This window comes from Neltuma alba, unplaced genomic scaffold, assembly GCF_004799145.2.
Source record: "Neltuma alba isolate B1F8T4 unplaced genomic scaffold, ASM479914v2 tig00013547_pilon, whole genome shotgun sequence".
In the NCBI taxonomy this organism is placed as follows: Eukaryota; Viridiplantae; Streptophyta; class Magnoliopsida; order Fabales; family Fabaceae; genus Neltuma; species Neltuma alba.
Genome location: NW_021637755.1, coordinates 9,916 through 82,004, shown reverse-complemented (window position 1 = coordinate 82,004; position 72,089 = coordinate 9,916). Strand labels below are relative to the sequence as shown.

Below are 72,089 nucleotides of genomic sequence, written 5' to 3'. Positions count from 1 at the left end.
ATCATGCAAAATCTGTAATAAAAAATAATGCAAAATCTCCAAAAATAATAATAAAAAATTATCACAAAAAATTCTAATACAAATGGTCGGAGAAAAAAATGTAATTAAAAGGCGGCCATCAAATGAATTTTATCTTGCTGCTAGTGAAAATAGGGGAAAACAAAGAGAGTATGCATTGATCAAAAGGCCGTAACTCATTGATCGTTGTCGAAAAGAAAATATAAATAATACTTTAATATAGAAAAATTGTGCACGTGAGTTTGGAAAGATTAAAATAATATATTAAAGGTTGATTTATGGGAAAATCCCAAAAAAGGTCCTTGGAATATGGGAAATACCAGATTGGGTCCTTAAATTTCGAAAATGACAGAATGGGTCATTGACCCAATCTGTCATTTGTGAAATTGAGGCGAATTGACAATTTTGCCCTCATTTATTCATTCACTACAATGATTCAAGGAATCACTATAAGAGTTTAGGTGTTACCTAGATTCGTATAGTGAATAACTATTCACTTTTTCATAATCAGGTGTCATGTTATTAACTACAACTAATGCTGTAATCACTAGAACAATGTAAGCATTACCTAGATTTGTGTAGAGAATAACTACTCATTTTTTCATAGTCAAGTATCTTATTATTGTCAGGTACCTTATTATTAACTATAACGAATCTTGTAATCACTAGAACAGTGTAAGCGTTACCTAGATTTGTCTAGAGAATAACTACTCACTTTTGCTCAGGGGCAAAAATGTCAATTCGCCTGAATTTCAGAAATGACAGATTGGGTCATTGACCCAATCTGTCATTTTCGAAATTTAAGGGCCCAATCTGGGATTTGGCATATTCCAAGGGCTTTTTCTGGGATTTTCCCTTGATTTATTTGACTTGGACTCTTCATGTGTGTAAAGAATATAAATGACACGATACACGATGAGCACCTAATATATTCTCCACAAGAAAAAGTTCTTTTAGTTTCCTCTAGAATATATTTTTTTGACCAGGGTTTCTTCTAGGATATTAGAAAAACAAATAATCTCTTTTGAAATTAAAGATGTAAATTAGTTTAAAGTTTCTTAAACAAAATTTTTGGTTCTTAATTATCATCTGAGAAACAATAATGATAGATTAGCTCTACTTGTCAAAAAAAAAATCTTTAGTATTCTGCTTTCTTTTTTTCCCCTTTACTTCTTTAAACCATTTATGCTTTCAATATATTATTAAAATAGAAAACTTTTTACTATTGTTAAGATGGTTTTATTGTTTGTGTTATTATAATTTTATGTTTTATGCATTGTTCCTATGGTTCTAAATTTTAACCAATTTTATATTTATAGTACTTTCATAGATATTCAAAATCATTTTAAATATTAATATTTGTTAGATTTTAAATTTTGACTCTACTACGTAATTTTTATAGATGTCTATTTGGATTTTGGAGACTCCATCATGGATTGCTTTCAGGAATTCATGAGCCAAACTTGTTACATTGGGATATAGAAACAACTAGTTTATAGCTCGGAATTAGGAATGTTTAATGGATGGGACGAGATTTTTTACAAAAGGCTATAAGGATCTGATTTAAAAACACTATCGGACATTATTATAAATCATTGAAACTACAAGAACTTAATTAAAAATTAGATAAAACTATAGGGATTTGTAGAGTAATTTTCTTAAAAATCAATGCAAACAAGAACTTCTCATAAACAAGTAATTCTCCAATAAGTGCCTTCCAGTCTTGCCGATTGTGCATTTTGACCATGAGAAGAGAAGTGAGCATGGAGACATAAAACACAATGAAAAATAAAATAAAGAAATAATATTTAAGCTGTCAATTCATTATGCACAAAAAAAAATGCTAGACTGCTAGTAAGTCTAGGAGTGTCCTTTCACAATCATTAAGTCTAGAAACATACTAAGACTCCGTTTATAATCTACGAATGAGGTTTTATAATTAAAATTGAAAGTAATATTAAAAACATAAAGAGACGATTAAAATATGAACTCATGTCAAACATCTTATAATAATATACCAAATATTTTAATTATTAAAAGAGATGTTTGGATAAGAACTAAATCATAATTTTAAAAATAATTTTAAAGTATACGAAATAAGAAATTTGTATCAATTTATATAAAAATACTTTTTAAAAGTGTTTTTATTAGAATCCAAATACCGTCTAAGTTTAGAAGTGTACTTTCGTAATTTCATTTCGTGAAGAATCTCATTATCAACTCATCCATGGAAAGCCATGAAAATGAGCTTCGTTTACGCTGCTACTTAAATCATCTTGGTTTTCACCATGTCATCCAGAATTTGGACAAGAACTTCGAGTAACCAAAGTAAGGCATGTCTTCAGCCTCACTGTTTAGCATATCGAAATTCATCAGTCTGACATCAAATATATAAAATCATAAATATCGAAACTTGAAAGTTTTACCCCAACTTAAATCATGAAGTTCCAAATTATAATACTGGAATATAGTTTGAAAACTGTATAGCAATAGTAGTCTAAGGAAAATATAATCAAATAGCACCCAAAGTGACTGGATACATGCTACATAATACTAAGATCAAAAGAAAAATTAAACTAAATAAAACATATCTGAAAAAATGTTACATCCCTAAAGTGTCATTAGATATTGAGAATGGTAGACATGTACATGGAATTAGCACCATAAATGACTGAAATTTACGAACCAGCAAACTGTAATACTTTAGCTTAAATTTGTAATTGGAAGAAGGGCGTGCACAATAATACCTTGTTTATCACTGCAAAGGATCTGGATTCAACGATAAAAATGATGTGATGTGAATATCAGCAAGTATGGGCATAATTTCTTCATCCTTATTGTGTAATCATTCCTCCAGCAAAGGACATTCCCAAATGTGAAGCTTTCTTACAGAATCAGGCAGCTTTCCTGACATTTTCTGCAAACTGTGACAATTCACAATCTTCAGTTCTTGCAGGGAGGTTAGGTGCCGAAGGCCTGTGAAGTTCAACGTCTCCAAGCTTTCAAATTCATGGAGTTCAAGAGTGATAAGAGTGGCAGGAAGAGAACTTGCCTCAGGGAAACAGTTGATATCAAAGATACCTCGAATATAAAGGTAATTAATCCTTGGGAGCTGCCACTGCGCATGACAAGATACTAGATTCCAAGAGTATAGAATGTGAAGTTCTGTCAAACTTGATGGAAGAATCCCTTGTGGAAATGCCTCCATCTCGTGGCAACGATCTATGCGTAGTTTTTCAAATTTGGAGCAACACTTCCCATATCACTGGACGAGAATTTCAGACTTACACTTAACAATGGAAATGAGCTGGAGATCTTGAAGAGGAGTAGTTGAACACAAAACAAAATCGATGTTTTCACACTTCTCTATTAACAAACTTTTTAATGATGAGGGCAAATCAATCGGCTGAAGTGACAAATTGGAACAATCATTGATAGATAAATCTTGTATCTTCAAATTTTTAGAGAGTGCCCCTAACATTGATTCCAACATCCTGCCTCCTGAAATTACTGGCTTCTGAAGGGGAGGAGGAAACTCTTGCTCTTGCCACACTGCATTTTGACTTCCACATATCTCCAAGTCTTGAGTTTTGGACTCCTTGGGTTACAAGAACCCAAAAATGGACATCGATTAACCCCCAGATATTCTAAAGAAAGAAACTGGCACGGTAAACTTCCACTCAATTTGTCACAGTCAATTAATTGGAGATGTTTCAGTTTAGGAAAAGCTTCCATGTCATCTAAATGCCATTCTTCCCACGAATTCATCCATCTAAACTCAAGAAATACAAAGTATGCAAATGGGGTCATCGAAGCACAATCAATGCCCTTCAAAAACTCATTGCCAATTCTCTGTACAATTTGTGATTCTTCAATATATAAACTCTTCAAAACAGGTAGCTGCCCAAGGGGAGGAAGCCTCCAACAATTTTTGCAATCATGTAACTTCAATGAAGTCATGTTCTGGTACGAATGATGTCCTAACCAATCTGGAAATTCTGTGCCCCTATAACCATCAATTTCCAAGGCAGTTAAATCCGAATGAGGTTGAAGATTTTCCAATATATCTTTTTCCGTCCGTGAATTATTCATGTAACCATCACCAGACCATGACAATTTTAAATCTTTTACAGGTGCTTCTTTTCCATCATTGTAGCCGTAGAGGCTTCATTACCATGCCTGATATTCTCTAGACTACTTATTTTAATGGCATCCTTCAGGTTTGAAATTTCTCCTAATTCTCCTATCATCACCTCTTGGTCTGTGCCAACAATGAAGTCACTCAAAACTCGCAAATCTTTTAATTTTCTCAGTCCCCTTCGCATCTATTTCAAAGGAGTGCGTCTAATATCAAGGCGCTGCAAGTTTACAAGATCTTGCATATCACATGGCAGCACCTCAAGATAATAACAACCACAAACCTTCAACGTTTGTAGATTGCCTAATTTGCACATTAATGAATCAGGTAATCTTTCAATGCCTGGCTGAAGACAAGTCCAAATAGCACAGGTTTAAAAGATCTTGCATATTGCCTGCCAACGGCTTCAAATTGTGACATTGGTCCAGCATCAATGTCTGTAGATTGCACAACTTACACAATGAATCAGGCAAACTTACAATCTTTGTGAAATCCAGATATTGCAATTGTGTACACTCACCAATTGAATCAGGCACTATCTCTAAAGATGAAAGACCTGAAAGCGATAACGTTTGCAAGTACTAGAGCTTAAATAATGGAACATAAGGAGCATTTCCAAAAGACCGAGGGAGAGAAGCATCTGAATCCTATAAATGTTCTCAAGGTTTTTGCTTTTTTGAAAAAGTCAACATCTAACGATGGACAATTACAAGACAGATGGCGTTTCTTACTGCCAATTCTGTCTCCATCCTTCTCTATCTGAAGTGCAAGTCTCCTGCTGCACGAGTTGCTAACTCATGAGTGAGATCATGCGTAACAAAGTATTCATCATTTTCATGTGAGGGTTGAAAGAATGATATTGAAGTTAAATCATTAAAATACTCATAACCAACTTCTTATAAACTCATATTTCTCTTCGGCTGCAGAAAACCTTCTCCCTTCCACATCAGAATCAAGAACTCCTTGCAAAACTGATAATCCTTTGGAAATGAAGAACAATAAACAAAGCAGAGTTTTAAATATGGAGGAAGATAATAATAACCAACTCTAAAAGCTGGAATGATCTCACTATCAAAATCCCATATGTTGTCTTTTAATATAGAATTCCGGCGTTCAATATCAGGCACTGATTGGAAAAGTCCTAAGAGTACTTTTGCAGCTAAAGGCAATCCTTTGCACTTGCTAGCAACATCTCTGCCTGGTAAAAATTGAAAAGCAATATTCATCGGCCATTAGATCTCCGCGATAAAATGATGGGATAGTTTGAACCATTGAAGCAACACGCTCTTGGCGAGTTGTAACAAGGATTTTACAACCTTTCACTCCATTATCAAGCAAATTCTTTAAAGTATCCCGGTCAGTATATTTGATATTCCAGACACCATCTAGAACAACGAAAAACCTTTTTCTTGCTAAATTTTCCACCAAACGAAGTTGAAGAATATTAAGATCCTGTGCCTTATCACAGACAGAAACAGGATTGCTTTGGCTCAGTATAGTCTGTAATATCTTCAAAAGATTAAAGTTTTCAAAAACACAGGCCCATGCTTTGCAATCAAATTTTTTATTCTCATCACCTTCATTGTAAACTAGTTGGAATAAGGTGGTTTTCCCAATCCCACCCATGCCCACAATAGGGATAACTGACAATTCATAGGCAAAAAGAAGCTTGATTATATCATCCTTTTCTCTTTTCCTTCCACAAACATCTGGGACTTTCGCCCAAGTTGTTACTTGAGACCTCTATGACAGAGTCTCTGTTTCACTACTCTTCGTTAAACCAAGAACATCTTTCAAACCCAAAAGGCATTCAATTCTATCAATTGCATGAGCAAAGAGGGAATCGCACACCTGATTCTGAGAAGCATCTCCGGCGAGGTCGTCTAAACTGTAAACAGCATCGCTAAGTTCATCATACCAATCCTTTACTTTAGGATCAGTGAATCGTTTAAACTTTGCAGCCTTGAGCACAGCAGTGGCAGCAATCAAGCATGACTTCAAACGACGAATTAATGTCTTGTCCGGCTCCTCTCCACAAAAGAAGTTGAGCAAGTCAGGTCACGAAGGTGTTAATCTTTCCAAAAGAACATTACAGGCAGCAGAGAGAAGAGCTCCGCCAACAAGAGTAGCCCTGATCTCTTTGAGAATGAGTCACGCGGAGAGTAGTGAAATGCTCCAAAACTCGCAGAGTAGGGTTATGAAAAACAGAACAAGTGTGCTTAATTTAAATGATTTGAAGGAGGGGAAGATGATGCAGCAGATGACTTTCAGTTATTAACATAAAACATTTTAGGAAAAGTGTAATGGGAAAATTAATTTGCTAGTTCTTACAGTTTCATCAAATTTTCAATCAGTTCATCGAATTTTGGAACTGCCAGAACTCATTGACATCGCAGAATTCGCCACAGTCAGAACTCAGACCTTCCAACCCAACCGACTTCACAAAGTCTTCTTGAAGAGCCTCTGATTACCGAGTTCTTTGCGTTCAATGCCTATAAGCAATTGATGAAGCTGGTCCAGGATATCAGAGATGCTCCAACATCCTAGCCTTCTATTTTCTTCATTCATTTTGGCCAATTTAACGCTCAAAAGACAAAAGCTAATGATCCACGCCTTTGCGCTTTTCCTTCTTTATTTGCAACCAGCTTCATTAACATAAACCCACACTAGCTTGCTTCATCCCAAAACCGTTTCTTACTCCTTAATGACTCCAAATCCCCCAAAAAAAAAAAATGCTGCCTCTGCATTTGAGTTATATATATATATAAATGATCTTTGGAGACTCTCAATAGTTTGTTCCTCGAACTCTAGTTTTTATATATCCCAGGATGGGGGTTGTATATTTATTATACACACACATGCTTCTTGGCTCTCACTCACTCATGAATATATGATAAAATTTTAATGGAAAAACAACTGGAGAAATAATCTTAAAAATCATGATAGAGTAACTCTTGAGAACTCCAGCTTTTAAGGGGTCAAGTTAGTAAATGTGGTATTCACACATAAAATGAGTATGTCTTCTCCGGCCGGACAAAGGCTCCACAAAATGTTACTCTGTACTCTGTTTTTTGAAGCAGAAAAAGCAGGGTAGTGAGTAGCCCTGTAAGAGACTTTGAAATCGATTGGGTTGGAAGTTCAGCAGTTCTTTTGCCCCGAAACTGACCCGCAGCACAGAACCCGTTGGTAGTGCGGGCGCGAAGGCAGACGAAAATGACATGAGCGTGCTTAATCAGATTTTATTCAGGCCACTTCATCCTTGTTAATCCAAAAAAACGGCGTTTGCAAGTTTATTAGCCAGAAGGACTAACACCAATAACGAAATAAGCATTAAGATTAAGAATGGAATTAAAAAAAAAAAACTATAAGAACCCAATTCAAAATTTGATAAAACTATGAGTACTAGTAAACTTTTTTTTTTTGGTTAAAATAAAGTAAAACCCACTTTAAGACACTTCTCTCTTATCTCATGATCATAATTTTTTCGGGACCACATTCCGTGCTTATCAGCCTGATGAGCACGGCGTGCTCAAAGTGCTGAGCAGGGTGCGATCTTAGTTTTTTTTTTTTTGCTTTTTTTAATCCTTGTTCATCACAAAAAAATATATATATTTCCTATTTTAATATAAGAGTTTATTTGACTTTTATTTTGGTCCTAAATATAAAATCATAATTCACTTTATCTCTCATATTTATATATTTTTTCTCAAAATAATCGTTGTAATAATAGTAGTTTTAGTCGATACATTTAATTAATAAGAAAATTTTAGAAAAGATAACACCTATTTATTACAAATAACTAACTTAATTAGTTTCCTTGATCTATTCAAATTAATTAACTAACTCTTACATTAAGGACAGGAAGTAGTATATATTAAAATTATTTGTGGATTAAGTTTCATCCAATAGTCTAAAATATTTTTTCATGTGTATTTAGTAAAAATACTGATGTATCTGAAAAATATTTTAAAACTTTCGATGAATCACAAAATATTTTAGGATATTAGATGCATTTGACAAAATATCTCAGGGTGATGGACAAACTAAAAAATAATTCTAGGATGCTGAATTTGCCTAAAAAAAAATTTAGGGTGTTGGATAATTGTATCAGAAAATATTGTAAGATGTGGGGCACATCTAAAAAAAATAGTTTAGCATGCTAGATGAAACCAATGTTTTGAATAACGAATGTACCTAAAAAATATTTTAGAATACTAAATAAAGCTTAAATCAAAAGCAGTTTTTTGTGAGTGTTGAGCAGTGTGGGACCTTAGGTTTTTTTTTCCTCTCCTCTTTTCCCCCTTTTTCCCCGTTCTCATTAAAAAAAAAAAAATAGATGCATGAAAACTATTTTTGGTTTAAGCTTTGAGCGCTGAGCATGGAATGCGAACACTCGTTTTTCTCTTCACCGCTTTTCTCTCAAAAACTCAATTGCTCAAAAGTCAATCCATGCAATATCTCCCCATTAAATAAACCACATTATCCGCTTTGAACGGCATTTCAAACACACCTTAAGTTAAAAGCTAAAATTTGCTGCTTGTAGCCTTGGAAAAGTAGAGAGAGAAGAAGAAAAATGTCGGCCCTACTTTAAAAAAATTTACTATCATGGAGAGAGAAATTAGACCATGAAAAGAGAATAAATAAATATTACTCCTCATGTTCTATTTATAAAAAGAGAGAAATTTTTTTTGCCTTATTCATAAGACGGAGAGAAAATTTTTTTCTCTAAATGTAAACTTTTACACTTTATTTATTATTATGTTGACTTTATTTTTATGATATATAATTTATGTTAAATAAGAATAAAGTTAAAAATTTGTTGAATTTTAAATGAAAGTTAATAAAGTTTAAGATTTTTTTAATTTGTGTGAAATATATTGAAAGTGACTTATAAATAAGACCAGACGAGTAATTTTTCTAATACATAATACAAGATGTTAGTTAAACATTTTCACAAAACAAAGAATTTTAGGTAAATCATTAAATATGTTTTAAATTTTTGAGTTACATAAATTCGTTATTTAATGCTTATATTTTGAATTAAAAGGAGTATTATTTAATAAAATTCATGTCTTTTTCCGTTGTTTTAGAACTAAAACTATTTTTTCAATAATAATTCAAACAATTTTACTTTTATAAACTAATTTATTTACAAAGCCAATTCAAACAAATTTTCTATTTTTACAAACTCATTTTAATAAAATTAAATACAAACATAAATTATTTTACTCAATTTCATTTTTTTAAAAGTTAAATTAAAAATAAATTACTCTTCCGGTTCTAAATATAAAACTCATTTTATAGTATATATATAAGTCTTATATTTTGAATTAGAAGAGTAATTATTTTACCACTAGTCTAAATCGATTAAGGATCTCCAAGTGACAAATATTCTGACGCGTCAATGTTTATTATTTAACGTGTCAACGAAAATTAACACTATAGTGGCATTGACACAACGTTTAAGAAGGGTTACACTGTCAGGGTGTTTGGACTAACAAAATAACTTTCGTAAAAGAGTGATACAAATTTTATTTTGAAAATAGATTTAAAAAATAAATTTTCTTAAAAAAGTGATTCTGTAAATGAGGATGTTATGTGCATGGTTATTATCAGTAATACTTTTTTCATGTGTAAATTATTAAAAATAACATAAATTAATATAATAATTATACAAAAGATAAATTTAAGTTAAAATTTTTATTTAAAGTTATAAAGTAATAAATAATATTTTTTTGGAACATAATAAATAATATATAAAAATATAACTAATGAATAATTAATAGGGTAATGATATATTCAGCATCTTGAATACATGAAATATTTTTTTTAGGTGCATTCAACACCTTGGATGCACATGAAAAAAAATATTTTAGGGTATTGAATGCTAATAAAATACTTTAGAATATTGGATGCAATAAAAAATATTTTAGGGTGTTAAATGTATCTTAACTCTAAAAATATTTCAATCAAAAAGTGATTTTACAAAAGATTGACATGTTTGGAAGGTAGGATCAGTAAATCATGGTTTTGTATTTCAAATCGTGATTTTGATTTTTATCCAAACACCTTTTCAAGATTTATAAGTAGTACAATTTCTACAATATATTATTATTTACTTTCAAAAAATTGAGAGGCACCATGAAGAGGTTGACCACCTTTTGTTTTAGCTACTCCAGAATTAAATCCATCACATTCTATCTTGTTATCATACATTGATTATTCATCTTCAATTATATTTCAAATAATGATGACTTTGATTTTTTAAAAATACAAATATGAACATGAGATGTAAGCTTCAAACAACTACACATTTTTTATTTTCATTTTTACACACATAAAAAATATAACTCTATTTTTAGGGTTGAGAATCTTACCCTTTCTAATTGTCTTAATTTTTCATGAACATCTTTTGTTTTTTCAACCTTTCTCGATCATATTATTTGAGGAAAATTACCAAGAGATCTTAGGTAAGAAATTTAATTACAAAAAAGTCTTAATGACAAGTGACCAACCTGAATATGTTGTCATTCCTTACTCTAGAACTTGTCATTACTTAGGCCCTGTTTGGCAAGCACTTTGGGGACCCAAACCATGGTTTGGGAAAAATGCTAGCCAAACAGCCTTTGGAAAATATAAAACCATGGTTTGGGGGCAAACCATGGTTTTATCAGAAGCAACTTTCGTCTGCTTTTGGCTCCAATTGCTGAAGGCTAACAATGGGCCCTCCTCACATGACCAAAATTAGCCCCGGCTTCAATTATCTCCTCTGGCTTCAATATCTTCTTCCATTCCAGTCGGTCCAAAATATCTTTAGAGTTCCATTCCAGTCGGTCCAAAATTGATCTTCCTCTCGCTTTCTTCCCTACTCGACCCACTTTCTCTCCTTTGGAGACGCTTTCTTCCCCGTCGTTCCATTCATTCCCGGTGCACGGTCTTCCTTTCCCCCTTCGCTCTTTCCTCCTTCACAGAACGAGTCGCCGCCAGTGAAGAAGTCGCTGCCCAGCCATGGTTTGAAGGTGCCGGTGAGAGAAATCGCAGCTCGGCGGAAGAAGATCGCAGCTATCAGTTGTGAGTTTTGGCGCTCAGGTTCACTCTGAAGCATTCGGTGGTGGTTCGTGTTCCTTGGCTCTTTCTCCGGTGCTCAGGTAAGGTGGCTCAGATTCGGCGTTTATCCTCTGCTACTTGATCTCTTCTGTTAATTTCAGTGTCAATTTAGCTCAATTTTCGTTTCAGTATTTGTGGATTCTGGATCATATTTGTAATTGCAACTATACAACTTGCAAGCCAAAACCAGAGCAGCCTCTATTTCTTCCTCTACGGGCTGCGACGTTGAGTTGACCTTCTTTTGCTTTTGGGTAGATTTGCTTTTGTTAATTACAATCTGGGGTTAAGCCTGATTTTCGGTTGGTTTATGCTTGCCATACGATAGAAATTATTCGGTTGGTTTGAGCCTGATATATGGTATCTTCGGTTGGTTTATAATCTGTGAATTTGTTTTTGGTTCTGAGATCTATTTATCTAGCTCCACATCTCCTTCACCGGACTCTCATATGCACAAATATAGCAAATGGAAATCTTTGTGTTTAATGTTTGACCCATGTTGCGCAATTTATTTGTAGTTTGTCACCCTATAATTTTTACAAGCATCTCAACGTTGATGGTGACCAGGCTGTCTAAAATTTTGTTTTATATACTCTGCATTTTTCAATGTGCATTGAACTTGTCACAGTTTGTCGTTTGACTATGGTAATTTTTTTTTTCAGTACTGGCTTGGGGTGTTTGGTTGGTGCTGGTTTTGCTTGGTTGATAGTTGTTGATGACGTTCTGCTTCAGTGGTGGGTTGATTTTCATTCGAGGATTCATTTGTGTAGCTTGGTTTATCTGATTTCGGTCAAAGGATTGGTTTTCGGTCTATTCAAGTGACTAGTTTTTCCAAAGACATATTTGTAATCCTTATGTTTTATTTTTTGTAATCCTGTTTTGAATAAAATTATAGGATGTTGTGTTTGTGGTAATTAAAATTAATTTATTTAATTTTTTTTCTAGTCATGAAAGGAATGGGAACATAGTTCCATTTTATGTTGGATTAAAAAAATTAATTACATGTTATAAATACATAGATTGAATTTCTTTTTGTTTTAAATAATAATGAAAGAAAGAAAAATGTTAATATGGTATTCATAGTTGATTTGGGTAACAATGACACTTGTTATTTCAATTTTTGAGTTGATTAACCTGTGATGACTGAAGAGCTGTAATTGTGATATAGCATAATGGGTAAGGATACAGTGAAAGCTTCTTGGGACCTACGAACCACAAAAGTGTTTCTTGACCTATGCATTGAACTTGTGCAACAAGGGGAAAGAAAAGGTATTAGCTTAACAAAAAAAGCTTGGGATATTCTTGGTGATAAGTTTACTGCCAAAACTGGGAGAGTGTATGAAAAATCTCAATTTAAAAATAAATATGATTCCCTACGAAAGGAGTGGTAGACATGGGATAGGCTGCTTTGCGAGACAGGATTGGGATAGGATACTGAAAGGAATACTGTCAGTGCAACTGATGATCGGTGGGAGAGGAAAATAAGGGTAATTATTGAACCTTTTGATCTTACATTTTCTCTGCCTGTTAATGTTTTGTGCATATTTACTGTTTTTTGAATATTATATGATATTATTGGTGTCTAATGTGCAGGAAGTTCCAAACTACGAAAAATTTAGAGAAAGAGGACTTCAATTTAGGAATCAATTAACTCAACTGTTCGGGAGTGTGGCTGCAACTGGACCACAAGCATGGGCACCTTCTTCCATGACACTTCCAAGTGAAGGAACACCGAATGAAGATTTGGAAGAAGGGTTCGGAGATAGTGATGAAATTTTAGGCACACCAACTTTTTCATGTGGGGAATTTAATTCAGTGAACTTCAATGATAATAGTAGAGGTAGTGGAGGCAACACTGAATTGAGGTAGGATAACAGTGGTGGGGGTACAAGCAAAGGTAGGAGTCGCCCTAGTAACTCACTGGGGGTCAAAAGGAAGAGTGAAGTCAAGAAGAAACGCACATCTCCCTCTATGAAAATAGCAGATGCACTTAGCAAGATTGCTGAAACAAATATTTCTGAGGCTGAGCATGGAAATGAGGTCATTTTATGAGTAGAAGCTAGAAGGTTGGAAGAAGAAGCGCGTGCTTATGAGATTTCAATTAGGGGAGTCTTGTCTCACCTGAAAACAGTTCCTGAAGTTGTTAGTGATCCTGATTTCTTTAGATGGTACACACAACTCCTTATGGAACAGCCGGAGGCACGGGAAATGTATGCAGCTCTGAAAGATCAGAAGGAACAACTTCTACCTATTTTGGAGTTTTACACTAGGGATTTATGACTTGTTTATTATATTAGACAGTTCCATATGTATATCGTTTTATGTGACTAGTGGGTTGTTATATGAATCAAACAACTCTGTAACTTTTATAAATGTTTCGTAATTTCTACGTAAGAATTCTAAACTTTATGTGTATGTGCACAGGATAAAACGAATATGGATGCTGAAATTAAATGTGTGGAAGAGCATGCTAAGGGACAAAAAAAGGGTTAACAAAGTTGCAGTATTGGTTGGTGCATAGGCTACTTTGAACTTGTGTAAAGAGCCTCGGCATACAAGTGCTTATACAGGCTGTTTATGGGTAAGGGATGTTTTAGATGGCAACTCCAGTCGTTGTTATAACATGTTTAGGATGGAGCGGGGTGTGTTCTTAAGTTTGGTGGAACAATTGCAACACCATGGTCTAAAAGAAACTAAAAATATAGGGATACATGAATCAGTTGCAATGTTTTTACATACCGTTGGCCATGCACTTAGTAGCAGAATGCAACAAGAAAGATTTCAACATTCAGGGGAGACAATTAGCAAACATTTTCATAATGTCCTAATGGCATGCTGTAGACTTGCCATGTCTAATATCAAACCAAAAGATCCAACATTCCGGCATGTTCATACAAAAATTCGGTTTGGTAAATACTGGCCTTTTTTTAAACATGCTATTGGAGCAATTGATGGCACGCACGTTTCCTGCATTGTCAGTGCAACAAATCAAACTAAATTTATCTCTAGAAAAGAAAGAGTGTCACAAAATGTCATGGCGGTTTGTGATTGGGACATGTGTTTTACTTTTGTCTTGGCCGGATGGGAAGGTAGCACACATGATGCTCGGATATTTGATCATGCCCTCACAACTCCTTCAATGAACTTTCCCCATCCACCTGAAGGTATTTTTTTATTTCCTACATTTTATTTATATTTAGCTTAACAGTAGAAACATAATGTACAATAATTTCATTTTTTATATAGGAAAATATTATTTGGTGAATGCTGGATACCCAACACCAAATGGATATCTCAGCCCATATACAAACGGGAGCATTACCATCTGCCTGATTTTCGAAGGACATCTGGGTTTGAAAATGACAATGAGGTCTTTAATTATTTCCATTCAAGTTTAAGGAGTACAATTGAAAGAACTTTCGAAGTTTGGAAAAGAAAGTTCACAATCTTATGAAACATGCCATCCTATGATTATGAAACACAAGTTAAAATCGTTTGTGCAATGATGACTATACATAATTTTATTAGAACGACATCTATTACTGATCCTGGATTCGTTCAGTTGGAAGAAGAAGGTACTTATGCAGAAGAAGATGATGATGGTGTTGGATTTTCACGTATACATTCATCAATTCAATCTTCATCTTACATGGCTCCGGTTCGTGACAGCATAAGAGACGAACTTGTTGATTCAATACAAGGATAGTAGTCATGTCTTATTTATTTTCTTTTATCATAAATTGTAATATGTAGTTAAAAACAAAACCTATTACAAATGCTTTGTATCGATGCATCATCTTAATTATTATGACACTTCTTTATTTATATTTCTTTTATTAATATTATACCTTATGTTCTCAAGCTAATTATTACTTACTTTAATAATTAATAAATTGTTTTAAGACGTGTTTATTCTATTTTATCAAACAATATCATCCCATTTTATGTTTATAATCTTCATGAAAAATACATGATTTTCTGTTTGCAACAAAATAATTTATCTTCTCTAAAAATATTTTTACTCTTATATTTTATGAATATATATGTGGTGACAATTAATTAATTAATTGTATTAAACATCTGAGGTTATTATACATATAGTATGTTATTACAAAAAGTAGTTGTGAAAAAATGTTATGGGATTTCACGTTTAAAATCTTTAAAGAAAATTAATATTTTTCTGTTAGCAGAAAAAAATTCATTTTTCTATAAACATATTTAATATTATGTTTTATAAAACTATATACACATATTAATTATGTATTAATTATATTATCTTATATATTATTAATTATGTTAGTAAAAAAATTTTCATTAACAATTTTATTTCTTCAAATCAAAATATATCATAAAATCTATCCCTTATATAATTATCATATTAACTTATACCCTTTTTGGTAATTTTCACATGTAAAAAGTGCTTCTGGTAATAACTATCCAAACACTCTCACTTCTGAGAATCACTTTTTCTCAGAATCTATTCTCCACAGAATTTATTCTCCAGAATTACTTTTCTAAACCACGGTTTGGTTTCATCCAAACACACCCTTACTCTTCACTTTTCAATAAATTTTATGATAATTAAATTCATTTCTTGGGATTTGATTGTAATTCTTTCTATTATTTGATTATTTATGATAATACATAAAAGAAATAATTTATGGACTCTCTTCATAACTAGACTTGATTATTGTCTGGAAAGCTAGCTTGGCGCAAAGATAACCAATATGGGCTCTTAGAAAGCCTGGCACCAAATAGGCCTCTTTAACAGAAAAAGACCCAAATTATGAACACAATGATTAGAGTTCTTTTAAGCCCAGCCTACTTGAATATGTTGTAATAAAAATATATTTTCTTTCTTAGCAAATATCATTTTTATTCTACCAAAAGAATATCATTTTTATTTACATGTCGCATTTACGTAACATTTGGTAAAGAGTCAAAAGTCCGGAGGTAAATTTTTTAATTCAAGTTAACAAAGTTGATTTATATGTTATAAGTTTCAGTAAAACTTATATACATTTTCTCTAAATTTGATAAATGAATTATGCTCTACTCATAACTTATAAAATATCAGCTAAAATATATAAAACTTTCCTGAACTTTAGGTCAGTTGTATATAATTTTCCTGATATTTTAAAGTTTAAATTTGACTTTCTTAACATTTTAATTTTTAGAGTAAAATACATTAACTACCCTTTTATTTTACTTAAATTATAGAAATCTCCATTTTATTTTGAAAACGTATATAAACTTCCCTTCAAATTAAAATGTATGTTACATAAACCTCTCTTATGTTTTTAAGATTCAATTTCCATCCATTCAACCGTTAGTTGACCGTTAAGTTTGACTTTTAAATTTTTATTTTGATCAAAATATCCATCTTTAACATAAATGTTATTTAAACATTTATATCTATGAAAATTTTTTTTTTGATCCAACAAAAAATAATTATAATACATGTATTTTCAAAATTTTTAATATGTTATAAAATTTTTAAGTTCAATTATATTATAGAATTATATATTTTTAGTTCCTCACGAAATATTGAAAATTAAGATTTTTTTAAATGGCTAGAAAATATTTTGAATGCTTATTTTCTTATTACATAATATAAATTATGTGAGTTCAGAAACTTAAAATCATTTAAATTTTTGCATTAACTAAATTACTCAATTTTTTGGCCCAATATGATAAAAACATTAAACAAACAACAATTTTCAAAAATAAAAAAATAAAATTGAGGTAAAGGAGAAAATCTTAAATTCTTCCATATAGTTTTAAGCAAGATTTTAAAATTTAGTATTATGAATGGTAATTTAGTAAATAGAAAGTACTTCAATGAAAATTTAAATTAAAATAACATATTTTTAAAATATTTTTAATGGAGTTAACAGTTTGGATTTAAATTTATGTTTTCAAAATAAAAAAAAGGTCTGTGTAATTAATATAAAATACAAGGGAGATTATAGTATTTCACTCTAATTTTTAACATCACGCTTCTGTTGTTAATTTTTTCGTTAAGTTACTGATGAAAACTACCACATCAAATCATGAGGATGAAATGGTATCCTATGTGACGTCTATATAATATTGGAATATTTTTAAAATGAAGAGATATGTTTTTGAAAAATCACGTTCTTTTGTAAATTTATTAAATTAATAAATTTATGAGAAGTGATATCTTCATATAAATTAATAAATTTATTGGAAGGGTCGTGTTCCTATATAAATTAATATATTTATATAACTATATGAAAGGTTATATAAGAAGTTATAATACTAAAAAAACCATACGTATTAAATATATTTTGTTTATTTAAATATCTTGGCTCATGAACTAACATATTAGTTGTGACTTTTTAGTTAATGAGATATTATTTCTAAAGATATCTCTTTAAAGCATCACTCCATGGTTTATACAAACCCCTCATCGTTACTTTATTTGAAGGCAACACAAATACAAACACATTAAGATCAAACTTATTGTCTTTGTCTTTGAATACACATGGAGATAGAGTCAAATTATCATTTTATAAAAGCAATTGTCTCGGCTTAAATCTTAAAAGTGCAGTCTATATTCAAGGGTCTTAATTATATGCTATGAGAAATTTGTTGATTAACCCAACTTGCATCCTATAAAATAAGAAAAAGTGGGTTGAATTAAACCTAAAGGAAAATGCTGTTCACGCCTTAAAGACATTGTGCACCATTTTATTCTTCATTTCTTTTTTTGTACTTTTCAGAGAATGTTCCCGTCAACATATAATTTAAAATTTTTTATTACGTCGATATGTTTTTTTACATTTATAAGATTTAAATGTCATTATTTTTCATTAAAAAACAAAAACAAATCGTTGTCCCCAGAATCAAATCAGAACCCAATGCATGGGGAGCAAATCCACTCAGTGATCGGAAGTTCCAGACGCAAAATCAATTAACTTTTTTCTTCTGTTAAAAAGCAATCGACTTTGTTGCTGATAGTCTTCTTCCATGTAGTTTTTTCAGAATTGAAAGTCAAGGCTGCTGATGAAAGAATTATTTGCATATATTTAGTAATTGATAGTATCTCAAATGAGATTACATCAATAGAAAGATATCTATGCATGATAAAAAAAAACAGGATGAGGGTTTTTTTAATGAAAAAAATGACATTTTAAATTCTTAACCTTTTGTAAACGAATATATAATTATAATAAAATTATTAAATTATACAGATGCTATGGAAAATGTCACGTCATATCCTCATAATTTGGTGTGGCAGATTCTGTTAGTAACTTAACAGAAAATTAACAACAAGAAGGCTTAATGTCAAAAATAAAAATGTGTCAAGGAAGTTAAATTTGAACTTTGAAATGTCAAGGGAATTATTTGCAGCTAACCTAAATAGAGAGTTTTATACTCCTCCGGTCTTAAATATAAAACCCATTTTGTAATGTAATTTATATTATGAAAAGAGTTTTTTATGTAGGACCTGAAGGAGTATATTTTAACTTCACGATGAGAGAGATTGTTTCTTATGAAGAGAGACATGATTTGTTGTGATAGAAAAAAAATTAATGATGCGCTTCTCTCAATAAATAGCACTAACTCACGGTCCCTTTAAATGTAGACATCAAAGTCATATTCGAAAGGCACAGCTCAAATCATTTTAAATGTTTACAAGTTTAAAGGCTAGTCGTAATCGTCCCCATCCCACCACCTAAAATCATACATACATATATAATGTTTTTTAATGCATAAAAAATGTTTATATGGGTGAGTGTGTGTGTGTAGATATCATTGATATATATTCGACTTTTTGATGGATTATCATTGTTTTCCCTTTTTTCATCAATCTGTGTTCCATGTTAAAAAAAAAAAAATCTCTTCAAGTTTCTATTTTTATTTCTGCTATATTTATCTTTTTCTTAATAATTGTTATTTTCACATCAGCATAATATAAACAAGGATAATAAAGTTGATGAACAAGTTTTACCCAAAAAGAATTGATATGTATTTTTGACTATGAAGCACTTGAATTAAAAAAATAGAAAAAAGACAACTTAGGCCTTATTTGGATTAGCATCTCAAACGCACAAACTTGGGTTTTAGACTCAAGAAGCTGGTTGAACAAATTTTAATAATTTTTTTGTTGTTAAAAATATCAAATTGTGTCACCCACACTTCATGTCTTTTTCATTCATTATACATTTAAGCTTGTTTTGAATTATATTATCCAAACAAATCTTAATTTATCAAACTGAATTTTTTCTTAAAAAAATCGGATACCTAAGTATACATTAGGTTATAATAGCTGACTTTTAATATTCAAATTATAATTTAAAATTATTGTTTGCAAAATTAGGGTTGAAAATAAGTTAGGCTATGTGGGACTTTAGGTAAACAAATCGAGCTTACAACAGATATTTAAAACTTTAACCTATATATAGTCTTTTCCTTTTTTAAGGTTCAAGTATAAACTTTCATAATCATAAGGCCTAACAAGGCTTGAAGCCTTTTTAAAGGCATATTTAAAATATAAGCCTTTAAATAGGCTTAAAAGCTTGTACCTCTAAATTCATATATAATCTTTTAAATCTAGTTATGTCTTAAAAGCCTATAGTCTACTCTCATTTGCAATATAATAGTTGTATAGTGATAATAATTGTTCAAACAAGTAGGAGTTATGTTGACTAAGAAGATATATTTTTTAAAATTAATCAAGTACAATAATTGGTATGTAAAACTGTATTTTACTTCTTTTGTTCTTTTGTAGAAAATGAGACAAATTCTTCTAATAAGATTATAATATTTTATTCGGGTATCACTAAAATAAATTTATTGCAATTATTATGCTTCAATGAAAGATACAAATCAAGGAAAATGGAGTGAGGTAGCATTGCTATCTTTAAGTGATTGAAAAAAAGAGATGTGGAGGTGTGTGAATTTTCTTTTTTGACATATGTAGGGGTGAATGATTGATAAATGACGTAATTGAGTTTTTGTCTAAATGATGGGATGTGACAAATTAAAAAAACTAAATAGATCAAGCTTGTAGGTTTGCAATCTTATTTTCGGTTTTTCACCCTTTTGTTTTATAAAGGCTAATTTAGACAATCACTTAATTTAATTATTGTACCGTTGAAAGTCATTTTTTTAAAAAAGAAAAGAAGCTAAAATTATTCTAAATACTACCTTTAATCCTTAATTAATATAAGAGTTAGTATGACATTTAACTTGGTCTTAAATAGAAGATTTTAATTCACTTTGTCTCTTATATTTATTCATTTTTCCTAACATACTCTTTGTAGTAATTGCATATGTTAAAAATTTCATAAAATGATGTTCTAGCTAATTAGTGAGGGTATTTTAAGAAAAACAGTATCTATTTATTACAAATAACTAACTTAACTAATTTTTTTAATTTATTTAAATCAGTCAGCTAGTTCTTATACAAGAACTTGTGGTTGTATTTGCCAAGTTAGAAAAAAAGCTCATTACAGCCCACAATAAAAGCAGAAAATCATAACGTATCTAAGTATATACTCTTTTAGTCCTATTTACAAAGTAGAGAGAAAAAGTTTTCATGGTCATATATATAAGTTGCTTCATTAAATTTTTAGCATGAGTGTACAATTTAGCCTTTCATTTATTATAGTATGAATAGGTTTTTTTCTAGAGGTGTATATATATTAAATAGAGGTAATATTAAAAAGTTGTTATATTTTAATAAAGAATTAATATAGTTTAAGATTTTTTTTAGTCTATATAAAAAATAGGGAAAATTGCAAATAAAGACCCCCCAATATATAAAATGGCAATCAGGGACCCTGAATTTGAGAAATTGCTGCAAAGGACCCGGTCCCAATTTGCAATTATGAAATGTGTGTTAAATGGCTGAAATGCCCCTCACTCATTTGAAAAGAAAAAAAAAACCTGTCCGCGCTCTCCTCCCCCCAAAACGCGCGATAACTTCCTTTGTATCCCCCCGGCCATTGTTTGCGGTCTGCTCTATTTATTTGTGCACAAGAGTTTGTCTCCATTTTGCGGCGAGAGGAGTATTGTGTGAGAGAAGAGTGTATTTGTTGTGGGAGAGGAGAACGGAGTGTGCTGGAGTAGTGATCTATCGGCATTATCAAAGGCAAGGGAGGAGGTAGAGGCATCGTGACAGTTGTGTGTGGCTATCAAAGTTAACAACAGCATTTGGCGACAAAATCTGGTAGTAAGTTTCAAGCTTTGGTTTGTTTGTGTTCGTTGCTGCCTGTGTGATACATTAACGAGAGGGAAGGGAATGCGTTTAGGGCAGGAACGTATATATGTTTTTTCTGTTGAATATGCTGTGACTAATTGGCGAAAAATGGTTATCTGTGGAAGAAGATGGGCGAATGGGTTTGGGTGGGAAGGGAATGAGAAGATCAGTTAGGAGGATGACAAGATTAGTTTGGGAAATGACGACACTTGAATGGGTAAAGTGCAAATTGAATTGGTTAACTATTAATTGATCTGAAGAGATGTTAAAGTGATAGTGTCGTTTAAAATGACAAAATTGAAGTAAGGGGATTGACAAGTTGATAATACAAAATAAGAATGTGTAATTGACAAGTTGGTAATAGAAAATAACAAGTTAAATATAATGAATAACAAGTTATTGAGCAGTTGGGAATAAGAAGGTTGCCATGGGTTCCTAATAAGTTAACAATAGGAAATGACAATAAGAAGTTGGGAATAAGAAAGGCGACTATGACAAATGGAGAACTTTATAATGTAAAATAACTAGTTGATAATTGTAAATGACAAGTTAATGATGAGAAATAACAAGCATGAGAAGTAGTTGAGAATAACAAGTTTACTTTGAGAAATTGACAACTTGCTTATATGAAATTACAAGTTCATGTTTCGAAATAAGAAGTCAATGGTGGTGATGTAAGAAGGCTGTTGGTTATAGAATAGGTTGTTAACAGAGGTGATAGTTAGTTAGTAAATGTGGTTGTGAAGGATTGTATGTTGAATATTTTGAAGGAAGAGGAAGATGGCATCAGAAGGAGCCTCTGGATCAAAAAAGGCACATAATGGTTGGTTGTTATTCAGAAGTGAGTTTATGGCCACAATAGCTGACCTTGATATGACAGCCAAACAAAAAAGAGATGCTGCGTCAAATGCATGGAAAGCTCTGGCCGCTGAAGAGAAGATGAGGTACACCGAGGAGGTGAAGAAAAGAAGGCCACAAAAGGAAGAAGAGGAGAAAAAGAAACATGTCCCATCATTTCTAACCCGGGTGTCCCTAAAGGGATTAAGAAAATTACTGTACTTTGTGAACAATAATGAAGACTTAAGGGAGAGGGTTGAGAGGATGGGCTTCGGGAGGCTGTTGAAAGTTGGATTAAAGAGATTACCCCGTGATCTCATTGTGACCATGTTGAGATCATATGACCCCAACGCATCAATTTACAATCAGGGGCAAATCAGAGGAAATAGGAGCAGAAGATGTTGAGCAACTGCTAGGAATTCGTCACAGTAGGGAGGAGGTGAAAACTAAAGTTGATGAGAGTAATGCTACGTATCAAGAGTTGAGAAATGAATATCGAAAAGTGTCATTTAGAAAAATACTAAAAGACATTGTTTCAGGGGAGGAGGATCACAGATTCGAGTTTCTATTTGTGCTGTACACCCTGGGTACTTTTCTATGTCCAAAATCAAGCTCAGAAGTGAGTAAGAAGTTGGTTAGAGTCATGCGCTGCACAATGGATGACTTTGGAAAGTATGATTGGGCTACCTATATTATAAAGGACCTCTGGAAAGAAATGGGAGACTATGTCAAAGGGTACAGGCGGGGCAATGAAGGGCAGGGGAGCAGCACTGTTGGTGGCTGCATATACTTACTTCTGGTATTACTATTTTGTTTGTCATTGTATTTGCATTTGATTACCGATGTGCATAACGTTAATGTTGTATATATGTGCCTGGCTTGCAGTTTTTTTTGTGAGAATTTTAACCTCAACACGCCTGTTGGCCGAGAGTCCATCACTGCAATTGAATACTGGACTGATGAGAAGATAAAAGAATTGGCCAGCAAGGAGAGGAAGAGTGTTAGGGGAATTATGTATGGAGGAAAAGGCAGTGAAGCTGTGACAGGGAAAGAAGAGAGGATAATTGTAGAGTTTTTGGACCCGGTATGTGGTATAATTGGTAAACTGAAGTTTTTATTTCGTAACCTGAACTTGTTATCTGCCATAGTATTGTTGTCATTTCCTATACTGAAGTTCTGATTTGATATAGTGACATAGAGCTTTGTCATTGTTAAGTTGTAATTTGGCAAACTTAAGTTGTTATTCGCAATACTTATGCTGTGATTGGCCATATTGAACTTATCAATGGGTAGACTGACTTGTGATTTTATATATTGAACTTGTCATTCGGTATAATGAACTTGTCATCTGCCATACGTGAGTTGTGATATGGTTTACTGAACTTGTCATTCGGTATAATGAACTTGTCATCTGCCATACGTGAGTTGTGATATGGTTTACTAAACTTGTAATTATGTATAATGAACTTATGATCTACCATATCTGAATTGTAATTTGGTTTACTGAAGTTTCATTCGGTATAATGAACTTGTCATTTGCCATACACGAGTTGTGATATGGTTTACTGAACTTGTCATTCGGTATAATGAACTTGTCATCTGCCATACGTGAGTTGTGATTTTGTTTACTGAACTTGTCATTCGGTATAATGAACTTGTCATCTGTCATACGTAAGTTATGATTTTGTTTACTGAAGTTGTCATTCGGTATAATGAACTTGTCATCTGCCATACGCGAGTTGTGATATGGTTTACTGAACTTGTCATGTGGTATAATGAACTTGTCATCTGCCATACGTGAGTTGTGATTTTGTTTACTGAACTCGTCATTCGGTATAATGAACTTGTCATCTGTCATACGTAAGTTGTGATTTTGTTTACTGAACTTGTAATTCTGTATAATGAACTTGTAATCTACCATACCTGAATTGTAATTTGGTTTACTGAACTTGTCAATATGTCATAGTGAAGGTGTCATTTCCCATAGTGAACTTGTTGTTGTATATACTTACTTGATTAATGTCTTTTACATACAGGAGCTGAAGAAGTTACGTGAGCGTCTAATGAAGAGGATAGAGGAAGGGCAAAAGATGCTGATGAAAATGGTGGATGAGGAGTTGGTGAAGGTGTAAATCCCAAGACAGGGAGATGGTGGGAAGGGTAAATCAAGAGGAAAGGCTCGGGTTGAGACAGTGCCTACAAATATAAGTGACTCTGAAGATGATGAGGAGGAGAGGCGCAACAATGATGACACAAGTGAGGAAAAGGAGAAGGATGAAGTAAGCAGTGAAGATGGAGACATTCATGGGAAGGGTGACACAGAGAATGACAGCGACAATGAAGAGATGGAGGAAGAGGGTCAAGGGGATGGTGATGACAGGAGCAAAGGGGAGAGGGATATAAGGGTGATGGGGAGGGTGATGACAAGCAACCACTTGTGATGGAGAGTGCAATACCCACAACTAGTTCCCTTATGGAAGTGGCAGGCAATATTGTAGGTCATGATGCAGAGGGTGACATACCTGCAGCCAGTCCCCCTAGGGAAGTGTCACCTACCATTGAAGGTGATGAGGCAGAAGGTCACTCACCGATGGAGGTATCCCCCTTGGCCATTGTTGAATATGTTGGGCCTGATCCAGACCTGTATCTGTGGAGGCACAACAACTAAGGAGATCTACTAGGGTTCGATTCAGCAAGATCAAGTCTCCTTGGTTGGAGTTGAAGGCACAATTAAGAGTGAAGAGGCCTATGGAGCCCAAGGATATTTTTTTCAACTTAGTCAGCCGAGCTGTCAAAGGTGATGAGGGTGAGATGTAAGTGAAAATCTTTGCTTATGTGATGTTATTTGTTGACTACATGTTAACATAACACATCTAGTAACTCACCTGAATATGTTTCAGTCCTTTGATCAGAATGTTTGATGAAGACATCCCCCGATGATTGCTGCATTCGCTTGGTGGAAATAATAGGGTGAGTAACCGAGTGATGTCGTTGGTCTGTAAGGCTTTGGTGCAAGAGCAGCAGGCAGTTGAAGGCCGAGTTAGGAGGCATATATTTGATGCAGACTTCATGGTGAGGTTTCTGTATTACTAATAGGCTTTGTTGATTTACAAGATTGGAAATGAAAATGACAGAATAAAGTGTGTTACAGTGAATAACAACTTGGTTTTCTGCATTTCACAGGCCATAATGACCCGTGATCCAGCTCGTTGGGATCCTAACCAGCATGCACGACAAATACTTCTGCATTATGTTGGCTACAACATAGGTGACTGTGACTTGATTCTGGGTCCTGCTTTAGTTGGGGAGCATTGGTTCTGTTTTGCATTCGAACCAAAGACCCAGAAGTTCAATGTCCTTGATTCTATGCGAGCAAGTTTACAGCGTAAGAAGACCACCTCCAAGCAGAAGAAGGCAGCCACATATGACCCCCAAGAAATGGCCATCACCGAATGTGTAAGATGTTACTGACCTGTGCATGTTAGATAGGGAAATGACAGTTTTATATTATTATCCTTTTAATGAATATGGCATATGTGCAAAGGGATCAGTTTGAAGACATACTTCACATGGTCAGACCAGATTTTAGTGATAACTTGGAAATTGTCCGGCCTGATGTACCACAGCAGAATAATTTGTGAGTGTCTACACCCTACTCATGTGATATGTTATTTGGCTGTGTTGGTTTGAGGAGCTGAAACTGTTAGGGTGGTGTTGTGGGCAAGAGGGACTGTGGTGTGCATGTGCTCATATGGCTCAAGAAATGGGAGCCTGATGTTTCCCTTGAATATACCGAGGTATTGACATTACCTTATTTATTGTGCAATCAAGAGTGACCACGTGTGACTTGTTTGGGGGTAAACTTGCTGTGCAGGCTGATGTGTCCTCTTTTCGGCGTGAGTTGATGTGGTGGCTGGTGAACCATGATGACAATGAATGCCGTCAGAATGTGTATGATCTTATCTCACAACCAGAGAAGGGCCGAATGACCAAGAAGAGGAGAACGTCTTTATAGAGAGCATTTAAATTAGGCTGTGACTTTTACTAACTTTGTCAATGGATTCATTTGTTGAAATTGTATGCCAATTATTGTAATGGTTATGATATGGTTGGATTGATGGTATAACAACACTTATATTTGGAATGACAAATTTCCCTTTAGTCAGGCCAAATGGCCAATGACAAGTTTAGTATGGGCAACGACAAGTTCATTATGGCCAGTGACAACTTGTGAAAAAGGTTTTCATACAAATTTGTGATTCTGTATTAAAGGTGGCTAAATTTGCACATTGATTCATGGAATGAGAGGTTGACAAAGGAAAATGACAAGTTGACAATGCCAAATCACTAGTTCCCAAGATGTTTTCATGCAAGGGAAAATTTCTATTCCAATTAGTGGAATTCCACTTACGATAATCACGGAATGACAGATTCACTAAGGAAATTGACAAGTTGACTAGTGAAACTTACAAGTTCCGATAAGGTTTTCATGAAACCGAGATTGTCTGTTGAGATGAGTGGATTCCCACTTATGATAATCACGGAATGACAAGTTCACTAAGGAAATTGACAGGTTGACTTGAGAAATTTACAAGTTCCGATAAAGTTTTCATGAAACCGAGATTGTTTGTTGAGATGAGTGGATTCCCACTTACGATAATCATAGAATGACAAGTTCATAAAAGAAAGTGACAAGTTCACTACCGAAAATTACAAGTTCGAATAATGTTTCATGAAACGATTGGATTTTCACTACTGGTGAACACAAAGTTACAACTTCAGAAAGGGAAATGACAAGTTTACTATGGAAAATGACAATTTCCAGAAGGTTTTAATACATTTTCATACTTTCGAAGACAGTGATTACATTGCACATTTCCAAGAGCAACCACTTCTAATCAACGCAGAATGACAAGTTGACATTGCCAAATGACAACTTTACTATGCCACATGACAAGTTCCTATAAGGTTTTGACACATTTTGTTTTCTGACAGCAACCACTTCTGATAAACACGAAATTACACTTTGCACATTTCTGACAGCAAACACTTCTGATAAACATGAAATTACAAGTGCACAAAAGCAAATGACAACTTAACTATGCAAAATAACAAGAAGTGACAAGTTCTGATTCTTTCACAGCAACAAGTTCTTTACAACATTCAATGACAAGTGCACATTAACTTACATCTTCCACTTAATGTCCCTTTGTCCCAAACATAGAAGTAACAAAAAATATATGTGCACATCTACCAACACCCTGCTCCTAAAAAAATTAAGAAGGATGAACCCTATATGTGCCAAAAAAATTAGTTGTCCCATTTGTAAGTGGAAGTCAACTTGGGTTAGGATTTTTGCATGTCCTCTTTGTATGTCCAGGATGAAGACATCTAGTACAATGATATATTTTTTTGTTGTGGAATTGTGATTCCTTTCTATTTCTTCTTGGTCTTCCAGAAGGCCTAGCAGTGACTGGGGGTAAAAGCAAGGGTTGACCAGTAAGATTCTCAAACATATAATCATTCAGGTGAGACATATCAATTGTCACCACTGGAATCATGCTCCGGGCATAGATTTTTTCTTGGGATGAACGTTTGTAACACTCTTCAACATAATCATAAACGTTTCCCCCTATGGTCTTAATGGCTGCACAAGCATGTGAGCATGGAATCCCTAACATTTGCCAAGTTCGACAGCTACATTGGTGTAGGCCAAGGTCCACTCTTTGGTCTCCACGTGATGTGTGCATGCATATTCTTCCCCCTCCATAATTCTCACAGTGCATGTACCTACTGAAATACACATGCTCCAATACTTTTGCCTCTATTTTTGGCCCAACGCAATTACTCCACTTAGTCATTGCTGCATATGATGCATGCATCTTTCTTGCTACTTTCTCCCGGTGCTCATGGATCTTTTGGCCACGTTATGCTTCCTCTCCCTTACCATCCAAGCATTAAAAGATTCAGCTAAATTAGTTGTTATGTTGTCCCACCTTTTATATGGGAACTTGCTCAATGCCCACCTATCCACATCACCTTGATTGATAACCCACTCATATAACTCATGAGACATGGTTTTGAGATCATCCAGCGCATGATCAAACTCATCCGCAAGTCTTGCATAAGCCACTTTATCCAGTACTTTCAATGCATCTTCCTTTAAATTTTCACTTGTCCTTCTCCGACCTCTGTTTAATTTCATATATTCAGAGCTAAAGTTCTCCTTCACATGCCTATAACAGTATGCATGCCTTTCACACCCAAATATTGCTTGCACAGCACCAATTATAGAATTATGTCTATCTGACACAATAGTCAGTTGCATTGAACCAACTATTTGTTTAATCTTGTGAAAAAACCACGTCCAGTCATCAAGATTCTCTCCCTTCACCACTACTATTACAAACGGCAACAGCTCATTATCCGTATCATATGCCGAAGCTGACAGTAATGTCCCCTTATATGGACCACTTAAATGAGTACCATCAACATATAATATAGGCCTTGCACCGTTCAAAAAACCCTCAACACATGCACTGTATGCAATGAACACACGCTCAAATCTATTACCAATGAGGCCTATTTAACAACGTTTTGTCATCAGTTTCCTTCAACCTTTTACATAACCATGGTATTAACATATAGGACTGTTCTGGTTTCCCATGTATTTCTTCCATTGCCTTTTCTTTTACTCTATATGCCTGACAATATGTAAGCCTCACACCATACTCCCTCTCCAACATCTTCCTTATCTCAGTGGGCCGTTTTTCAGCATGGTCCCTTATCTCTTCAACTATTACTGATGATGTCAACGCAGCACTCCCACCATAAGTCACAATCAAATTGTCTTGGGCTGAATGAATGTGCTTATTGCAAAATGTAGTCACACGTAATAGATGACTGTTCTTTCTAACAACATTTGCACATATCTTCCAAGGACACCGTTCTACTTTACACCTCACATTCATCTTCTCCTTACTATTCTTGATATATCTCGCTACAAACTTCTCTGCAATACTGAACCGGTACACAGCTTCCCTAAAAACAACAGCATGTGGAACATATTGGCCCACTCCTACAAACACTCCTGCCCATTTCGTACAATTCATCTCGCCCATCAGTCTTCCCTTACTCTCTAAACCACTACACTTGCTTCTCTGACTTGATCCGCCTCCTTCAAAAGTTAGGCATTCAACTCCATTCTCAACATTCACTGGCTCATGTTCATCACCAATGGTCGTTTCAAATGTATTCATGTCTTGTGAAAGTCCAAATAAATTCTCACTCTTGCCACCATAATACCAAGTTAGGACAGCTATATTCAAACGACAGGTTTGAATAAAATAACATGTCTACATATCTAAATAACAAGTCCGCATATGGTTATTACAACTTTAGTAACTAAAATAACAAGTCTACATCTACAAACAATTCCTTGCTAAAATAACAAGTCCGTATGTGGTAATTACAACTTGAGTTACTCACATAACAAGTTTCCATATAGAAACTACTGGTTAGTAAAATAACATCTACATATCTAAATAACAAGTCCGTATATGATAATTATAACTTCAATACGTTGAATTACAAGTCTACATATGGAAACCTCTACTTATGTTTAATAACAAGTCTGCATTTCTAAAACACAAGTTTACAAATGGAAATGACATGTCCACTATGTTCAATAACATGCTTGCATTTACTAATTACAATTTAGGACTGCAAACACCATTAGCTTCGTTACAATATTTCTATGCGAATTACCAACAATATATTAGTAAATAACAAGATTCAATTGGAAAACATAACCACTTACACGTTTGGATCATTCCTTGCTCTAGGTTCCCTATCATTCCCTTTCCCTCCTACATACACATGACCACTACTGTCATTATATCTAAACAAGTTGCAGGTATCACCATCATCACAAAGATCAATGAATGTACTTTCATCAAATTTAACTTTATACTTAATCTCATATCCACCACCATCATTGCCTATCTATTGTGAAATTATTCCACACAACTCGTCTACTGTTATCCATTCTTTTATACTGGTTACCCTTACACTCCCTCCAATATATTTAACTATCCCTTCACCATTTGCTTCAAAATGTCCACCAATATGCACGTAACAGAACAACTTCTTCCCACAGCTTCTTCGGTTATTGAAATCCATTTTTCATACTAATCTGCAGCAAAAATTTACGTTTAGTCAGTACGTTAGCTTCACTAATAAATATTTACACATTTATTCCATTGACTCAACCATTTACATACCAAATTAAAAACCCGTGACCTCCTGTCTTCCCAACATCACTTTAGGGCTTCACAACTTCACTTTAGGGCTTGACGACTTCAACACCGAAAATCATGGTATCGTCATTCCCTCATTCCGTGGCAACACCTCAACCTTCACGGTCAAACTAACGGCCATTATCCAACCTACACTCTGCCAAACCACTACACTCTGACCCCTTCCCCATCGCAACCAGCACCGTGCACTACAAATGAGAGATGACCATTCACACTACGAAAACAAAAATATCCCACCTCCAACTAACCACAACCTCCTACATTGTGATATCTTTCATCTTCAACTACACCTCCCATTCCCTCCATTCCTCCAGCCTACTCACCCACACAGCAGAGATGAAGATGAAGAATGTGACGATGTGTAACTCTTACGGGGAACAATACAAGAGGGTTTACTCAGTAAGTTACTCGCATTATTGCCAATGTTAGAAGATCCCAATATCACACATACTTGTTTAGCTCATCCTACTCCACCAGCTCTCCCGCCACCCATTAAAATCCTGGTCTCTGCCTTCATTAACAGTAATGATGAGTGAGGGGCATTTCAGCCATTTAACACACATTTCATAATTGCAAATTGGGACCAGGTCTTCTGCAGCAATTTCTCAAATTCAGGGTCCCTGATTGCCATTTTATATATTGGGGGGTCTTTATTTGCAATTTTTTCTAAAAAATATTAGAAATGTTTTATAAATAGGATTACAGGAGTATTAATCATAATTATCACATTTTTTTTATGGCGGAGGAAGTACAAGGTCAAACAATAGTCCTGCAAGTAGTATTCACCAAAAGGACACTTTTTTTATTAGTTTTAAAAGATTTTAGAATTTTATGACAAAAAATATTTAAAAAAATATATTTTTCACCCCATTTTATTATACCAAATATGTAGAGATGGATTTTTTTTTCGGTAGGCAATATGTGGAGAGACTAGAGAAGGATTGAAACTTTTAGCACTAGTATAAATTGATTATGAATATTCCCCTTCTTTCCTTCTTTTTTCTTTCAATTCTTTTGTTTATATATATATATATAAATATATATATGTATTCTTCAAATTTTAAAACCATTTATGTAAAATTTAATTATTTGAAATTTTTATTTGTTTCAAAAAATTTTAAAAACTCAACTAAAATATTTAAAATGTTAAATTTAAAATTGATATAATTTTATATTTGAAAAATCCCATTTAAATTCAAGTGATTAGAAGAATATCCCTGCATATGGGTGTTTGAATTGGCTTAATAGCTTTTTAGAAGTAATTTTATAGGATTCAAAATAAGTATAAAAGATTAGTTTTGTCTTGATTTATATGAAAGTATTTTTTAAGTGTTTTTGAGAAATCCCAAAAGAAAAATTGAAAGTAGCTGTAGATTTGATTTCAATTTTAATTGAGATTTTTTTTTGTTCTTAAAATTATACTACCTTCTGTCCTTAATATAAAACCTCGTTTGACTTTTATTTTGATCCTAAATATAAGGCCCCAATCCACTTTGTCTCTAATATTTATGTATTTTTTTCCAAGATAGTTCTTTTAATAATGGTAGTTCTAGCCAATACACTTGATTAGTAAGGATATTTTAGAAAAGATAACACCTATTTATTACAAATAACTAATTTAACTTCTTTCCTTAATCTTCTCAAATTAATCAATTAGCTCTTATAATTAGGACTGGAGGTAGTATTGTTGATCTATATACGTAATTGTTTAACTATATACATATATATATATGTATATATCCTAATCACAACAAATATTTTTTAAAACTTTGCAGATTCAGTCCTTCAACATTAATCACACAATATAGTGCCTGTTTGGCAGGGCATTTTTGGAGCTTAAAAGGAGCTTATTGGTGTCATAAGCTCGATCTGTAATTTGTCCCTGTTTGGATAAGCTTTTAGTTTATTTAGCTTATAAGTCAAAAGCCAGTGAAAAGCATAAGCTGGGAAGAGAAGCTTATAACTTATGGAATCGTGCGTTTGCTTTAGGGTGTGTTTGGATGAAACCAAACCATGGTTTGGAGAATAGCTTCTGGAGAATAGATTCTGAAAAAAATAGATTTTGGAAAGAATAGATTTTGTGAAAAAGTGATTTTGAGAAGTGTGAGTGTTTGGATAGTTGTTATTAGAAGTACTTTTTATATATACAAATTGGCATAAATTAATATGATAATTATAGAAAAAATATATTTTATGATATATTTTAATTTGAAGGAATAAAATTATTAATAATATATTTTTTATTAACATATATTAATAATATATAAGATAATATAATTAATAAATAATTAATATGTATATATATTTATAAGATATAAGATTAAATATGTTTATAAAAAATATGTTTATAAAAAAAACAACAAGATACATATCTTATAGGTTCTCACACTCTCCCTTTTTTCTCCAAAAGTAAAAAATTTCTGCTTTTCCCAAAACCATGGTTTTGGAGTCAAAACCATGGTTTTGAACCCAAACCATGGTTTTGATTTTCTTAAGGGTGTTTGGCTAACATTTTTCCCAAATCATGGTTTGGGTCCCAAAACCATGGTTTGGGGTGCTTGCCAAACACACCCTTAGTAAAAGGTCCTGGAAACATTTATTGAGAATTTAATACCAAATCTGCCTTTTGGCTCTTCTCCCTCATACGTTGATTTTGTGCATTTTCAAATTTTTTAATATAACACAATTTTCTACAAAGTTATCACATGATAAATAACTTTTTTTATTAACGGTTTTTTTAATATTTTACCATATGTAAATGTAATATACACACACATATGTGAACATATGTATTACTCCCTCCTATTCATATTATAAATTAATTTAAATTTATTGTATTATGTAAAATTATTTTTTAATCATGTTTTATTATTTACTAAAATTCATACCCATTTTGATCATCTTACAACCAAACTTACTTTTACCTAACCATAATCCAAACAACCTTTTATCAATCTCACTTTTGCAAACTAACTTTTCTAAACCCTAATCCAAACACAATTCAGCTTATCCAATTCAGTTTTTACCCAACTTCACTTTTCTATAAGTCAAACTCACAATAAGCTACTTTTCCAATCATTATTCCATAAAGTTAGGAACTAGTTGAAGCATTGAAGTCACATCTTGAGCTAAAAATTCCTATGACGGGCTCTAAATTTAAAAAAGAATTCTTATAAAAGAGTTAAAAAAGAAGAAGAAAAAGAATACCTTTCTTCTTTTAGTAAGTGAATTTTATAATAAAATTTCAATGTATTTTTCTCTAGAAATTTTATATGATATAGATTAAAAGATTATTAACAGATAGTTATCTTTAATTTTAGATATTGATGTAGTTCCAAAAAAAATTTGTATTTGTTGATTTTATTTTAGATATTGATGTAGTTCAAAATTTTTTTTTGTATTTGTTGATTTTATTTGATTTGGATTCAAAAGTATATGAAAACTTATCATCGTTGACTTCAGAAAATTTGCATTACTATGATCTTAATAGAGGTATTTTATGTTTTTTTTAACAATATTAAAAAATTCCCAATGACTACAAGGCCCTTCGGCTTGACTTAAGAAATTGTTAAAAATATAGATTTGGATTTTGGTATTTTTTTTAATTAGATTTAATTGGATTTTCCCTTTATATACCCCGTTCAAAATAAATATTGGAGGGAGAGGGAGAGAGAGACAGCGCGCAATTTGATTGTGAACAATATGTTTTCAAATGTCACGCTGAGTGAGACTGAAACAGCAATATTTGAACTACAAAAAACATTGCTCATATGCGCAGAGTGGCCTATCAATGATGTTCCAATTCTATACACTTCGTTCTCCTAATTCTCGATCCCCTCTTATAAATGTTTCATGAAAATTTGATCTGAGATCATCTTCCAACAGAGTCCTTGACTTCTTCCAGGACCCATATTTACTTGAAATCTATTTTATTCCGCTAAAATCCGTTGATATCCGATCAGAAATCGTAGATTCATTCCCTCGCCAGTGTCTGAAGAACGAGGGAGTTCTTATTATTATTACCCAATTTTTGTTTCGCAATATACCGTATTTTAGTTAATTTGGTTAAGTTTCCTCGACTTGGCTCTTTCAAAAGCGCTAGTTATTTTATTTACTCTGCTTTCATTTCTTGGATTTTGTGTTTCAACCCTCATTGAGAAGAAATCCTAAATTTTAGTTGGGTTTGAGTGAGAGTAACATTGCTGAGTATATTCAGTTGCATGGAACTTTGATTATAGTTTTTTCAGAGATTGGGCTGAATCGCTGAAATGGGCGTGTTGAGTTTATATTTGGGCAGTGTGGGGGCGGCGTATAAGATATATTGAAGAAGGTGTTGAATTTTCTGGGCGCGTAGATGAGAGGGACATATGAAGGGTTTCAGTTACAATGAATGGGGGCTTTTCTGGGTATTCGTTCAAGTTCTGGTTCTTTAGACAAAAAGCTACAGAGAAGATTTCCACTTATTCAAACAGCACGAAAGCTTTCCAAGATGGTTAAGGAGAAAGAGAAGCTCTTCGTGTGGTTCATCAAGGTTGCTAAGCGAATGAGCATCGGAATGCTGTTACTCTTTGCCATTTCAGCTGCAATTTTCTTCTGGGTTTTGAACGTTGAAAAAGGTTCACTCCTCTCTCCTCCCCCCCCCCCCCCAAAAAAAAAAAAAAATTCTTCTTTCAATTTATCCTTTCTCTTCCTTGTTCCTCTATTTAAGCCTAATGTTATTTTGCAGTTGCATAGAGCACAAAGGATGTGTAGTTTGATGAATATCAATTGGATGATTAAAATGACGTTGTAAAGCTAAAAGGAGCTTGGTACTTGAATTCGTCTGGTTAAGTGCCAGTCGTGAAATGCGTGCCAATAATGTGCCAGCTTCTTTGACATATTCTGGATTGAGTGGGGTGCTTTTAACATTATTGTCTAAAAGAGTTTCGCCTATCTGTCTTCTCTTTTCTTTGTAATAGTGTGCCTGGTTGTTGCAGTTCTCATTTGACTTCAATTTTCAGACTGGCAAGTTGTTTTTATTATGATTATTTAGATGGTTAAAAGCGAATGTTGTGCGATTCTTCCATTGATTCAACTTGGCTCACTGGCCATACTGTACTTTAATTCTCTGCGTTGCTGAATGAAGGGGGAAAAAAGAAGAAAAACCTGTTTTGTGATTTACAACTTGATATTGGATTGCTATTTTTATTAGGTAATATTTGGGATATGGCTTGTTTCAGGCGAAGGATCACAGGAAGTAAACAGCGTGCAGAACAAAAATGTTAATGAAAGCATTGTGAACATAACTTCATATATGGCATTGCCTCCTCCTCCCCCTAGCCAATTTCTGGGCTACACTCTTCCTCCTGGGCATCCCTGTAATAGTTTCACACTGCCTCCCCCACCAGCAGATAAAAAACGCACTGGACCACGGCGTAAGTTATTTAAACTATTTTGTACTTAGTTATCTGCCGTAGTATCCTTGATCCCAGCATAAACCAACTAGTTCCTGAAGTTTTTGATATTGAAAACTATATTCTGAGCTTGCTGTACATTTCATATCACTTTATGCTGGTAGTGTTGTTTCTGAATATTTTATCTTCCTTGTGTTTTAGCATGCCCCGTATGTTACCTACCTGTGGAAGAAGCCATAGCACTAATGCCAAAGTTTCCATCACCGTCACCGGTTCTTCAGAATTTGACTTATATCTATGAGGAAAATTTGAGAAGAGATGGAGAATTTGGTGGTTCTGACTTTGGTGGATATCCTACTTTGAAGCAGAGAACTTATTCTCAAACTATACAACCGTCAATGAATATTCACTGCGGGTATGTTCTAGTTTTTGTTGGATATTTAACTGGAATATTCATATTTTTTATAGGTACAACATGTCTTTGGCCAGTATTAAGACATATTTATCCTGTACTAATGCTCACATCTGTTCATTCTCTATCCCATTAATCAGATTTGTTCGTGGAATCAAACCTGGCCGCAACACAGGATACGATATGGATGAGGATGACCTTCTGTATATGGAGCAGTGTACTGGCATAGTTGTTGCATCTTGCATATTTGGTCTGTGTCTTGTCATGCCAGCCTTGTATTTTCTCACTTGTTTAGGCATTTAATTTACTAATAAATTTAAAATGTTCTTCAGGAAATTTTGATGAGATAAATGAGCCATCAAATATAAGTGAATATTCGAAGAAGACTGTATGCTTCCTTATGTTCATAGATGAAGAAACAGAAAAATATCAGAGAAGTTCTGGCAGGCTGGATAGCAGCAAGAAAATTGGGTTATGGAGAATTATTGTTGCACGTAATCCTCCTTACACTGATGGTAGACGTACTGGGAAGGTCAGAATACATAAACTTGGCCAGCTTCATTGATTCTCTAAATATGTATGTTTTTCCATGTGATCTGATTGTTATTTTAGAGAACTATTGTATTTGGCAGCATTTTTTCTTCAGTTTAGATTGGAGGAGGTATACTGATCAGCCTTCAATACATGGACGAAAAAGAAGCTCTGATTAGTAGTAGATCTAATATTGGCTAGATGCTTTTGTGAGATCTAAGCATTATAATGATTTTAATCTTATCTTTGTTGATTGAGATAACATAGATTTTGGTTGAACACGTGTTTGTTTTTCTTAGCATAGATCTTTTCTTGATCTTCTCTGTACTATTTTACATCTTTTGCACAGATTCCAAAGCTTCTGATACATAGAATGGCTCCAAATGCCCGCTATTCTATATGGCTTGATGGAAAGCTTGAGCTTGTTGTTGATCCATATCAAATTCTTGAAAGGTATATCTCAATATGCCTCTGAGATTAAATATCCATGCACATCTAATATTTGCTTATTTTGGGTGTAATTTGCTTTCAGCTTCCTTCATATATCAGGATAGTTGTACTCATCTGGATCTGGCATAATGGATTATCAAATCATTGTCTTGGAATGGATTTATTAGATCCCTTCCTTCCTCAATCTAGGAATTTATCCCTATTCTCACTACTGATCACGGTTCAATTTGTTTCCCAAAAACAAGAACCTGATGTCTGCTTGTATTTGGTGAAATTCTGGCTTGATTTGTTACCATTATCTCTTCAAATGTATCTCCTCTGGTCCTCTAGTCCTTAAATTAGTTGATTTAGTTATTTATAGAACATATATGTTGATTTTTCTAAAATACTTTCTTTAGTCAGCATCTTACTTGGAATTACTTCTTGATAGAAATTTTCTTGATATATGCAATCAGTAGAGATGGTTCAGGTAAAAAAAAAGTATAAATTTGGAAGCCAAAGTAGATTAACATACTAATTCTTATATCTAAGACCAGAGAAAATACTAATTATGGGGTCATATTCATTTCCCATGGGACTAGAAAACTGCTGGAAATTGTTAGTTTGCATTCAGAGTTAGAGCTTGCCGGGGGGTGCTGTTATTCTTGCTCTGTCTTGCCAGAATGCTTGTTTTGGAACCTTTAACTACTTTGCTTAAATTTTTCAGGTTTTTGTGGAGAAAGAATGCAACTTTCGCAATATCTAGACATTATAAGCGGTTTGATGTATTTGTTGAAGCTGAGGCAAATAAAGCTGCTGGAAAGTACGACAATGCCTCAATTGACTTTCAGATTGAGTTTTATAAGAATGAGGGATTGACCCCATATACAGAGGACAAATATCCCATCATAAGTGGTATGCAAAATTTTCGTATTGGGTTAAACGCATATATTTTCTTGATTTACATTTTTATTCTTAGTCTTCATGGTTGATTTGCAGATGTTCCCGAAGGATGCGTAATTGTCCGAGAGCTTATTCCTATTAGCAACCTCTTAACTTGTCTATGGTTCAATGAAGTTGATCGATTTACGTCAAGGGACCAGATAAGCTTTTCCACCATAAGGGACAAAATTCGGTCTCAGGTGGATTTCCATTTTAACATGTTCTTGGATTGTGAAAGACGCAATTTTGTAGTTCAGGTAATTTATTATCTCATCGTGTTTTTTTTCGAAGTCACAATCACTGAAGTAAAGGAAAAGCTTTATACTATAGTGAGTGTGCAACTCTCTCTCTCTATATATACTCTTCTAGTTCTATTTATAAATCACTTCTAGCATGTTTCACACAGACTAATAAAAACTTTAAACTTCATTAACTCTCATTTGAAATTTAACAACCTTTTTCCTTTATGTCTATTTAATGTCTATTATACTTTACGTAAATAAAGTTAAGATAATAATAAATGAATGATAAAATTATAGATCTATACAAAAAATTTCTCTTAGTGTCTTATAAATAGAACCAAAAGATTATGAGTACACGATTGATACTCAATATTACCAATGGATGTGTAAAGTAAAACGAGAAACATTTCTTCAAAAGACTACATCCTGGAGCGGGAGAAGCAATCCAATGAAATATCCTCTCAAACATTCATATTATTCAATGTGGGACTTAGCATCCCATATTACCAAATCTCTATCAATTACTGACTAATACAGATTTGATTGCTGTACGATTTAATGTTAAAGAATCCAAAACTCATAGAAATACCTATTGAACCTTACTGTGACCAAGCTTGGTGGTGGCTGTGTATTGCTTGTTCTCTTGCGTTGAACTTATTGTAACAGAATCTTTTTATGTGCTCATAGAAATACCATCGGGATGTAATGGAGCGCATCATAGCTCTGCGTCCTCCTCCATCTGAGCCCCTATCTCCGCCTCCGCCTTCACCTCCACCACCATTGCCGATAAGTCCGCCTCTGGTGGGAGACCCTGGACAACCATGGAGAGATTGGAGGTCGGCCTCTATGTACAACCGCAAAGCTTTTCCGGGCAATGGAGATAATGGTGCAAATTAAAAGTTGTGTTTGGGTAATCATATTCGTTTTTTTCAGTTGACCTACGAACATTATTCATCGTTGAGCTGGAGGAATATGTGCAGGAAGGATGTGTTAAATTGTTTTTGGATATAGATACTCAGTTGTTCTTTTCACTTTGCTAATTGTTCATGTTTATTCATATTTTTGTTGTATATATAGTAAAATTTTCAATAATTATTTTATATTGATTTTATTCTTCCATTGTAGAAAAAAATGTATTTGTTGTCATTTCATTTGTATTCTAGGAAAGCCATGTATCTGTTCTCTCATATTAATAAAGTGACTTAACAAGCTTTATGGAAGTTTGATTAACGGGTGGAAGTTTGATTTTGCTCGGCAAGTTTTTACATGGGAGCTGAGGATATTTATAAGTCTTTTTATGATCAATATCTTCTCAGAAGTGTTAGGTGCAAAATCACCCTAACTACTAAAAGTTAACGTTGATCATTAATATTTTTAATGGTTAGGGGTAAGATTGCTCTCTTTTAAAAATTTCAGGGTGATATTGATTCTAAAGAGACAAAAAAAACTTTTGAATACCAACAGTTTTTAATTGAAAACTTTTGGAGCAAAATTGCACATTAAATCTTGATTAATTTATCTTTTGAATAAATGTTTAGTGTTTTATTTATATTGTTTAATATTAACTAGAAAAATTTCAAAAGGGTTATTAGTAGTTGATAATATTTAAAAAATTATTGTAAGAATTTTGGACAAATGACACTGGAAGGCAATAGACTGAAGCTTACCGTATATTCAATTAAAAAATCAATCGAAACTGTTACCCCCCCCCCCCCAAAAAAAAAAAAAAACTAAGCGTGTTTAATATTCAAGAGCTTTCATGTTTCATCCATTATGTAAGAAAATGACAAAGCATTACGGCTTCAAAGAGTTTTATGAAAGCTAAATCAAATGGAGATGAAATGAAGATAAATGGTGGTTCTTAACAATGAAAATTTAAATTCACATATAACAAATATATTTTGAATTACAAAATAAACTAATATATTTGTGGAGTTGGCGTTATTAAAGGCGTCATCGTCATTGATCTTAAGATCAAACATTTACCGTTGAGATGGGAAGTCAGAGAAATGATTTCTCCAAAAATCTTGTTTTATATTTTATTAAAATCAATTTCTCTTGATCATTAATAATAATTAAACCATCAAACAAGATAAGAATATTAATAACTTTTTTATGAAATTAATAAAACAAATAATAATTGCGTTACTGTAATACATCATAGAAATCCAAAATGGACAACTTGATTTGTATGAACACCTTCAATTATAATTATAGGAGTTTTGAATTTGAATAATCAAATAATGAAATTTGATCATGATATAATTAATAACTCATAATACAGAACACTTAAATTAAATCTTATAATAATGTCATTAACTTAATTGATTTTGTATAATAAAATTATTTATTATAATCTATTCAAATAATTTAATTATATATATTAATTAAATTTTATTATGATAATTATTTTTTAGTAATTATATTTTTTTCATTATTTGTAAATGGTTTCCCTCGAATATATAAAAAACAGATAGGTATAATATAATATAATATAATATAATATATAATACTTAATCAATGTTAGTTTAAAATAAAAATTAAATTTAAAAATTAGGAGAAAATGTATATTTATAAAAAAATTTTAAGATTTGAAATTTGTTTATTTTGAAATTAATATTATATTTAAAATAATTTTTGTAGGAATAAAAATTATAAAATAAACAATAATATAAATAAATAAAAATCATATTGTCATGTTAATAATTAAACTTAAAATGATATATAATTTGTGTTTAGCTTGTAATAGTATTTTATATATCGTAAGATTGAAGATTTATTGTAGCTCAATTGATAAAAACTTAAGCTCGGATACATGAGGTCAAGGCACTACTACAAAAAAGACCTTTCACGATGCTAATTTACAGCGATCATTAGAAAAAACACTGTAAAAAACATGACGGTGGCATTTTTGTAATTATAAGAATTAAATTTTACTTTTCATGGCAGTTATTTAAAAAATCGTCCTGAAAAGTATTTTTAACAGCGGTTTTTAAGAAAACCACTGTAAATAAATACTTTTAACGGTAATTTTTAAATAACTGCCTTAAAAAGTCTATCAGAATTTTAAAACCCTATCTATCGCACAATAATTTTCACTTTTCAGAGTCAAAGCTCATAGTCCCCCATTACCTCCCCACTCGATTTTCTTCCTCCTCCTACTTTTGCTAGCGTTTATCCTTTGCTTCTATCATCTCTGCCATATTCTTCCATCACTGTCGCTGCTGTTGTTGCCGTCGTTGTTGCTGTCGCTGTTGTTGTTGCCTCATCCTCATCCTCATCCTCTTTATTTTTATTTGTGAGTTTTTCACCCTTTCTCTTCTATTCTTTCCATGGGTTTTATAGTTTTTGTGGTTTGACAGCCTAAAATTCATGACTTTTATCATATCTGATTTTTTGATTTTACTTTTATTAAATCTTAATAGCTTTGATCTGGTGGTAGAAGGCGAGGCAAAATGGCGCTATTACGGCGGAAAAGAATCTACGTTGGTTTCATCATAATGGTTTTAACTAGTAAGAGGTTATTGGTTAATTGATTCTCAAACCCCTTCCTTTAGGGCTTTGTTCTTCCATTCCATCCTGATCAATAGGATGAAAGTAAACTAAAACAAAAAAAAACTTTTCACGACGGTTATTTATATAACTGTCGTGAAAAGTCACATACCATACGGTCCTTCAACCACCATGAAATCCTTTATATTTTATGTCGATAGCATAAATGTCGCTCTTAAAATCGCCGTGAAAAACTCATTTTAACCGCCGTTAAATATCTTTTTTGTAGTAGTGAAGGTTCGAATCTTGGAAAAGTCACATTCGACAAACTTTCCATGGCTCGAATTCTTGACCTTGTGTGTGCTCGTTTAAGTCTTTATCAGTTCAACTGCAATAAATCTACAATTTTTTTAACACAAAATTATACATATACATAATTTTAATTTTAATTATTAACAGAAGAAAAATAATTTTTACTCTTTATTATAAATTAAATAAATGACATGCAAGCTGATAGTTAAAAATGCTGGAGCACCACATCAACATAAAGTTGGTGAAAGATGGAGATTTAACTGTCAACATTATTTGATGTTAGAAAAGGACGAGATTTCTACGTTCTTAATACTTCAAGGATAATATTAACATTAAAAAACTTCTAAATATGCACAACTTTTTTGTGAAAACTTTTGAGAGAAAAATAACCCTTGTCCCTTTTCTAGAGAAATGGTTTAATCACTAAAAAAAAATTAACTTTCAGTGCCGATAAAAAGTCACCGTTGAACAGTCGTTGTCGTAGTGACCGTGGTTGAAAACTTTTAGTGGCTACAAAAAAAGTCACCACTGAAAGACACTTTTAACGGTGACTTTTAGAAGTTTTAGTGGTGACATTTGTGGCTACTAAAAGCCACTTTCGACGGTGACCTTATTGTCGCCACTGAAAGTTGCCGCCAAAAGTGACTTTCAGCGGCGACTTTTTTGTCGCCGCTGAAAGTGATGTCTAAGAAAAACTGGCTTTGATGATGCCATGTCATCACTGCCAATGCCATGTCATCACTGGCTACCTCCACCTCATCACTGCCAGTTGTCACATCATCACCGACCGGACACCACGCCATCACTAGCCACCTCCACGTCATTGTCAGCCACCTCCATGTCGTTGTCACATCACCACTCTCATGCCACGTCATCCTCCCTGCCACGTCACTGTCCAAATATTTTCACCTTAAATGTGTTTTCTTCAATGTTCGAACTCGTGACCCCCTCTTTTCGTGTACAATCTACTTGCCATTGAGTTGGATTAAATTTGTTTATTATTATTGTAAAATAAAATATATATTATTAGATTATATTTTCAGCGACGACATTAGAAATTCACCGTTGAAAGTCAGACCTTTAGCGTTGACTTTATGAAAGTTGGACCTTCAGCGGCGACACTAATAGTCGCTGCTGAAACTCTACTTTTTTGTTGCCGTAGAAAGTGGACTTTAGACGAAGTCTTTTTTTTTTTTTTTGGTAGTGAATGGACCTTTTGGGCTTCAAATCAATTAACATGAATTATTATTTGATACATACACTTGATATAACAGGTTTATGTAAATTAAACAAAATAATTATGTACTCAATTTTGATATATAATATGTTATAAAATGAATAGGTAGCCTCACTATTCATAAACTATGTGCAAGGTTATTGCTTTGGCGACAACTTTCAATGGCTTGAGAATCTGCCTAGTTTTAATACAATTCAAAAGAGATACATGTAATTTATCTTAATTTCAGCAATCACACTGTTATACTCTTGGGCACTCCTCTTCCAGTGGTCCCAGGTCCTGAACTTGGAATGAGCAACTCATATGGTGAAACTCCAGCACCACATCTGTTTCTTAGCTTTGGATCACTATTTCTTCTCTCAATCTCTTTCTCAATACTTCTTATCTCCATTGAAAACTCATAAAATGCATTGACTATCTGAGGATCCCCCACCCAACTTGACAAATCATTTCTATCTCCAATGTACTCTTCATCCGGTGAATGTGCAGAAATTATATCAATCACGGCCATGAACTTTGTTGCCTGAAATAAACTTGGTAAAGATGACACAAAGTACTTCTTTGGGTTCGTCACAAAACTTGCATAGTCCTTAGGATCATTCTCACTGGGAATCAATCTTCTCATTAATGGTGGGCGAGTTGGAACATAACCTCCAAATGGGTATTGTCCAAAGTTCAATGCAGCATGCTGTGCTGATACGATCCAAATTATTGTGGAAAGTATGAACATAAGATCGTCAGGAGTTTCAAGTTTTGGCCACCAAGGAGCATCTTTAAGATCAGCATGCCCTAGATTTATGGATTCTCTGTACCATGATTGGAGCTCGTGATCTAAAAAAATTGCTTTTGAATCTTTATAGTAATAGTCTACATATGTTCGAACCAACTTCTCTATGCTCGACCATATCAAAAGTCCATCAGATGCATATGGATATTCTTCAATAAGTAGCCTAACTCCATGTGGTTGGCTTGCATCAGGAACTGCCACACCTCTGAATATAAAGAAGAAATTGTTCATATAGTGTCTAAAAAAGGAAATCCATAAATATTTCATGATATTTGGTCTATTTAATTTCATGAAACAATTCATAGTTGATCATTACCTTCTAATAAGATCAGCTGGAAGAGGCTCAAGGTCAAAGCGCCACCAATCTCTATAAGCAGCACAACTAATTTGCATGCAATATTTGCCAGGAGTGAAGTCTGATTCAATTATGCCTCCTGCATTGATGAGCGTCTCACGAGCCATTGCATTTATCTTCAAAGTGTATCTCATGTGAGGATGCAAAAGCTTGAACACTGGATGTATCACACTCAGTTGTCTGTGTGTGGCTATTATGAATGGTTCCATGCATGCATGTGTCCGCAGCCTAAATTTACAGGTGGGATTTGTTAGAAAGCCTATACAGACTAGTTCGGAAGACTCAATTCAAATCTAAAATTGGGTTTTGCAAATGGAACCAAAAGTTACTTTCAGAAAACTAGGTTTTTTAAACAAAAACTGGTTTTGGAATTTGGCATACTTCAAATTATAAGAAGCCAGTTGCTCACAGGCCATGAAATTGTGCAACTTATTGTTTTAGACTTTGTATTGATAGATGATTTAAGATCCCTTCTAAGTTATTATTTTTTGAAGGAAGACAAACATATATAAATTGCATACCAATGGTGCACAAGCTGATGAACACCAGCATCGTTAGAGCAAACATGGGCTTTGGCAAGCTGCCATAACCAGTTGGAGGTGGCGTCCATTGGAAGTGTGAGGACCCGCTTTGAAGGAGTATTTAGATCCTCTGATGGAAGAGTAAGCTCAACGGCTATGGGTTTCAAAGTGCCCACTTGTGTTAGAAAGAAAAGTGTGCGCGTTGCGTAAGTTTTGCGATCCTCAAGAGCATTTATACGATCCAAGAACGGAAGGTAAAAATCATGGTAATCCAATATGAACAACTTGTTCTCATTCAATGCCTGAAATTTCAAAAACAAATATCATTTTTTTCCATATATTTTTACTTATATCTTATCAATTAGTCAGTTCGATTGGTCAGCCAACAAATTAACCTTAATATATGGTTTGAAGCTTCTCAATCTTGTAAATTCATGTTGAGTGAAAACATCTCGGATAAATTTACACCTTAATCCTAGATAAATACCTGTTGGACGTTCATGCCTTCAAGATGATCTTTGATGTGTTCTTCCTTGACTGCTGATTCTAGTGGACCATAGATAGAGGGATCTAGCTTGCTTTTAGGTGGAAATTCCTATTGAAAAAATGACAGTTAATTAGGAAAGCAAATAACATTCAAATTCTAATAACAAAAGTGGATCCGAGTTGATACACCATGTAATCTTAGTTAACAGTAATTTTATGCGAAGATATCAAACTATTAACATTAAAAATACTTTCAATTTGGATGAGGAGGGTATTTATTATATACTCCTCCGATCTTTAATATAAGACTCATTTAACTAATTTGATTAGATTAAGGAAGTTAGGTAAGTTAGTTAATTATAAGAAAAGTGACACATTTTTCCTAAAACACCATAATCATCTTTTTTAATACCCCCTCTCCCTCTTCTATTTGATCATGGTTGAGGGAGTATCTATAAGGGTAATTTAGAGAAAATTGATAAATATAAGAAATGGGTCTTATATTTAGGATCAAAACCAACTCAAAAATTGGGTCCTATATTAAGGACCGGAGGAGTAGTTACCTTGAGTATTTCAATGCTCAGAGGGTTTATACCAGCAAGCATTTGGCGTGCAAATTCATCATCTCGTAAGAAATAAGATGTGCTTCCTGAAAAATATAAAGCTCCTTTTAAGTATCATTTAATATCTATATAAAAAGATGCTACAATAAAAGTCATAACCTAAAAGATTGATTTAATAACAGTTTGTTTTTTACAAAATTTTCTGAGAAATGATTTGTAATTATGGATTCAAACAATTGCAGTTAATTATATATATATATATATATATATCAAGTACTTTACTTACTTGGAGATATCTTTGGAGGGTCGAATTTGAGAAATTCATCAATGATGGCTTGCAAATTATTGAAAATCTTGGGCAGTGATTTTACGGACCTCATTCCAAAATTTGATGGTTCTTTAAAGATGTTGTCAATTTCCGAGACTTTGTCACTGCCAGAAATGTTATCTAACAAAGATGGAACAATATTCCTGAGCCTTCCTTTGAATTTTCCTTTGTCAACAGTTTCTTTCTTCGAATCCTCCAATTCCTCATCCCTTGGAACATATATTGATTCGAACTCAGGCAGCCTTGATTCTGCTGTCTCGTCTGTTCATACAATTTGCATTAAACTAGTTAAGATAATACTACCTCCGATCCTAAATATAAGAGTTAGTTGATTAATTTGATAATATTAAAGAAATAAGTCAAGTTAGTTATAATTAATAAATAGATATTATCTTTTTTAAAATATCCTTACTAATTAAGTGTATTGGCTAGAACTACCATTGTTAGAAGGACTACTTTGAGAAAAAATATATAAATATGATGACAAAATGGATTGAGGTCTTATATTTAGGATCGAAATAAAAGTCAAATAAAGTTTTGTATTAAGGACTAGAGGTAGTAGTTGATGTATTAATGGTCTAACCGTGATTAAATCAAAGTCAACCAAATCACGTTTAAAATAACATAATTTAGTTAAAATATACAAAAAAAATATTTATATATAATACCAAAAACGTAAAATTTAATTAAAAAAATCATCAATCCACAAGTAAGTAAATGATAATCACATATAATCAAACTTTTGACTATAAAATATAGAAATCCGATCTACTTTTTAATCTCACTTTGGGCTCACCAAAGGCAGAAAAAAAATAAAATTAATCTCAGTCAACCCATTCAAAACTTTTGACGGTATCGATTAGAGGATCGATTTCGCCAATTCATTAGTCTAACCAATTATTGGAATTGGGTTTTACAAAACTAGAATTCTATATGTTTATAACCATAGATCAATTGGTGCACAAGGCTTACCCGTGGCAGTAGATGGACGACCAGTACGACATCTTCTAGGATGAGGGTTAGTGAGGCCACCAAGTGTTGGTCTTTTATATTCTTCTCCTTTGTCAGGATCACCCAAATCATTATAGACATCATAATCATATATGTTTTCAGAATGAATCCTCATTCCTTTGCCATCACCTCTTATCTCCTTCAGTTCTTGTTCTCTTAGGCCCTTTAGTCCTTTTGGTGTCTCACATGGTAAATATGCCTGTTAAATTAAGTTTATGATGATCATGAATATTAGTTTGATCTTCTAAAGCATTCGATTTTGAAATTTACATGTTTCTATACAAAAATGACCCTTTAACAATTATACTATAGTTTGTTAAAAAAAAATTATATTACAGTACTTAATATAAAACCTAATAACCTAATTTACTAACCTGGGGAGATTAAATAGGATAAATAAATTACTTTAAAGTATTTATATTTATCGTTTTTTTTAAAATTAATTTGCTTGACTTATAATCTAATATATTCCTTCCGATTCTTATTATAAGCTTTAAATAACTAATTCACAGATAACAAATGTGTGGGAAAATGTAATAAGAGAGACATGGTTTTGTTTCCAAATATGCCTTGCAATAAAAAAGAAAAAGAATGAAAGAGAATGTGTAGAGAAATGTAATAAGAGAGATTATGCCAAAAGAAAGAGAATTAGTATTTAAGCATAAAATTGAAAAAGTACTTTAAATGTTAAGACAAACATTAAATTGAAACTTATAAAATAAACTACACCTCTCTTCAAATTTAAAGCTTACAAATAAGACCAGAGGAGTATAATTTAATAATACACATAAGCATTTAAGAAAGATCATGTAATAAATACTATAATTAAATCATTTATTTTAACTTTGTTAATTTTTCTAAATTAGTGAATTGGATTTTATATTAAAAATTGGAGTTAGTAATATTTATCCTCGACTAATACTTGACCTCCGGAGCTTTGTGATACTTTATTGTTTTCATTATATTTTGTGTTTAAAAAAAAAAAAACTAAAACCTGACCTTTGGCAGCTAATTTTGTCATTTATGGTTAAACAATTATATATTTATTTTCATGGGGCCTCCGATTAGACTTTCTTTTTCTCCTTGTCCTTTATACAAAGGAACAATCATAGAACGATAAGTATTACACGCACGCAAGCATCCTTGATATATTTTTCAAACTTTTATGCGCGTCAGCTTATTTCCACCCATTTCCTTTACTTTTTGAGAAAAAAATTACCCATAAGTTCCAATAAATAAAATTCAACCCAAATAGGTACTTGTTGATATTCTTAAGACTGGCCTATTAGTATTAAACAAAATTGGCAATCCATTTGTATTTATTTTTCTTACTTAGAACCTATAACTATTTTTCTTCTGAAAATAAGAACCAGAAGAATATATCTCAAATTCATCAGACAAATGGTGAGTGAGGATTTGAAAAGTATAATATATTTATTATCTTATTTTCCAAATTATTACTCTTTTCATCACATTTCATATTCTCTCTCCTATGCTCTCTCACCCTGATAATAAATAAGAGTATTTTTGAGGGAAAAAGTCACAATTTTTATGTAGTTATTGTCTTTAATTAATTTCAACTAATTTTTTTGATCCACATAATTTGATCAAATGTTTGTTATAAAAAGGAAGTATATCTCAAATTCATCATAGAAATGGCCAGTGAGGATTCTGAAAGTATAATATCAGTAGGTAAATATACCTTGTTTGTGAAGAATACAGTCTTGTGAGGTAGAATGGTATTTGGCTGAATCCAAGACTTGCAAGCAAAATGAACACATCTTTCGATGGTTATGCTTTCAAGGAAGAACTCAGTTTCATAATTGTTAATAATGGTGACTGCCCCAGGAATCCCAAATTCTGAGTCAACCTCAAATTCCACTTTGTAGGTCCCACACTCATCAGCTCCTCCAAATCTACGTTCCTTGGACCATTCCAATGCAGCTTCCTTGCTCAGCCTTGGTTCCAAAATCCCTTCGATTATGAAATTGAGTTAAAAAAAATTAAAAATGATAACGATGTTCTGGTAAAAAATTTTCAAGTGCAATAACGAAACAAATTGTTCTACTTATTGCTTCCTTGTCTCCTAACAAATTGACATGCGCCGTTCAATGTGCATGTTAAAAACAAAATGTTAATTATATACTGAGAAGAAAGAAAGGAAAAAAAAAATACCCCTTAAATATGCAAACCTTGATTCCGATCAAGAAATAACTTAAACACTATTGTGAAATCTCCAAGGACTAGTCTATAATTAAATTCTGCATTGAAATTATCTAAATGCTCTTTTTTTGAAATATGAAAAGTAAAAATAAAACGAAATGACAACAACGCTTTAACAAGTTTAACATATCAAATGACAACAACAATAAGGCAGTATTGAATCTCAATGGCAATAACAATTTAACAAGTAACAACTTATCTTATCAAATGATAATAACAATTAGGTAGTGACAACTAGTTTCACTAAGGATGCGCAATCAGGTCATTTCACAAAAAGAAAAACTTAATTTCAAAAAATTCCTAATTAAGGAATTAATCCATTTTGAGGAATGATTTTAAAATTCTCATATTTTGATGGTCCATTTATGTATATATCATATATATATATATACAGAGAGTAAATTATCATGACTTTTGGTGAGATGGAGGAGGGGTCCGCATCCCGTGCTCATCAAACTAATGACCAGGGAGTGCTCTATGTTTTGCGTGCTGAGCACTAATGAGGGACCTTTGATTTTTTTTTTCTTTTTCCTTTTCACTTCCCCCCCTTCTTTCTCATTTTAAAGAAAATTATATGTGTTAGAACTTTTTTTGGGTTAAGGTTTATCAAGCACCTTAAGGTATTTCTCTAAGCATACTCAGTATCCTAAAATATTTTATAATTTATCTAGAACGTTGAAGTATTTTCTTAGATGCTTTCAGTATATTAAAATATTTTGTGGTGGAATTTTGTCTTTAAAGTATTTTTTAAGTTAATTTTTTATCACTCATTTTTCATGCTTTCAACACTCAACTTCCATATTTTTAGTACTCATCTTTTAATACTTTTAATAATTAATTTTGCAAATTCTCTCATGGTAAATATCTTTTTAGACTTAACTTTCATCTTTTCAACTCTAATCTTCAATTATTTTCAGTACTGAAAACATAAAAGATAATCAACTTCACTAGATGGACTTTTTGGAAGGTAATAGCGAAGTTAAAATCGCTCTTGAAAATACTTTAAAAGCAAAATTGAACTACAAAATACCTTAAAATGCTAAATGCACTTATAAATATATTGTAAGATGCCAGATGTACTTTTAAAAAAACAAATCAATGCTCATTGCCCAGCACTCAAAAACGTTGTGTGTTGTGTTTTGAGTGCAGAGCTAGGAATGCGGTGGCGATGGAGAAGGAGACACTGTGTTATGGTGAAAGAAGATTAGTGAAGCCAATTGATTTGGTGAAAATATGATAGAGAACTTACTGTGATCAAGTTCTGTGCTAACGAGCTGCATAATAACAGCACCTTTGCTCTGGCGTTGAGGCCTGAAATTGTTGATTGCGTTCTTCACCATTTCTCTGGCATCCGCCTTATGCTGTCTCACAGAAACCATAGCCACCAGCTTCACACTCACATTCGTCCTCACAAGCTTCTCAACCAACGCAAACTTCACAGGCTTTAAGTCCTTGCTCAGAGCCGCCGTTATAAACGGCGTTCGCTTCACCGTCGTCACCGTCGTCGTCTTCCTCAGCCCAAGTTTTTCACTTTTCCTTCCTAGAGAAAACATCACCTCCAATTCCTGAATGGAATTGTGGTGGAAAGGAAGAACACGATCAACACGAAAGGAGTTCAAAAGCATTTTTACGTGCTTTCTTCTTCTTCTTCTCCTCTCTTACGCGCTTTGGTCTCAAGAACAACAATTACATGCATGTATATATAGTGTTATTCCGGGCCGGCTCCGTAACTTAAGGAAGCTCGCACAATAGTTCCAAATTCCAATGAATAGTGGAAATATAAATAAAAAGTCCAAAAATATATCACTTTCGCCTTACCACTTTAAGAAAGTCTACAATATCCTACTACCATATTAAGCTTTTCAAGTGATCAGCTTTAATTAAATTGATAAAAACGTGTTGTTTGTGTATATATATCTGTCTGTCTTTGTGTGGCTCGCCGCATCTTTAACACAATCATACAGTAAAATATTCAAATAGGATTATTTACAAAAAAGTGATATACTACTTCCGGTCCTTAATATAAGAACTAGTTTGATCTTTAATTTGGTCCTAGATATAAGATTTTAATCTATTTTATCTCTCATATTTATTCAAATATGATTATTTACATTGAAAAACTCATACTTAAGGGGTGTTTGGATGAAACCAAACTATGGTTTGAAAAATAGCTTCTGGAGGGAGAATAGATTTTGTAAAGAATATATTTTTGTGGAAAAGTAATTCTAAGAAAGTGAGAGTGTTTGGATAGTTATTATCAGAAGTACTTTTTATATATGCAAATTACTAAAAAAAGCCTAAGTTAATATGATAATTACATAAAATATAGATTTTATAATATATTTTAATTTGAAGGAATAAAATTGTTAATAATATATTTTTTACCAACATAATTAATAATACATAAGGTAATGTAATTAATAAATAATTAATGTGTGTGTATATATATTTATAAGATATAAGATTAAATATGTTTATAAAAAAATAATTAAGGGGTGTTAAAGTCATATTATTGTTGAAATCTACTCTGACAGGCACAATCATACTCTCTAATTTGAGCCAGAAGCAGAATGAATTTACTTTTTTTTTTTTTTAGATTCAAAGAATGGATTCACTTTTTCTGAAATCATAGTTTTGGATTATTTTTCCGTGTTTGGCTCACTCTTTTCCCAAACCATGGTTTGGGATGATACCCAAACACCCCCTTGAAATATCTTTTTTTTTTTTTTTAAATTCTTCTTCCTTTAATTTGAAATAGCTCTTGAAATAAACGTTGGAGAAGATACGTGTATGTGTATCGTACTCTTCTCTCTCTCTGTGTGTGTGTGTGTGTTTGGTTATAAATTAACATTCTTCCGTTTGAAATCGATGATGACACGATAGACAACAACACTGAAAACTTGGTATAAAACATAAGAATAACGCTAAAATAATTAATTATTTTTAGCAAGCTTTTATAAATAAAATAAATTGACGTAGCCAGCTTAATGATATAGACAACTGTTCATTGAACCCATTAAAAAGTGTTTTCTGTGCGATAAATTGGGGGGAAACAGGATCATGGAAATTTCTGTAGTTCTCAATTATTACTCCCTCCCGTTCAAAATATAAGATAAACTTTATTGGAAGGACTTTTTTTTTTTTTAATATAAAATAACATTCACTTTTGTCTAAACATTTGATAAGCTCTTTTCAATTTTGCCCTTCATGTATTCTCTTTTCTCTTTAATTCATTTATTACATTTTTTACTTATTCTTTTCATTAATAAGGGCATATTTAGAGGAAAAAAATGTATACCTTACATATTTATTGTTTTAAACTAATTTTAACTGTACATAAATAGATAAAATTTATTTTATATTTTGAACCAGAGGGAATATCTCCAAAAGCTCAAACAAATAGTATACGCAAATAGTTTGGAATGAGGGCATTTGATAATTTTAAGGAGTAGTATTAAATAACATTTAATAATGGATAAGATAATGTTACGATTACCGGTCGACGACCACCAATAAATTTGGTCCTTTGGAAATTTTCTGAAGTTTTCATCCAAATTTGTCTTAATAATTACTATATCAGTTATTACTTAGTGCATTGCTCAGAACATTAAAAATCAATTACATGTTTTTTTGGATACACTTGAAAAGAAAGCACAGAGAACAAAACTAAGCTGCACCCAGCGACCTAAGCATCGTCCGCACTGCTTCAGAGCTTAAAATCTGGAGACCCATTGCTTCATTCAGAGCATTTATTTGAAGATATTTAAAAATTTAGCTGAGTTGATTGTTTGTCACAACAAACGTGTTTTGATCTTCCTAAATTTTCATCTTCAATAATGTGCATTGGATGGTTAAAATTATCTCTGGCTGGGAACGCTTTACAATCACTAGGTATATTTTGAGGAAAGATAGGAGAAAAAATGCATTAATGTCTTATATTTTGGATCAAATTCAATCTCCAAACAGTTCTTATATTAAGGATTGGAGGTAATATTTTATAGTGATTTTGTTATTATGAATATTAAAATTGTGATTAGTGCAATTCACAGCAACAGTAGGAACATTCATATCTGGCAGTTCAATACTCCATCTGATCCTATTATCCTTTATAAATTGCAATATTTGTATATAATCTTATTCTGATTTGGTTCGAATGAAATGAACTTGCAATCATAAAATTGACTTGATCATCAGATTATACGAGGAATTTAATAACAATTAAAAGGGGTGTAACTAATACCCATTCTATTCTGAATTAGCATTTAAAACAAAAATGGTTTGTGAATCTTTTGTCACTTAATTTTCCTCCACCCCAATAATCTTGCGTATTGAAAATGCCTAGAAATTCGAGAATAAGTCTAAATTAAGGAGCTACTAAGATCAGTTAAGCAGGAGTTCCACAAGTAACCTAAAAATTATAAAACTTTCCTTACTACTACAAAAGTCATGAAACAAATGATTTACTTGCGCTATCAATTAATTTTAATTAATTTGATAAAAACACTGTATGTACAACTGCAATATAACAACCATACTTTTGTGAGTCTTTGTAAGTATTCTATGTCAGTGATAGTGATAGATATTATTTTAATTTGATACCTGAATCATCCTTGAAAGAGGCGTGATGAACTTGAAATTCATCATTCATCATACATCATAATATCCATAAAAGATGCAAACAACAAAAAAAGGCGTGTTTAATGTGAATGTTTATTTGTGAGAAATGGAATTACGTCAACGGAACCTAACAAAGTTCGTGCTTTCTCTAACAAAAAAAGAAAAGGGAGAATCCAATGAAAATCTAACTAAAATACCAAAATTCAAATTTAAGTTTACATTTTTAACAAATTTCTAATAAGAGCAAGAGATCTAACCAGGAATTTATCAATATTGTGAAAACACCAAATGCCCTTTTAATTTTTCAGCTATCGATTTAACTGGGAGTTTTCCTTTTACCATACTTTAATTTTTTTTTAATATATTCATTATTAACTTAAATATATTTTTTTGTGACTAAAAATTTGATTCAAAATATTTTATAGTTAAAAATTCAAATTAAATATAAAATCTGGGATAACTTTTCATTATAATGAAGAATTATATAATCTCAAGAATATAAAAGTATTTATAAAATTTAAATAAAATAAGGAAGTTGACCTAAGTATTTTCCTCAAGTTATCCAAGACTTTAAATTTAATTTTTATCTTTAACCATAAATAATTGAACTAAATTTTTAGTTACAAAAAATATAGATATATGTATTTAAGTTAACAAAAAATATATTAAAAAATTGAAATAAGATAAAGGAAAAATCCTAATCAAATCTAGTTAATACCTATCTTCAATTTTCTACCTCTGGGCATTTTAACCTTTTAACAACATTCACAATTCATTAATTAGGTATCTTGGCGTAATTAGGAGTTTTTAAAAAGTATAGACTTAAATTTAGATTTTAGTATTTCAGTTGGATTTAATTGAGATTTTTTAAAAAAAATGAATTAAATCAACATTTTTTAAAGAGGATAAATATTTAAGTTTGAAAAAGAATTCTTATAAGTCATAACAAATTAATGGAAGAGTGATCTCTGGGACCATTTGCATATTAATTTTTCAATGAGGAAGTCAGATCAATTTTTAGAGGGAGAATTGGTATGCAGTTCTAGGTAAGGAATATAATTACTAAAAAGTCTTAATAACAACAAAATAGCTTGCCATGATAAGTTTCATTGTAGTAAATGACAAATGCTCATTTATGATAGAGATTATTGGTAATTATTTTTTTGTTTAGAATCTCATTGTAATTCTCCCATTTTTATAGTTAAATCACCCAAAGCAAATCTCCATCTTTTAATAAGTATTCAATTCCCCGTTAATTAAGGGGTTCATCCTATTTTATGTTGGCTTGAAATAATGTTTTATGTTCTTTGTTTCTTTTCTCAAATTTTGTTTTGTTGATATGAGAATTCAAGAAAGTAAAGTAAAAAAGTTACTTTGAAAAATTGTACATGATTGGTTGATATTATTGGATGAAAATTAGAAATTTTGTTTAAATCTAATTCAATCAATGTTTATTGAAGAAAATTAGATTATTTGTGGATGAGAAGGTTCCCTTAATGATAAAGGTCAATATAATTTTTGATTTTTCAAGTTTGGTTTTAGTCCTTCAAGTTTTAAATCATAAGATTTAGTCCTTCAAGAAGCAACGAGGTCCAGATTTTTATTGAATAGAGACCAATGTTTTAAATAAAAAAAAACTTAAGAGACTGAAGCCTATGATTTAAAATTTGAGGGATCAAAACTAAAATGAAAGTACATTTGATGGATAAAATTATATTAACCCTAATGATAATCATTTCCTTGACAGAAAAATGATAATCATTTTGCAAAACCCTATTAATTGGGAAAGTTTTCTTCTTCTTTTTTTTTTTACCAGAAATCGGGAAAGTTTTCTTAATATAATCAAAAACATTTTATATATAGCTGAGTTGTTATATGTATAGATCTTCCAAGGTAAATTTCCCGTCTACAGTATTCTAACTCTTTCATAACTTATGGTTTGATTTTATTAAAAGAAAAGTGAATCACGCTTGGCCAATCCAATATTATTAGTAATTTCTTTTTAAATTTCAATAGTTTCATTAATCTTGATCTGACTTTGTCCCCTTATGATTACTTTTTCTTTTTATCATTCTTATGGTTATTTTTTTGCCAGATATCGTCATTTTCACGGTTTATTGCTTCTACATTTTCCCCACTTTTTTGCTCCGTTTGTGTGAAAGGAAAAGTTGGAAGAAAAAAATAGGAGAAAAAAACATAGAGAGAATAAAAAAACTTGAGAGATATATAATATTATCACTCATGTGCTTTGGATGGATGAAAGAAAATAGAGAGAAATAAAATGAGAAAACATGTGAATGATTAAAATATCCTTCCTTTTATGTCAAGATGTATGATGCCTAAAATTGAATTAAATATTACAATAAAAAATCATATTAACTAACATTATTATATAATTTAAAATTAAATTATTTGGTAAAGATATATTATGATGTTATTGTATTTTGAAATCAAATAATTTAATAAAAAAATGTTGTTTCTCTTCTGAAAGAATAAACAAATACTACTTCTAGTCCTTAATATGAGAGAGTTGAGAATTGTATTTGATCTTAAATATAAGACTTCAATTCATGTTGCCTCCCAAATTTTAAATTTATTCTCTAAAGTATCCTTATTGATTACACATATTAAGGGAGTTTTCATCTATAAGTAGTCATGATTAAAAGAATACTTAAGGAACTTTAACAAATATTTATTACAAATAACTAACTTAATAATTTTTTTTAAATTTATTCAAATTAGTTAAGTAGGTTTTATATTAAGAAGTGGAGGTAGTAACATATTTTTTGAATGCTCGGAAGGAAAAAAAAAAAAAAGCAAAACATGCATAGCTTACCATTTTCAGACATATTAGAATTACCAACGTCATGTCTTTGTTTTTTTTAACAAAACAACTTTGATTGTATCCCTGTAATTAATTCAGTCGGTCCCTATTTCATAGTTTCGTGGCAACAAAACGAGTGACATATTTTGGGAAAATTAGAACAAAGGACCTTTAGAGAAAAATATTTAGTGTAGAAGATCATAAAAGTTAGAATTATTTTAAAAGACCATATATTAAAATATAATTTTAGAAAGACAAAATTGTCCACAACTAATCTTCCTATATTCTCTCATGCGGTATTTCAAGAATTGACGGTTAGTGAGTTCTCCCGTTTTCCATTAGCCCACATCCCACTCCACAAAAAATCAGAAAACCTTTAGAACTCATTGATGATAAAGGCTTTTGTATACTTTTGAACTCTAGAAATTTGATTCTTTGGCAGTAGGTGCACTACAAAAAAACAGACTTTAGGCGACGATTTTCGACGGCGACAAAAAAAGTTGCCGCTGAAACTAAGACTTTCAGCGGCAATAAAAAAAGTCACCGCTGAAAGTGTAATATAATAATATATATTTTATTTTACAATATTAATAAACAAATTCAATCTGGCTCAACGACAAGAAGATTGGACACGAAAGGAGGCGGTCACGAGTTCGAACTTTGAAGAAGACACATTTAAGATGAAAATATTTGAACGATGATGTGGCGAGAAGGAGTGATGTGGCAATGACGTGGCAGTCGGCGGTGATGATGTGGCCGCCGATGACGATGACGTGGCGGCTGACGGTGATGATGTGGCGAATGATGTGGCAGTCGGCGGTGATGATGTGGCCGCCGATGACGATGACGTGGCGGCTGACGGTGATGATGTGGCGGTCAGCGACGATGACGTGGCACCGGCGGTGATGATGTGGCGGCCGGCGACGATGATGTGGCACCTGCGGTGATGACGTGGCGTTGGTGAAGTCAATTCTTCTTAGGCATTACTTTCAGTAGCGACAAAAAAGTCACTGCAGAAAACACTTTCAGCGGACTTTTCAGCGGCGACATAAACTTCTATAAGTCGCCACTGAAAGTTTTCAGCCATGGCTGCTATGGCAATGACTTTTCAACGACGACTTGTCGCCGCTGAAAAGTCAATTTTTTTGTAGTGGTGCTAACACGATCATTTGCTCTTAAACTCTTTTTGCAACTCTCTTATCATCTGTCAGTGATTGCTATAGAATATATTTAATCCAGGTATGTTTTGAAATACCCACCATTAGCATATTGTTTCGGCTTGTTAAGAAATAAGCAATAAGAATCAGTTCTTCCCTCTACTACAATTGTGTGTCATGTATATTTGTAATTAATTTCATACACTAACCTTAGGATTTTGGCATATTCGATAGACATTGATTAATATATAAATTTGCCAATCGAACTCATGGCTTGATGGTTAAAGCATTTTGCTTTCAACCATTGACCAGCGCGTTCAAACATGGCGGTAAGCATCACACACAATGATTAATATGCGAGTTTTTATTCATCCATGGCCATTATTGTATGGCTATTTTAGGGACGCTCTAGATTTCTATTTTTTTTTAAAAAAAGAAATTTCATTATTGTTTTGGAATAAATGCCCAGTAGCATAAAGAATAGGAAAGGAAAACATGATTTTGGATTCACACTTATGTTTTCAAACGCACACTTCTGCAGTCCTTAGTGAAGTCCTTGGTAGCTATAGGCCTTTTATCAGATCATGACTATGTAATATGTATTTGTATCCTATTTTTTCATATTTTCTATGCATAGATAGAAGATATATTATCATATAGCAGCAGCGACTAGTACATTATTGTTTTGTCACTAGCTTTTTGTTTGTGGATCTTATTGAATATTATTTTAGTTGGAATTTATTCATTAATAAATCGGTTTAGTAATATAATTATATGATAGTTGTCACAAAGTATCCTCTTGATGAATTAAAAATATCATGTTACTAGCATTTTTGCTTTTGGAAGTAATTTAATATTACTTATTTGGAATTCCTTAATCAGGAAATTGGTTTAGCAATAAGAAAGGCTTGAAAATAATGAATTGTCAGCATTCTTTGGTGGAGATTTTTTTGTTACTTTCATATAGGTGGGCAACTTATTAATCAAGCAAGAGGAGTGCTACGCTATGAGGGAGGGAGAACAAGAGGTAAAATGGTTGAATATGAGCTATCATTGACAGAACCAATACCATGGTATCATGTTGCTTAGGGGAAGATATAGGTGGGAAGAGAATTAAATATAGTTTGAAGTTTGATCTTTCTCAACTAATAGACCTTAGTGATGATGATGGAGTGAAACAATTGATAAAATACAATGAAGAAAGTGCTCATTTGTATATTATCGATGAAGAACAAAGTAGAACAACAAGCCAATCAACACAAGGGTAAGAAATTATTGTATAATATCATGCATTTATGTTTTATAACTTTGATATGCTTTCATATTAGTGAATAGAGTAAATAGTTTTGAATTGAATATAAATGCAGTGCGGAGCCATCACAACAAGTGAGAATATTATTGCTCTGCCTCACACAATTCATAACGTCCCTGCACCGATACCTGAGCTAAATTCAACAAAATAGAGTGAATTAATTGTGGGAAGTGGACAAAATTTTGATGATGCAGCTAATTTTAGGGAAGCACTATATAAATATAGCATTGCTCACAAATTTGGATACAAATTTTTAAAGAATAGCCCCAATAAAATGATTGTGAAGTGCAATGTTGACGGACGCAAGTAGAAGATTACAGTGTATGCAATGGCAAATAATACTACATTTTTGCGTGTGACAACTTTTAGTAATAAACATGATCATTCAACACAAGACAAAATATAAGTGTCTCGTAAGAATAGGTCTGATTTGCTAGCATCTATAATTGTTGATAATTTTAGGAACAACTGAGACAAGGCACCTAATGATATTCGTAATGACTTCTTTCAAGAATATGAAGTACCATTGAATTATCATCAAGCTTGGAGGGCAAAGGAGAGAGCCTTGAATAACATTAGTGGGTCAATACATCAATCATATATGCTAATTCCTTGGATATGTAATCGTTTAATGAAAGCTAATCCACAGACAATTGCCAAGTGGGCCTCATCTGCTAACAACCATTGTGAAAGGCTATTCATAGCATATGGGTGCTGTGTAACTGGATTTTTGCTTGGTTGTAGACTAGTTTTATATATTGATGGTTGTCACCTAAGTAGCCTATATTTAGGGACACTATTGGCTGCATCTACTTATGATGCAGATAATGATTTGTATCCATTTGTTTATGCAATTGTAAATGGCGAGACCTATGAAGACTAGTTGTGGTTCTTGAGGAATATAAAAGAATTAATGGGTTCTGTACAGATAACTATTGTTTCCAATCATTATAATGCAATTGTTCGTGCGGTGAGAGAAATATTTGGTGAGTCTCATTACGCTTTTTGTTTCAGGCACAGAAAGGAGAAGAACTTTAGCACTGAGTTCTCTAAAGTATGTAGTCGACAACACAGAAAGTGTAAGGAGGAAGCACTAAAGTTACCTAACACAGTTACATATTCTTGATTAGATACTGATTTTGACAAGACAATGGGGAATCTTAGGTCCCTTTCTCATGAGTTGGCAAGATGGTTGAGACACAAAGTGATGTTGATAGGTAGGCTATTTCACGCTTTCCATTTGGACGTTGGAACAATATTACCAATAACCTTGCAGAATCTTTCAATGCATGGTTAGTTAAAGAAAGGAGGGATAATGTATGTGTGTTGATAAATGAACATCAAGAAAAACTAGCTAAAAATATTTATGCTACCAAAGAAGCCATGGGGAAGTAGAAAAATAGGGTTGGACCCAAGATTGAAGCCTTACTTAAGGAGCATATTGCTTGAGCTGAAAATATGATGGTACAACCTCATAGTCTACATTGAATGCTTGTTTGCGTAGGTAATAAAGATTTGAAAGTTGATGTGGTGCTAAGAGAGTGTACTTGCCAAGCCTCACAAATGACAGAAATCCCATACTCTCATGCTTGTGCTGCAATGAAGAAAGTACATGGCAATGTGTAAATATATCTTGAAGAGTGTTATTTGTTGTCCTCACAAGAAAAGATTTACATGAATACTATGATCCCAGTGGAAACTCGTGATATACCAAACCTAAATAAGTTGTGCTTTGATGATTATAGGACAAATACTTTTTTACAACCCCCATTACAAGCCGATCCCCTGACAGATCTTAAAAAAAAAAAAAACGTTGTGAATCATAATTCTAGTATAAGTTGCAATATAAATATTCTTGATGTCACCAATCTGAGCATAATTGTGCAAGTTGTGCAAATCCTAAGCCAACTGAACCATGAAAAAGCTAATAGGTATACATTTTAGTTTTTGATTTAGCATTTTATCATTTACTTGGATTTAAATTTTAATCATTCCATGTTATCAATTGTCTCTGCAGGTTTTATGGAAATGGACATAATGTGGAACACAAGGTTATTGTTTGCTTCATTGGTATCATAACATTTCTAGTTTGAATTTACTTATTAAATCAGTAACATTGTTGAAATTTCTTATTAAAAATGTAAAGAGATTTGGTTATATTGTCTTTATTTTGGTATGTATTAAGATAGTGAAAGTGTTCAGATTTTCTTATTAAAATAAAACTACTCCTCTAAAGGAGACACTATGTTATGGATCGTTCAAATCTACTCGGTCAATGAATTTTTACAACTTTAAAATTGTAAAATATTTTTAGCCAACACATATATTTAAAAGATTTTCACAAGCAAGTTTTAATAAATAAATGAAATTAAACATTTAAATTACTAAAAAAATAAAATTTTATATTTATAAAATTAATTAAATTTATAATATGGTAATTGATTTAATAGCATAATGAAAAATATTAGAATACGTATTTTCAATTTTGAATAAAGATACGTTATATGTGATTAAATGATAATTATTAAATAATATTTGTGTTAAGGAGGGCTATTTTGGTCCAAATAATAAGTCAACACTATGCTTTAATGGTTATAGATAAAAGTTGAATCTCAAAACTAGAAGAAAGGCTTATGCAATATATATTTTGATTTTAAGGATATTCATATAGATTTTCAAAATAAAAATGATATCTCTGTAAGTTAAGTGGAAAGGATATTGATATATTTTAGAAAAAATCTCAAAAAAACCGTAAAATTTGAAAAATTACAAATAGGGACCTGTGATAACATTACTATGGGTTTTGACAATAATATTATAGGTTTTGACAACAATTTCTGTGAACGGGTCCTTATCTGTAATTTTTCAAATTTTATGGTCTTTTTTTTGCGATTTTCCCTATATTTTACTCTTTTTTCATTCTTAAATGTAAACAAAATTAGGAGAATCACAGAGACAACAAATAAAGTGGAAAGGGTAATTTGGTATTTTAAAATCTATATATGAACAGTTGGTCTTTTTAAATAATTCTAATTTTTATGGTCCTTCTTACTAAATAATTTTTTCTGCCAGTCCTTTGGTCTAATTCTCCCAATTATTTTTTGTGACAGTCAAGTGAGAATGAGGAAGGAGCAGGATGAGGGCAGCGAGGTGATACGCATTTAAAAAAAAAAAAAAAATTTCTCCCCACATGCGAGTCCACACCCTATTTTTTAATCATTTTTCTCTCTAATTTTCTTTCCTGCTTTGTTTTTCTCTCCATCCAAATGGTTGACATAAGTTTTAGTGTTTGTTTAGATAAACAATAAACAATTGTGATTTTAGATAATTATAATTTTTTATAAATGATATTGGTCAAAAGTTATGTTAGTGAGTCATGATTTTTATTTAGATACTTTTTCTTATGAGTGGATTTAAGAATGTTGATTATGTTTATATTTCATTTATTAAAATTACTTATAAATATATGATTACCAAAAAGCAACAAGATTAGATGAGAAAAATAATTAATACAATCCTTATAAGTATTTATTATTATCTAAATATAATTTTAATTTAATAATTATTATTAACAAGGTAGATAGGAGAAATTTTCGTTAGCAGGAATTTTTCAATTACAAAAGCTACTCTTAGTAGCAAAAGTCTTTTCAAATCACATGCGTATATTTATGACAAATGTATCATGACAGCCACACAATTAATAAAAAATGTCATAAATCAAAATTGTGACACGTGCTGTTGTAAAATAATTGTATAACTACCACTCAATTTTATTAGTGTTGGTGATTGATTTAATTTGATACTTAATCATCTAAAAGACGTGTTAAACTTGAAAGGAAGATACAAAAATGTGCTTCATGAGCGAGTAATGGTCATAGGAACTTGTCATCTTGTATAGCTTTTAATTTTTTCTTACAATGGGATGAAGGGCCTACGTCAACAATTTGAAAAGATGACAAATGATAAATCCTAATGGTTGGATTTAATTTTCATGCTTATCGCCAAAAGTTTGTGGAGATGTAATTAATTACAAGAGTTTCCTGTGGCAAAAAATTAATTACACTATTTTAAATTATGGGAATTAGACTAACACGAGTACACTACGGAGAAAACTGGAGATATTTCATGGAAAAAAGGTTTGACTAGCCATTAATTTGTGGGAAAAAATAGGAATACCCACACACACATGTCACTAAGTGTCACGATGATTAGTTGTTAGATCTCATATATATATCCACCTCATCGATATAATGTGATAATTTCATTAATTTGCACGTGCCTAAAAAGCGTTCGATCTTTCAGTCAGACGTATACTCGACCTAAAACAAAGTTAAAAAAAAATAATTTTTGTTGATAGTTTATTCTTTTACTCTGTTGAAAAATTTTCCATATGTCTTAATTTGAAAAAACGTGAAGAAAATGAAACCTTTAAAATATTGAGGAAAAGTGAAGAAGACAAAGAAATCATGTTTACCCTCTTCCGCAATTATAAATTATAGTATCTTCAAATATTATGGGGGTATATAGTATCTTCAAATATTATAGGGGGATTGCTATCGTGAAAACGACGCTTGAATTATGAAAGTCCTAAAAGATCACCAAAACAAAATTTCAAGTTTAGGTAGATAGCTAAAAGGGAATTTTAAATTCGCTCAAATAACCACCCACGTTGCCATTTATTTTTTTCAAAACAACCCTCAAGTTACCTTCATTGACCTGCTGGCCGTCGAAACTCCAGTGCCGCCACCGGCATCAGAGTATCAAGTGGGCTGCTGCTTATCAGAGTTTCGGCAATCAATTTTTTGGTATTTTTTTTTCAATTATTATAATGTGGTTAACAACTCTTATAATGATATTTATAACTCCATAAATGCATTAACCACTTGTTTTTCAGGCTTTCAAACTGATATTTTTTAGCTTTCGTAATATAATAAACAACTCTTGTAATGATATTCACAACTCTATTAACACTATTAACCACTTTATTTGATAGGTTTTTATTAATATTATTAATTTAATGCATATTTTAATTTGATAGAATTAATGCATGTTAAGTATATAAGAGTTTAACATGATTCCTATTCCCATATTTTTTTTTCAAGTTTAAAAACCTATCATATAACGTGGTTAATGATGTTAACAAACTTGTAAATACCATTATAAGAACTGGTAATTATGTTATGAATATTGAGAAAAAAAATCCAAGTTTAAAAACTTAGAAAACATGTGGTTAATGATATTAATGAAGTTGTGAATATTGATATAAGAATTATTAATCACGTTATGAAAGTTGAAAAAATTTCAGTTTAAAACCCTAAAAAACACGTGGTTAATGACGTAATGAAGTTGTGAATATCTTTACAAAAATTGTTAACCACATTATGAAAGTTGAAAAAATCTCATTTTCAAAACTTGGAAAATATATGGTTAATAATGTTAATGGAGTTAAGAATATCATTACAAGAATTGTTAATAACATTAGAAAAGTTGAAAAAAAATCCTAAAAAATAGTTGTTGGTCGTTAGAGCTCCAACAACCCAATGTAACTCAAGCGGCGATTGTCGATGCCAAAGCTTCAGCTACTTGTCAGTTGATAAGGGCAACTTGAGAGTTTTTTTTTTAAAAGAAAAAAACAGATAAAGGACCACATGGTCATTTGAGCAAATTTTAAAATCCCGATTTGGTCATCTATGCCTAAACTGAAATTTTTCTTATTTGGCTTGTTAGAATAAGTGATCTCATGTTTTAGTGATAACAAATTTAGGGAAGAATTTATTTTATAGGAAAATAATGAATTAATACATTTATTAGATTTTATTTATATGTTTTCAAAAAAGCCGTTTAATTGGTTCATAATTTGTAAATGTTTTCTAAGTATGAGTATTTGACTTGTATCAATCCTTGATATGAACCAAGTCAAAACAGCCTTGCTCCCTATTCGTAAAATATCTTTGTTTAGCTTTCTACTAAAACCGGCATATATTGAAAATACATTCATAGTCATTTTTAACTCTAAGCCTATCTTAGTCATTTTCCTAAAGCTCATGTTATATATTTGAGCATTTGACTCTAATATATTTAAGATAGAGATCAAGTCAAAAGTAACTATGATTTTATCCTAGTTAGACTAAGCTTTATAACGATGTATCTTAGTTGGACTATCCTAATAAACTGAAGATATGCTTGTGGGTTTCTAACTCCAGTTTATTCTAGTTTTATATTGAAAAATTGTTTTATTGAATTTGAATTGTTCTAAATTATTTTATACAGTGTGTCTTATCAAAAAGAAAATATTTTCAGAATATATTAAAAACACTCTACAGGTTATCAAAGATCCAATGGGAATATTAAGAAGAAAAATAATATATTAGAAAGCATTAAACAGAGCCAACTCACTCAAAAACAAGCTTTAACTAGAAGTTTCATTTAATGCTCTCACCAACCACAGATAGAAGCTTCAGCAGGAACTTCATTATGTGTCTAACGGACAAATTCAGGGATGGACTACAAATAAAAGAATGCATTGAATGAAGAAGTAGAAAACTAAGAGAAATCACATGCAAACTACAAGTGCAGAAAGAACATTCTTTGCAACGTTCTCTGAAAAATTTGTCAAGTTTTAGTGTTTAGCATTTACTCTATTTAGAGGGAAAAAAAGATTCACTCCATTATACATTTTCATTTATTGCTTAGAATCGTGGGATTCTAAGTGGAGATAAAACTTTACTTGTTATAAAGGGGAGTGATTGCTTCAAGGTTGAGGTGTTGCCTCAAGTATAGAGGTGATTATTGTACTGTGACATCAAGAGCCTACTGAATCTTGAAGATATAGTAAAACTTTTAGGTGAAGCTTGGGGAATGGACATAGATCAGGTTTAGACTGAACCAATATAAATCTTGTGTGTAGTATTCTCCTTTTATCTTTTCCTTCAAAGACAATAGGTGATATCTTCTCTACTGTACTTTGCTTATTTCAATTGAGTTTGATTTATTATTTATTGAAAATTTCATTAACACCCAATTTACTCCTCTTGAACGTTCAACCATACAAACGCGGGTGACCTTTAAAGATTTTCATGATTCAAGTGTCATTTTTGAGTGATTTTCCCATCATCTTTGGTATTTGTTGTTCTCGGGTTTTAGGAATATAGTTGAGCAAATTGTAAAATCCCCATTTAATCATCTATATCTAAATTGGAATATATTATCTCTCAGTTGGCAAAAAAATATGTCCTCTCTCCCTTAAACACTTCTATTTTTGTGAGTTATTCATTGTTTAATATGAAAGTATATCATTTAATCAATTTAATTTCTCGAGAATTCGGGTCCACTCAAATAAAACAGACTAATGAATGAAATAGAACTAAGTAACTAAGGCGAATAAAAAAAAAATTTCTTTGAAGTAATTTGGGTATGTACAGAGGAGGCTATTATGTCACACCTCTCTTTATAACCTATTATAGGTTAATTGGAACCAATATAAGTTGTAATTTAAAATTCAAGATTTTATTGTTCATCCTATCTGTACACAGTTCATACGAAAATGGGCCAACTTTGAAAATTTATAACTAATTCTAAAAAAGTTAAAACGATGTGGTTCTAATTTTCAAGCGAAGCTTGCTAAGAGTTCTATGGGAAAAGAAATACTCATTAGGTCCAGTTCTATCCAGAATAATTTCAATTTGTCAAAGCATACTGTTCATTTGGTAAATTTTCAAATTTTCAGTATTTTTGCCCAATTTTAGAAGGACATAATTCTTAGCACAAATCTCCAATTTTAGTGATTTACCACTTGTTTTAAAGATAAAAATGAGATCTATAAGCTTGTAAGATTTCATGCCCAAATTCCAAAAATTGCTTATTATTTCATGTGCCGCAAATTTGGCCTCTTTTAGGGAGATTTTATCTCATAATGCTACTTTCTTTAATTTATCTCTCATTTGCCTTTTTCCTACACTCTTTTGACATTATACCATTCAATATTCCAACATTTAGGCATGTCATACAAACATAATTTACATCACATATCATTCACAATCTATTACATTCTTTACATAAAGTTCATTAATACATTACACAACATAACATAATAGCATCAATTCTATAACACTACAAAAAAACACTGAATTACCGACGGACTTATCGACGGAATTGATTCCGTCACAAAAATCCGTGGCAAATTCCGTCCAAAATTTTTGACGGAATTTGGCACGGAATTTACTGACGGAATCAATTCCGTCGGTAATTTTTTTTCCAACAGAATTAGCCACGGAAAATATTCCGTCGGTAATTTCCGTGGCAAATCCGTGGCAAATTCTGTGAGAAATTCCGTCACAAATATTCTGACAGAATTTGCCACGGAAATTACTGACAGAATATTTTCCGTGGCTAATTCCGTCTGAAATTTTAGTTCCCTCAAGATCCTATGTAATTAAAAATTTTCTAACTTTGTTCTTATTAAATGTAGTGATTCTATTTTTTGATGAGGTAAAAGGTTATTTTATATTAGAAAGAAACAAATAGAACTCTAGTAAAAGGGCATAATAAAATCCTGGAGGTGTTGGTGAGCTATACTAATTCAATATATGTTATTGATGGACTTAAATATGAAAAAAAAAATATTTTTCCAGTTATTGGTTGGCTGCGACTATCTCAAATTAAGTGAATATTATTTATCCTGATATAGAAGAAAAATGGGAGAGACAAAAAATTGAATTTTACTAATCTTGAGGCAATAGACATATAAAGAATATAATGGGTGTAAGGCAAATATTTATATAGAATGGTGTATGACAATATTGCTCACTTGCTAGTATTGAGTTTGATAGAACTATAAAGAACAACAAAATTCTCCCACCAAATATTTAACATGGTTATATTTTCAGGATTTGGATTCAACAATTTTGATTAGAAAATTACAACTCTTGTTAATTAAACAAAGTGCTTAATGATCTAATCATGCATTATAGTAATTCATGGTAATTCATGGCAATCATCATTATAATGTGAGAGATTTATGAATCCTAATCAAGTATCAACTCTTGTAATTTATTCATGACAATATTATTCTTCTTTTGTACTCCACATCTTCATGTAATTTGATATTGTCAATGTAATATTATCTATACATTTGTTATCTTTTTTAAAAAGATATGGACATTTTTAAACTGAAAAATATGAAATTAATTGAAATTATACTGAAAAAATTAAACTAATATTTGATAGATCATATAATAACATATTAATTTGAAAATTTAACATTAATAACTATTTGAACGTTTGACTATAACTAACAAAACGTAAATTGAAATATATTTGATTGATTACTACTAAATAAGAATTAGAATCTTATCTAAATAAAAAATGGAAATATCAACATAGCTGTTTCTTTTTTTCTTGTTTTTTTCAATTAATAATAGCTAGCATCCATATCACGTTTTAAATATAAATTAATATAAATTGAATCATATCAACAAAATATATCAACATTAATATGAAGTTGGCTAAATCTTGATTGAAAAAAAGTTGGGCAAATACTATAATATTATTGTAAATATAATATAATTAATTTTGTATGTGAAAAATAATAAGACTTAAATTTGGACTTATAATTTATAAAATAAAATTTTGAGAAATGATCTTTTTTTGGTGAAAAAACAATCATATTTCATTTATTTTAAGGCAAAATTTATTCTCCCTCCAAAATTTTTTACTTTCCCTCCGTTGAACTATTCAGCCTTGGTAGTGCTCCTCTAAACCGCACTCTACCTCTCTTTCGATAGCCTCCCTTGCTTCAATGTTTAACAGATCAGACTCCCTTCCTCACCGCACGCTCTGCTCTCCCTAAAGATGGCGGCTCCATTGCTTTAGAAACTCAGCTTCTCTCCTTCATCAACCTTGGTTCGACAGACTCCCTTGCTTTGACAGATTCGACAGGCTCCCTTACTTCGACAGATTCGACGGGCTCCCTTTCTTTGACAGATTCGACGGCTTTGCTCTCCCTGAAGATGGCAGCTCCATTGTTATAGAAACTCAGCTTTTCTCCTTCATCATCCTGTCGAACCCATTCAATATTTATGATTTCATTGACCTCCCCTATTTGCAAACCCTAGCTCGGCGCCTCTTCCTCATTCCACTCCTCTTCTCTGCTTCAATTTGTTGCTGTTGTGCTTTAATCTCCAGTGACCAATGTTTATCTTATTGTGGCAACCTGTCTCCTTTGCAGGTAAGTTATGGTTTTTGGTCCCTTAATCTTGCTTCTTCATTCAATCTATTATAACTTCGAATTTTTCTCTCTTTTGCTATACTGGATCGTTGAGAGTTGAGGAGAAATTTTCTGATTTGGTTGTGAAAGTTTTCATTTGCTGCTGCGATGCTGAGGGTGACTGAGGACCTTTTCTTTCTCCAGTGACTAGCATTTAACAATCTCTGTCACTTCAAGGTAAATTATATACGGTTTTGGGACCTTTCCTTGCTTTGTGTGTTCTGATTCTTTGGGTATTTAATTTGCTTTGTTTTGCCATCAACTCTAGATTTTGCAAAATAGATTCTGCAAGATGACTAGCCTATCATAGAGACATATCCCCTGTAGTTTAGCACCGTTATCTGTTGTTGTAATTACTTAATATTGTTGATTCAAAGTATTTTGGATACAATTGAGTTTCTGTTCTGTGGGATGCGACACCATGTTTATTTGTAAATTGATGTTTATTGTAATATTGAACTTAGCTGTTTGATTAACTGATAAAGAACATATAAGGGAATTTTGAAAGAGAACTTATCAGTTGGAAAACCATTAACTGATTTTTGACCTGCGAGTTTCCAGATTCTAGAATGAATGGAGAATATAATGTATTGGATAAGCCTGAAGATTTTGGACTCCATTTAATACAACTTTGAAAATTCCAGATATATTCACAGAATGTTCTTTAGCTTATTTAGATATATGATCAGGAGAGTAGATGTATAATAAAGTTCCGTGAACTGAGGAGTAAGCAATGGTTCACAACTCATAAAGAACACATCTCATAAAAATATCTTCATCTTGTGTTGATGTTGATGAAATCTTCACGTTCATCCTTACTGTTTGATCCTTAATGTCCCCTTCGTGTCTAGGAAGTGTTTGATCTGGGTTCTGGCCTAACAGAAAAACTGTTTGATTTGTGGGATTGGAGGCCTTCCAGGAAAATGTGGGGAAAGATGGGAAAGATGAAAACTTTTAATAAAGATGCCAGCCAACTGCTAAAATATTACTAATAAATTAGGAAGGGGAACTGAAATTGGATGAGAATTTACTGTGAAGAGAAAAACCAATGATGAGAACTGGGGCGCAGGAATTGACCGGACCTAATGAGCTTTTTTGCCCACAACGTGACAATCCAATGGCTGGTTGCTTGCAGTTCTTGGATTTGAATTTCATCCCAACTAGTCATGGCCCACGGATTTTGAATTCGTTCCTTCCCACTTCCCATTAATAGTATAATCAAAACTATATTAATAAAAACCATAATGAGTAACTTCTTTTTCTTTTTTCTTTTTTTTCTCATGGGAGTATTTTAATACTATTTTTAACTCTAATTATAAAATCTTTTGTTTTTTCCGGTTGTGAACAACCTCCATTGTAGTTTAACAATTGAAAATAAAGTAGATATAAAAAGAACTTTTCAAAGTTGTAGGAAATTTTAAATTTGATTGATGAAAAACGTACAAAATTGCACACATATATAAAGTTGTTTTATTTGTGAGATAAAAAGGTGATATGATTTGTGCTAGTGATCTCATTCCACTTGCCTTTTCCTAATCCTTTCTCCACAATGACCTGATGCCTTTTTCTTCTCCTTGGCTTTTGATAATCTTTCTCTCTCTTTTTTTCCCCCCTCATTTTATAGAAAAGTGTTCCAAAAAAAAAAAAGATGTCATTCTTAAAAATTCTATTTAACGAGTAGGGTGACATTGAGACATTTTTAAAAATTCTTTTTTAAAAAAGAACTTAGGGTCCTGATCTCATATGCTCCTCTTTTATACCCTAGATTTATTATATTGATGATTAACATTTTTATATTTAATTAATGTTTAGTCAACATAGTAGATTCTTTTAGTTCGAATTATGACCTTTAAATTTTATTTTTTTTATCTTAGTTTTAATTGGTGTTTGATCTTAGTTTTTTTATATAATAGTTTTCTTTTGTTGTATTTATATATTGCTTGTTTCTCTAATTCTTACAATTTACATAGGATTCTTTTTTTTTTAGAATGGTAGTTCCAGAAAA

The 72,089-nt window shown here is 32.2% G+C and overlaps 4 protein-coding genes across 4 annotated transcripts; 1 reads left to right on the top strand and 3 right to left on the bottom strand.

Annotated features, from left to right (window-relative positions):
- Window positions 1–4,471: 4,471 nt before the first annotated feature.
- LOC114738153 (probable disease resistance protein At1g59620) lies at window positions 4,472–5,782 on the bottom strand. Its single transcript, XM_028926175.1, has 5 exons — window positions 5,473–5,782; window positions 5,226–5,354; window positions 5,050–5,136; window positions 4,677–4,712; window positions 4,472–4,593 (listed from the first exon to the last, which is right to left on the bottom strand). The coding sequence occupies exons 1-5, from the start codon at window positions 5,780–5,782 to the stop codon at window positions 4,472–4,474; spliced, it is 684 nt and encodes a 227-aa protein (XP_028782008.1).
- Window positions 5,783–28,218: 22,436 nt separating this feature from the next.
- Window positions 28,219–29,587, bottom strand: LOC114738152 (uncharacterized). The gene is made up of 2 exons (XM_028926174.1): window positions 28,959–29,587; window positions 28,219–28,867 (listed from the first exon to the last, which is right to left on the bottom strand). Exons 1-2 carry the CDS (start codon window positions 29,585–29,587, stop codon window positions 28,219–28,221), a joined length of 1,278 nt encoding a protein of 425 aa, XP_028782007.1.
- Window positions 29,588–34,651: 5,064 nt separating this feature from the next.
- LOC114738151 (uncharacterized) lies at window positions 34,652–39,492 on the top strand. Its single transcript, XM_028926173.1, has 9 exons — window positions 34,652–35,262; window positions 35,866–36,060; window positions 36,241–36,454; window positions 36,592–36,701; window positions 36,784–36,983; window positions 37,332–37,435; window positions 38,139–38,326; window positions 38,411–38,610; window positions 39,283–39,492. The coding sequence occupies exons 1-9, from the start codon at window positions 35,037–35,039 to the stop codon at window positions 39,490–39,492; spliced, it is 1,647 nt and encodes a 548-aa protein (XP_028782006.1). The 5' UTR covers window positions 34,652–35,036.
- A 4,376-nt stretch (window positions 39,493–43,868) lies between these two features.
- On the bottom strand, window positions 43,869–51,535 carry LOC114738150 (linoleate 13S-lipoxygenase 3-1, chloroplastic-like). The gene is made up of 9 exons (XM_028926172.1): window positions 51,160–51,535; window positions 49,390–49,661; window positions 47,649–47,886; window positions 46,631–46,937; window positions 46,349–46,430; window positions 45,787–45,894; window positions 45,300–45,601; window positions 44,740–45,006; window positions 43,869–44,628 (listed from the first exon to the last, which is right to left on the bottom strand). The coding sequence occupies exons 1-9, from the start codon at window positions 51,533–51,535 to the stop codon at window positions 43,869–43,871; spliced, it is 2,712 nt and encodes a 903-aa protein (XP_028782005.1).
- Between the last annotated feature and the right edge of the window lie 20,554 nt (window positions 51,536–72,089).

Bases quoted from the DNA above. Each gene is read 5' to 3' on its own strand.
- LOC114738153 (XM_028926175.1), bottom strand. From the start codon at position 5,782: ATGGGTGGGATTGGGAAAACCACCTTATTCCAACTAGTTTACAATGAA. The intron at 5,355-5,472 runs GTTGTAAAATCC...AATTTTTACCAG, and splicing joins GCTTGATAATGGAGTGAAAG to GCAGAGATGTTGCTAGCAAG. The intron at 4,713-5,049 runs GTTGGTTATGAG...TATCGCTTTCAG, and splicing joins GAAATATGAGTTTATAAGAA to GTCTTTCATCTTTAGAGATA.
- LOC114738152 (XM_028926174.1), bottom strand. From the start codon at position 29,587: ATGAATACATTTGAAACGACCATTGGTGATGAACATGAGCCAGTGAAT. The intron at 28,868-28,958 runs GTTATGTAAAAG...CATTGCATACAG, and splicing joins TCCTATATGTTAATACCATG to TGCATGTGTTGAGGGTTTTT.
- LOC114738150 (XM_028926172.1), bottom strand. From the start codon at position 51,535: ATGCTTTTGAACTCCTTTCGTGTTGATCGTGTTCTTCCTTTCCACCAC. The intron at 49,662-51,159 runs GTAAGTTCTCTA...TCATAATCGAAG, and splicing joins TAGCACAGAACTTGATCACA to GGATTTTGGAACCAAGGCTG. The intron at 46,431-46,630 runs GTAAAGTACTTG...TTTTTCAGGAAG, and splicing joins CCAAAGATATCTCCAAGTAA to CACATCTTATTTCTTACGAG.
- LOC114738151 (XM_028926173.1), top strand. From the start codon at position 35,037: ATGGGGGCTTTTCTGGGTATTCGTTCAAGTTCTGGTTCTTTAGACAAA. The intron at 35,263-35,865 runs GTTCACTCCTCT...GGCTTGTTTCAG, and splicing joins GGTTTTGAACGTTGAAAAAG to GCGAAGGATCACAGGAAGTA. The intron at 38,327-38,410 runs GTATGCAAAATT...GTTGATTTGCAG, and splicing joins CAAATATCCCATCATAAGTG to ATGTTCCCGAAGGATGCGTA.